The 72,089-nt window shown below is 43.8% G+C and overlaps 3 protein-coding genes across 4 annotated transcripts in view; 1 reads left to right on the top strand and 2 right to left on the bottom strand.

Annotated features, from left to right (window-relative positions):
- APLP1 (amyloid beta precursor like protein 1) overlaps positions 1-13,625 on the top strand; it is a 46,595-nt gene extending 32,970 nt beyond the window's left edge. The window contains exons 3-17 of one of the 2 annotated variants that reach the window (XM_075327920.1): positions 330-459; positions 1,723-1,835; positions 1,915-2,087; positions 2,248-2,420; positions 4,543-4,664; positions 4,776-4,850; positions 9,423-9,581; positions 9,662-9,790; positions 9,876-9,975; positions 11,214-11,348; positions 11,519-11,542; positions 11,707-11,777; positions 11,862-11,921; positions 13,203-13,346; positions 13,521-13,625. In XM_075327920.1, the coding sequence (XP_075184035.1) occupies positions 330-459; positions 1,723-1,835; positions 1,915-2,087; positions 2,248-2,420; positions 4,543-4,664; positions 4,776-4,850; positions 9,423-9,581; positions 9,662-9,790; positions 9,876-9,975; positions 11,214-11,348; positions 11,519-11,542; positions 11,707-11,777; positions 11,862-11,921; positions 13,203-13,346; positions 13,521-13,619 (1,707 nt within the window). In that variant the 3' untranslated portion in view covers positions 13,620-13,625. The remainder of the gene's footprint in view (positions 1-329; positions 460-1,722; positions 1,836-1,914; positions 2,088-2,247; positions 2,421-4,542; positions 4,665-4,775; positions 4,851-9,422; positions 9,582-9,661; positions 9,791-9,875; positions 9,976-11,213; positions 11,349-11,518; positions 11,543-11,706; positions 11,778-11,861; positions 11,922-13,202; positions 13,347-13,520) is intronic. The other variant, XM_075327921.1, reaches the window with a different exon arrangement.
- Positions 13,626-16,712: 3,087 nt separating this feature from the next.
- Positions 16,713-21,121, bottom strand: UPK1A (uroplakin 1A). The gene is made up of 7 exons (XM_075328556.1): positions 20,955-21,121; positions 19,813-20,013; positions 19,633-19,707; positions 19,424-19,531; positions 18,481-18,660; positions 17,736-17,819; positions 16,713-16,721 (listed from the first exon to the last, which is right to left on the bottom strand). Exons 1-7 carry the CDS (start codon positions 21,015-21,017, stop codon positions 16,713-16,715), a joined length of 720 nt encoding a protein of 239 aa, XP_075184671.1. The 5' UTR covers positions 21,018-21,121.
- A 17,047-nt stretch (positions 21,122-38,168) lies between these two features.
- Positions 38,169-69,578, bottom strand: ARHGAP33 (Rho GTPase activating protein 33). The gene is given in 20 exon segments (XM_075328555.1): positions 38,169-40,650; positions 43,897-44,264; positions 44,433-44,990; positions 45,271-45,339; positions 46,352-46,485; positions 58,608-58,665; positions 58,668-58,781; positions 60,766-60,896; positions 61,020-61,127; positions 61,210-61,292; positions 61,427-61,571; positions 63,708-63,810; positions 66,528-66,677; positions 66,813-66,869; positions 67,515-67,581; positions 67,678-67,755; positions 68,708-68,830; positions 69,005-69,097; positions 69,181-69,318; positions 69,483-69,578. Coding segments are annotated over 20 exon segments (3,681 nt in total). The 3' UTR covers positions 38,169-39,642.
- Between the last annotated feature and the right edge of the window lie 2,511 nt (positions 69,579-72,089).

The following is a 72,089-nucleotide window of genomic DNA, read 5'->3' as shown; positions in this document are numbered from 1 at the left end:
CTGTGCATCTAATCCTCTCCTGTGTGATACTGCTGAGCTGTGCATCTAATCCTCTCCTGTGTGATACTGTCTGCTGAGCTGTGTATCTAATCCTCTCCTGTGTGATACGGTCTGCTGAGCCATGTATCTAATCCTATCCTGTCTGATACTGTCTGCTGAGCTGTGTATCTAATCCTCTCCTGTGTGATACGGTCTGCTGAGCCATGTATCTAATCCTATCCTGTCTGATACTGTCTGCTGAGCTGTCTGCTGAGCTGTGTATCTAATCCTGTGATACTGTCTCGGATAGTCACACAGGACTACTCCCCCCATTGTTATCTCTTCCGCAGATGTACCCGGAGTTGCAGATCACGGGGGTGACAGAAGCTGCTCAGCCGGTGACGGTGACAAACTGGTGCCAGAAGCAAAAACCTGAGTGCAAGCGTCGGCTGCACATCGTGGTCCCGTACCTGTGCCTTGGTGGGTGTGGCCGGGGGCTGCTCCACGGGAGCGGTACTGTGTGACGGGGTGATCTGTGGGGGCAGTACTATGTGACTGGGGTGCTCTGCGGGGGTGGTACTGTGTAACCAGGGGTGCTCCTTGGGGCGGTACTGTGTGACCAGGGGTGCTTTGCAGGAGTGGTACTATGAGGTGGGGTGGTCCTCAGGGGCGGTACTGTGAGACGGGGGTGCTCCTTAGAGGCGGTATTATGAGGCAGGGTGCTCCTCGGGGCGGTATTAGGAGGCGGGGTGCTCCTCGGGAGCGGTACTATGAGGCAGGGTGCTCCTTGGGGGCGGTACTAGGAGGCAGGGTGCTCCTCGGGACCTTTACTATGAGGCGGCGGTGCTCCTCAGGGGCGGTACTATGAAGCGAGGGTGCTTCTTGGGGTGGTATTATGAGGTGGGGTGTTCATCAGGGCAGTAATTTGAGGTGCAGGTGCTGCTCAGGGGCGTTACTATGAGGAGGGGGTGGCCTTCAGCAGCAGTACTATGAGATGGGGTGCTCCTCAGGGGCGGTACTATGAGACAGGGTGCTCCTTACGGGAGGTACTATGAGACAGGGTTCTTCTCGGGGTGCTATTATGAGGCGAGGGTGCTCCTTGGGGCGGTATTATGAGGCGGGGTGCTCCTCAAGGCAGTAATTTGAGGTGGAGGTGCTGCTTAGGGGCGGTACTATGAGGTGGGGGTGGTCTTCAGCAGCAGTACTATGAGACATGGTGCTCCTCAGGGGCGATACTATGAGGCGGGGTTCTTCTCGGGGCGGTATTATGAGGTGAGGGTGCTCCTCGGGGGAGGTACTATGAGACAGTGTGCTCCTCAAGGGTGGTACTATGAGACAGGGTTCTTCTCGGGGTGGTATTATGAGGCGAGGGTGCTCCTTGGGGCGGTATTATGAGGCGGGGTGCTCCTCAGGGGCGGTACTATGAGGCGGGGTGCTCCTCAGGGCAGTAATTTGAGTTGGAGGTGCTGCTTAGGGGCGGTACTATGAGGCGTGGTGCTCCTCAGGGGCGGTACTATGAGGTGGGTGCTCCTCAGGGGCGGTACTATGAGGCATGGTGCTCCTCGGGGCAGTAATATGAGGCGTTGTGCTTCTCAGAGGAGGTACTATGAGGCGGGGTTGCTCCTGGGGCGGTACTATGAGGCAGGGTGTTCCTCGGGGGCGGTACTATGAGGCGTCCTGTAGTTGCAGCACTTTTGCACTTGATGCCTTAGTGTTCCATAGTTATTTTTCGGCCTTTTGCAGTGAATGAGTTTGTCAGCGACGCTCTGCTGGTGCCGGATAAGTGCCGCTTCCTGCACCGCGAGCAGATGGACGTCTGTGAGAGCTACCAGCACTGGCACGAGGCGGCCCGCACGGTGAGACCCCCGGGATGTCGCACTATATACCATGGCGCAGTCCGGCCCCCATCATAGTAACCATCTCCTCCTCCCCCAGGCCTGTGCCGCAGAGGACCTGGACCTGCACAGTTATGGGATGCTGCTGCCCTGTCACCCCGAGAGGTTCCGGGGAGTGGAGTACGTCTGCTGCCCCACACGTGCCCCCCACCAGGTGGAGCCCACCAGGGGCCAACCCGTCACCGAGCTGGAGCTGCAGGACCCAGACAGAGGGTAAGAAAGCGGAACACACTGCAAAACACCGCCATAGTGCTGCCCACCTGTCCGGGAATGGTGTCTGCCAGCCGTAGTCACCGGCGTGCAGCTGTCACCAGCCGTGGCATAGTGCTGAAACAAGGGGGCGCTGGTTATAACCGTCTGTTTTATACATAAGGGATGACGTGGAGATTGAGGATGATAACGTGGACATCATTGATGACGGAGGGGAGGACGCCGCGGGGGCCAGCGAGGACCAGCACCCCCCAATATGGGACGACTACTTCGTGGGGAATGGAGAAGAAGAGGAGACCACCAGCAGCGCCCCCACAATGCCGCCAGAGGTTAAAGGTCAGCCTCTACTGTTGTCCTACGCGGCTTTTATTCCACCGTTACCCTCAGATATTATCACAGATTTCATGCTGAGATGGAACAAAGTAGGCCCAGTGTGGCAGAGTATGGCGGCACTATTTATTCACTGTGCAGTGCCTTATATTGGGCCTGTGTGGTGTTTGATGATATTATGCACTGTTATGTAAGCACTATGTGGTGGTATTATTAAGGCATAGTATTGTAGTATTATGTAAGCACTATGTGGTGGCATTACTAAGGCACAGTATTGTAGTATTATGTAAGCACTATGTGGTGGCATTACTAAGGCACAGTATTGTAGTATTATGTAATCACTATGTGGTGGCATTACTAAGGCACAGTATTGTAGTATTATGTAAGCACTATGTGGTGGCATTACTAAGGCACAGTATTGTAGTATTATGTAAGCACTATGTGGTGGCATTACTAAGGCACAGTATTGTAGTATTATGTAAGCACTATGTGGTGGTATTACTAATGCATAGTATTGTAGTATTATGTAAGCACTATGTGGTGGTATTACTAAGGCACAGTATTGTAGTATTATGTAAGCACTATGTGGTGGTATTACTAAGGCACAGTATTGTAGTATTATGTAAGCACTATGTGGTGGTATTACTAAGGCACAGTATTGTAGTATTATGTAAGCACTATGTGGTGGTATTACTAAGGCACAGTATTGTAGTATTATGTAAGCACTATGTGGTGGTATTACTAAGGCACAGTATTGTAGTATTATGTAATCACTATGTGGTGGCATTACTAAGGCACAGTATTGTAGTATTATGTAAGCACTATGTGGTGGTATTACTAAGGCATAGTATTGTAGTATTATGTAAGCACTATGTGGTGGCATTACTAAGGCACAGTATTGTAGTATTATGTAAGCACTATGTGGTGGTATTACTAAGGCACAGTATTGTACTATTATATAAGCACTATGTGGTGTTATTACTAAGGCACAGTATTGTACTACTATTTAAGCACTGTGTGGTGTTATTATTAAGGCACAGTATTTTAGTATTATGTAAGCACTATGTGGTGGCATTATTAAGGCATAGCATTGTAGTATTATGTAAGCACTGTGTGGTGGTATTATTAAGGCACAGTATTTTACTATTATGTAAGCACTGTGTGGTGGTATTATTAAGGCACAGTATTGTACTATTATGTAAGCATTGTGTGGTGGTATTATTAAGGCATAGAATTGTACTATTATATGAGCACTGTGTGATGGTATTACTAAGGCATAGCATTGTACTATTAAGTAAGCACTGTGTGGTGGTATTATTAAGGCATAGTATTGTAGTATTATGTAAGCACTATGTGGTGGTATTATTAAGGCACAGTATTGTACTATTATGTAAGCACTATGTGGTGGTGGTATTATTAAGGCATAGTATTGTAGTATTAAAAAAGCACTATGTGGTGGTATTATTAAGGCACAGCATTGTACTATTAAGTAAGCACTGTGTGGTGGTATTATTAAGGCACAGCATTGTACTATTAAGTAAGCACTATGTGGTGGTATTATTAAGGCACAGTATTGTACTATTATATAAGCACTGTGTGGTGGTATTATTAAGGCATAGTATTGTAGTATTATGTAAGCACTATGTGGTGGTATTATTAAGGCACAGTACTGAAACATTATGTAAGCCCTGTGTAATGGTATTACTAAGGCACAGCATTGTACTATTAAGTAAGCACTATGTGGTGGTATTATTACGGCACAGTATTGTAGTATTATTTAAGCACTGTGTGATAGTATTATTAAGGCACGGTATTGTAGTAATATATAAGCATGTATGTATTATGTAAGCACTAAGTGGTGGTATTACTAAGGCATAGTATTGTACTATTACATAAGCACTATGTGGCTGTATTATTAAGGCACAGTATTGTACTAATATGTAAACACTGTGTGGTGGTATTATTAAGGCATAGTATTGTAGTATTATGTAAGCACTGTGTGGTGGTATTATTAAGGCATAGTATTGTAGTATTATGTAAGCACTGTGTGGGGGTATTATGTAGGCATCTAGTAGCTGTATTATTAAGGCACAGTATTGTAGTATTATGTAATCCCTGTGTTTCGCAGTTTCTCGCCCCACTGACGGGGTGGATATCTACTTTGAGTCTCCACGGGACGGATCTGAACACGCCAACTTCCTACGAGCAAAGATGGAGCTGGAGGAGAGACGCATGAAGCAGATCAATGAGGTGAGCGAAAGTCAACGCAGATCTGCCTGGTGCAGTGATCCGGAGCGGCCGATCGATGCCCTGCAATCAAAGGGCGTGAATGTTACTGATCATTGAGCTTTGGTCTTCCAGGTTATGAAGGAGTGGGCGGAAGCCGATAATCAAGCCAAGAACCTACCCAAGTCAGACCGCCAGGCCCTGAACGAGGTACGTGGACTGGGGTGATGGGAGTACCACCATCTGTGGGTGTCAGGTATATGTGGACTGGGGTGATGGGAGTACCACCATCTGTGGGTGTCAGGTATATGGGGACTGGGATGATGGGAGTACCACCATCTGTGGGTGTCAGGTATATGTGGACTGGGATGATGGGAGTACCACCATCTGTGGGTGTCAGGTATATGGGGACTGGGATGATGGGAGTACCACCATCTGTGGGTGTCAGGTATATGTGGACTGGGATGATGGGAGTACCATCATATGTGGGTGTCAGATATATGTGGACCGGGATGATGGGAGTACCACCATCTGTGGGTGTCAGGTATATGGGGACTGGGATGATGGGAGTACCACCATCTGTGGGTGTCAGGTATATGTGGACTGGGATGATGGGAGTACCACCATCTGTGGGTGTCAGGTATATGTGGACTGGGGTGATGGGAGTACCACCATCTGTGGGTGTCAGGTATATGGGGACTGGGATGATGGGAGTACCACCATCTGTGGGTGTCAGGTATATGTGGACTGGGATGATGGGAGTACCACCATCTGTGGGTGTCAGGTATATGGGGACTGGGATGATGGGAGTACCACCATCTGTGGGTGTCAGGTATATGTGGACTGGGATGATGGGAGTACCATCATATGTGGGTGTCAGATATATGTGGACCGGGATGATGGGAGTACCACCATCTGTGGGTGTCAGGTATATGGGGACTGGGATGATGGGAGTACCACCATCTGTGGGTGTCAGGTATATGTGGACTGGGATGATGGGAGTACCACCATCTGTGGGTGTCAGGTATATGGGGACTGGGATGATGGGAGTACCACCATATGTGGGTGTCAGGTATATGTGGACTGGGATGATGGGAGTACCACCATCTGTGGGTGTCAGATATATGTGGACCGGGATGATGGGAGTACCACCATCTGTGGGTGTCAGGTATATGTGGACCGGGATGATGGGAGTACCACCATCTGTGGGTGTCAGGTATATGGGGACTGGGATGATGGGAGTACCACCATATGTGGGTGTCAGGTATATGGGGACTGGGATGATGGGCGTACCACCATCTGTGGGTGTCAGATATATGTGGACCGGGATGATGGGAGTACCACCATCTGTGGGTGTCAGGTATATGTGGACCGGGATGATGGGAGTACCACCATCTGTGGGTGTCAGGTATATGTGGACTGGGATGATGGGACTACCACCTTCTGTGGGTGTCAGGTATATGTGGACTGGGATGATGGGAGTACCACCATCTGTGGGTGTCAGGTATATGTGGACTGGGATGATGGGAGTACCACCATCTGTGGGTGTCAGGTATATGTGGACTGGGATGATGGGAGTACCACCATCTGTGGGTGTCAGGTATATGGGGACTGGGATGATGGGAGTACCACCATCTGTGGGTGTCAGGTATATGTGGACTGGGATGATGGGAGTACCACCATATGTGGGTGTCAGGTATATGTGGACCGGGATGATGGGACTACCACCATCTGTGGGTGTCAGGTATATGTGGACCGGGATGATGGGACTACCACCATCTGTGGGTGTCAGGTATATGTGGACTGGGGTGATGGGAGTACCACCATCTGTGGGTATATGGCGGTATGGGGGTTAAACACAAGCTGAGCTCTGGACGGAGATACCAGGTAAGCAGAATGTGGCCGGCTAATGCCATAAATATTTAATTGCCCCCCCCCCCTCCCCCCACCGAGCAGAAAATATGGATGGTTCCGGAGCGCGGAGGATTTTCCCAGGATGATCTCCGCAGGTTTTGGAGCCATTAGCGGTGAAAACCGATCCAAGAGACAGATGTAAAAGTCATTTATTTTGCAAATCCCTAATGTCCGGGAAGAGCGATCGCTTTTAGTCCCACTTAAGTCTGTATCTGGGGGTCGTGTTACCGCTGAGCATGAAAGATAACATGGCGGGGGGCGAGGGGCGATATCAGGAAAGCCGATCTGATGCGCTCGCCCCGCGCTATAAAAACAAAGTATGGGACAAGACGGCGCGAGCTTGTGTAATGGCGGATCTGATTACACGGCGCAGAGGACGTCGCCCCATCTCCCGGGATAAGCCCTTCAGCCGCGGCTGTGCAATGGTGCAAACATGGAGGAGTCATGATGTGATCAGGATCCGCTCAGCCTGTGCTGTCATGTGCAGAGGAGCCGAAGATCCAGGGGCGCAACTAGCGCTCAATGGGCCCCAGTGCATAATATGGACCTGGGGCCCCCCATCCCCACAGGTGGGCCAGATGTATGGATATGTATGTATACATTTAGCTTTCTAAATCCTATAGAGACATACAAGTTGCCCTCCATCCCATTATGTAGTAATGTCCTCAGTCCTGTTCTAATGTCCCTCATCCAGGCCTTCTTCCTGGTAAATATGTCCCCATCCTGGTATACACTGTTCCCCCCCTGTTATATTCTGTTCCTCTCCTGGTATATACTGTCCCCATCCTGGTATATTCTGTCCCCTTCCTGGTATATATGTTCCTCTCCTAGGCCCAGCCTGGTATATACTGTCCCCCTCCTGGTATATACTGTGCACTCACCCTCCCCGGCTCCCACGTCGCGCAATGTCCTCCTCTATAGCTGGTCCGCGGTTCCTCTCCTGGGGCCCTTCTAGTGTATACTCTTCCCCACCTGGTATATACTGTCCTCCTCCTGGTATATACTGTCCCCCTCCTGGTAAATATGTTCCTCTCCTGGGCCCCTCCTGGTATATACTGTCCCCCTCCTGCTAAATATGTTCTTCTCCTGGGCCCCTCCTGGTATATATTGTCCCCCTCCTGGTAAATATGTTCCTCTCCTGGACCCCTCCTAGTATATACTGTCCCCCTCCTGCTAAATATGTTCTTCTCCTGGGCCCCTCCTGGTATATACTGTCCCCCTCCTGGTAAATATGTTCCTCTCCTGGACCCCTCCTAGTATATACTGTCCCCCTCCTGGTAAATATGTTCCTCTCCGGGGCCCCTCCTGGTATATATTGTCCCCCTCCTGGTAAATATGTTCCTCTTCTGGACCCCTCCTAGTATATACTGTCCCCCTCCTGTTGTATACTGTACCCCTTCTGGTAAAAATGGTCCTCTCCTGGGCCCCTCCTGGTAAATATGTTCTTCTCCTGGGCCCAACATGGTATATACTGTCCCTCTCCATGGCCCCTTCTGGTATATACATCCCCCTCCTGGTAAATATGTTCCTCTCCTGGGCCCCTCCTAGTATATACTGTCCCCCTCCTGGTATATTATGTCCCGCTCCTGTTGTATACTGCCCCCCTCCTGGTAAATATGTTCCTCTCCTGGGCCCCTCCTGGTATATACTGTCCCTCTCCTGGTAATTATGTTCCTCTCCTGGTATATACTGTCCCTCTCCTGGTAATTATGTTCCTCTCCGGGGCCCCTCCTGGTATATATTGTCCCCCTCCTGGTAAATATGTTCCTCTTCTGGACCCCTCCTAGTATATACTGTCCCCCTCCTGTTGTATACTGTCCCCCTTCTGGTAAATATGTTTCTCTCCGGGGCCCCTCCTGGTATATATTGTCCCCCTCCTGGTAAATATGTTCCTCTTCTGGACCCCTCCTAGTATATACTGTCCCCCTCCTGTTGTATACTGTCCCCCTTCTGGTAAATATGTTTCTCTCCGGGGCCCCTCCTGGTATATATTGTCCCCCTCCTGGTAACTATGTTCCTCTCCTGGGCCCCTCCTGGTATATACTGTCCCCCTCCTGGTAAATATGTTCTTCTCCTGGGCCCCTCCTAGTATATACTGTCCCCCTCCTGGTATATTCTGTCCCGCTCCTGTTGTATACTGCCCCCCTCCTGGTAAATATGTTCCTCTCCTGGGCCCCTCCTGGTATATACTGTCCCCCTCCTGGTAAATATGTTCTTCTCCTGGGCCCCTCCTAGTATATACTGTCCCCCTCCTGGTATATTCTGTCCCGCTCCTGTTGAATACTGCCCCCCTCCTGGTAAATATGTTCCTCTCCTGGGCCTCTCCTGGTATATACTGTCCCCCTCCTGGTAATTATGTTCCTCTCCTGGGCCCCTCCTGGTATATACTGTCCCCCCTCCTGGTATATACTGTGATCACCCTCCTCGGCTTTCACATCACGTAACGTCCTTCTCTATAGCTGGTCCGCAATGGCCAGCAGCTTTCATCGGCATCTGTGCTATGGCAATGTATGACGTTATTGTCATGCGCGGCCTCAGTCAGCTGGAAGCTGCGGACTTCTGTTGGTTGGCAGTATATAATGCGGTGCAGGGACCCGATGGGTCTGTGCACCGCGATGTATTTCAGCTGGATGTGCATTAGAGGCCGCACATCCAGCTGAAGCAGGGGTTGGAGCCTACGACCGTGATCGTTCCACCCCTCTGTGTATCTAAACCTTTCCTGTGTGATACTGTGTGCCGGGCTGTGTATCTAAGCCTCTGGTGTGTGATCGGGGTATTGTGTTTCCCGCGCTGGGCATCTATCCTGCGTCTCATCCAGAGGAGGCCGGTTGTCGGCCGTGTCCCTGACTATCGTTCTTCACTTTTCAGCACTTTCAGTCGATCTTACAGACCCTGGAGAGTCAGATTTCGGCTCAGCGGCAGCGTCTGGTGGAGACACATCTTGGTCGGGTGGTTGCAGCTCTCAATGATAACCGTAGGGCGGCGCTGGAGAACTATTTGGCGAGCGTACAGACCACACCCCTGGATGTAAGCCCCTCTCCCTCGGCCCCCTCAGATTCTTTATCGAGGTTCCCGGGTAATGTTGTTTGGTGTCTTCTTTCGAGCAGCCGGAGAAGGTTCTTCTGGCCCTAAAGAAATACATCCACGCCGAGCAGAAAGACCAGCGCCATACTGTGCGTCACTACCAGCACGTCAGCAGCGCAGAGCCGGACAGAGCCGAGACCATCCAGTTCCAGGTACAGGGGGGTCTCCTCCACTGCAGTCTCTGCTGGTTCTCTCTGATGTTCTCTGTCAGTCATTGTGCTTGGGTCTCTTCTTCAGGTTCTGACCCATCTCCGTGTAATTGAGGAGCGAGTGAACCAGTCCCTGTCTCTACTGTACCGCAACCCCCAGCTGACACCAGAGCTACGGGAGCAGATCGGTGAGAGCCCCCATACATGGCATGTGACCGACCATATAGCACATGGATTCCTTTCCAAATATACTGTACATCATAGCACCCCTATGTTTCCATACAACATCCATACAGTGCACATGCAGTACCCTCATACCACACAGATACAGTACCTATACCAAATTGGTACACATACAGTAACCTCATACCACACAGATACAGTATTCATTCCATGATAGTACACATACAATACCCTCATAGCACATAGATACAGTACCCATACCATGATAGTACCCATACAGTACCCATACCACGATGATACACATACAGTATCCTCATACCACACAGATACAGTACCCATACCACGATGATACACATACAGTACCCTCATACCACACAGATACAGTAACCATACCATGTTGGTACACATACAGTACCCTCATACCACACAGATATACTATCCATTCCATGATAGTACACATACAGTACCCTCATACCACACATATATACTATCCATTCCATGATAGTACACATACAGTACCCTCATACCACACATATATACTATCCATTCCATGATAGTACACATACAGTACCCTCATACTACACAGATACAGTACCCATACCACGATGATACACATACAGTACCCTCATATCACACAGATATACTATCCATTCCATGATAGTACACATACAGTACCTTCAAACCACACAGATATATTATCCATTCCATGATAGTACACATACAGTACCCTCATACCATACAGAAATACTATCCATTCCATGATAGTACACATACAGTACCCTCATACCACACAGATACAGTACCCATACCATAATGGTACACATACAGTACCCTCATACTACATAGATACAGTACACATTCCATGATAGTACACATACAGTACCCTCATACCACACGGATACAGTACCCATACCATGGTGGTACACATACAGTACCCTCATACCACAAAGATTCAGTATCCATTCCATGATAGTACACATACAATACCCTCATACTACATAGATACAGTACACATACCATGATGGTGCACATACAGTACCCTCATACTACACAGATACAGTACCCATACCATGATAATACCCATACATTACCATCATACCACACACACAGTACCCTAGGGATTGATTGACTGGTTTTCAGCCCATTGATGTAAATGGAAATCTTGTCATTCACTGAAAGCAGCAGAGTTCTTAAATATGGTTCGGAAAGTTTCATTTCTCCATGACATTTGGACATTTTGCAGAGAGTTGGCTACGCACAGAATGGGTGGGAGCCAGCGATCTCCTAAGCTCAACACAGAAGAAGCTGAACGAAGACACCGACTACCCCGAAATGAGGGTCCCAGCCCAAAACTCTGCAGAGACGTCTCAAGGAGAGGGTGAGGCGGCTGAGCCTTGTCTGGCGGTCTTCCCGGCCCCTTTCCCTTTTCTTGGCTGTCTCTTTACTTCTTCAGTTTGGTGTGGTCTCTTATGAATATTTTCTCTCTTTCTCTTCTCCGCTTGCTTTGTCTACTTGTTACTTTTTGCCTTTTGGGCGATGGCTCGTCAGACTCTCAGCAGATAGAACGGAAAGGTCAGTGCCTGGGTCATGCGCCTGTCTCTTTAAATCTCTCCTGCAGCCTTAGGGTGTCTTGCCCATTCTACTTTAGAAGACAAAACTCAGTAGCGTCGCCCATTTTTGGCATGCGAAGGCGCCAATCTTCCCTGTATAACGGGGTCTCCCCATGTTTCCCGCAGGCTCCGCCGTTTGGGACATGTACTCCGATTTCCCCCCCAGTGAGCGGACCATCACCTTCCCAGGACAGAAGGTGAGGTGGCCTCATCCTTTATATCTAGAGAGTCAGGGTGTATGGGGGGAGGGTCATTACTGACTGTTTCCTTCTCATATTTAGGATAACGGGTCAGTAAAGCAGGTGCCCTACCAGTCCGAAGACATCCAGCGTGATGAACTGGTGAGTAGAACATGAGCTCGCCCCCTGCTGGTGCTCCGGAGTATAACATCAGGCCATATTCTTAAAGGGAGTGCGTCACTCTAAACTGCGAGTGTAAACTAAGAACACAGCGCTTTTAGTGATTTAGTCACTGCCATTATTCTGCAGGACCTTAAGTTTGATTGAATATATTAATTAGGCTGCCCCGTGTACCTTGAGTGTGGGGAAGAAGCTCAATGCACCATTCCCCCACTGGTTTTACATCTCCCGCCCTAACTCATTAGTGATTGACAGTAATGACTTGTTCCACATTGTGTATTCAGTGATCTGGAAGGCAGAGACAGTAACAAACAGTCTCTGCCTTTTCTATGGGCAGTCTGGCTGTGCCTGACAACCAGCTCCCTGACCTCACAGCTGTACAATCTTAGTTTACTCTGCATTGACGTTTTTGAATGTCAGTGCAGAGTAAAGTGCGGACAACTCAGATGTATAAATTCTATGGGCAGTCCAGAATTGGTTAAGTAAAACTTCTTAAAAGGAGTTGTCCAGGATAGGTTATCAATTCATCCAGCACCAGTGACCCCAAATCACCTGTTTGTAATATTTGGGACACTGGTTTTGCATGTTCCTGCCTAACTCATTTTAGTGATCGATAGCACTGGCCTGTTCAACATTGTGTGTACAGTAATCTAGAAGGCAGAGACTGTAACAGTCTCTGCCTTCTCTATGGGGAGTCTGGCTGTGTCTGACACCAGCTCTCTGAACTCACAGCAGTACAATCTCAGTTTACTCTGCATTGACGTTTTGGAATGTCAGTGCAGAGTTAAGTGCGGACCACCCGGACGTATAAATTCTATCGGCAATCCAGAACTGGTTAAGTAAAACTTCTTAACACTAGAAGTCCCAGAGAGGGGTCATTTAACATATCTACAATTGGAACCCTATGGAGCTCGAAATTCCTGGGACTTCTAGTGTTAAAGGGAGTTGTCCAAGATAGGTCAATTAATCCAGCACCATTGGCCCCAATCACCTGTTTGTAGCATTTGGGCCACTGAAAAGGGCAAAGCAGGTGGTCCTGGGGGATGGACTAATACATCCAAAATGTTGTGTACTCAATATTTATACTATGGAGTTCCCCTTTAAGAGTGTCATAATCCTGAATGATGAATGAAAGGGTTCCGAAAACGTAATAACAGTATCCAGACGGAGGCTGATTGAAAACAGGCGCTTAAGACTTCCCGTCATCATAGAGGCACCATGTTCATTAGTTTACCAGTAATTCAGTAACTATTTCTCCTGCAGGAACCAGACACGCTGGTCACGTTTAATCGGGGAGCTCTGATCGGGCTGTTGGTGGTGGCGGTTGCCGTAGCGATGGTGATCATTATCAGCCTTCTTCTCATCAGACGTAAGCCCTACGGGACCATCAGCCACGGGATCATAGAGGTGAGACACTGACAGGTTATTCATGTGATATGGTGGCAACACTGCACCCGGTGGTCATTGGTGGTACTGCAGATTCTATTTCCTCCACAGCTTGGAGTTTAGAGTTTTACCACTTTTTTGGGAATGTGGGGCAGGGGATTGTAGATCAGCATTAAAATATGTAACATTTTACAGGTGGAAGCTTCCAGAGCCCCTGAAGACAAGCATCTGAGTAAGATGCAGAACCAAGGCTACGAAAACCCAACCTACAGATACCTCGAGGAGAACAACTGAGGCGGGGGGGGGGGTTATATTTTTTTGGGCAAAGGGGAGGGGGCTTTACTTCAGGGGAGGTAGAGTAAGGGTTGTGGGGGTAAGGGGGTAGGGTTCGGGGGACATGGGTGTACCGGGAAATATTTACTAAATAAGGAGCAGCCTGATAACCAGACCTTCCTCTCCGCCAGGATAGGAAATCGCGATCCGACGTGGCATCAGGATTTATCATTTTAGACCAACTACCCAAAAAAAAAAATTTATTTTATATATATATATATATATATAAGTCCAATAACACGCTGAGCACAACAGGTTAACGTTTTTCGTCTCTCGCCTCTGAAAATGCACTTAAATTATTTATGAGACTGAGAAGGGAAAAGAGACCATTCAGCATTAACCTCTCGTTGTGGGATATGCCTCAGCTAAAATGTCCCGCTTCCCTCCCCCGGCATTCAGTTGCATCGTGCCCCTCTTCTCCCCCCCAGCTATAAAGTCCATCAGTGAGACCAGCATTGCAGCAAATACTGGGTACCCGCGTGCGTCATCGGCGTTCAATCCTATAACCCCCACCACAATCATTCACTGCTGCTTTGTAATTTATTTATCCGCACGCCGAAATCTCAGCGACTTGACACTTCTGTCCCTGGTATTATTTATCTACTTCCTGAGCTTCCCCCCCCCTTATTTACTGGCCGTCCTGGGTTTGAGTTTTGTTTTTTTTCTAAAATCTGCATTTAAAGGGTAACTCTAGAAACCTGGTCATCATCGTTGGCTCCTACGTGATATTATGTAGATTTTTTTTCGTGGCTACCGTACAACTGTGGGCAAGATGAAAGGTGCCGCGGTGAAAAATGAATCTAGAAAACTGCATTTTCCTTACATTGTCCCAGCGCTCGTGTGATGAAGTTTCCCATTAACTAGTCGCAAAACAAAAAAAAAAAAAAAAAAGACCCATTGCTACTAATATCCAATGATATCTAGTTACCAGGATTTAATAATCGCTCACCACCCAACTCCTAGTTCAAAATGGCCACCTCTGCCATAAGCAAAGGCCGAAGCGAGAATGATTAATAATTTTATTACGCACCACCGGTGTGTAGAAACGCCAGCAGGCGGGCTGGAAGTATATGTGTTGTATATACATCTGTACATATGCGTTTTAGGTTTGTTTGGTTTTTTTTCGTATCGCCTTTCCCATGATACGACTACTTCACAATACTAGATTGTAGGTGTCAGCGCTGTAAAAGTAATCCAACAACCGGTTCTTAAGACGGTAGGGGGAATAGTCTGCGACCGATTCTTCGCCACCGGCAGTCAGTCTACCGGCCCACTAATGGGAAGGGAGAATCCAAAAACCATCTAAAATTTTTAATGGCGGATTAAAGAGATTTCCGTTAATTTGCCCTCTCCCTCCCAAATAGGACGTTTCGCCAACGTGATTGCTCCCCCAGTACTACAGTTACGTGACTAGGGCCGCCATTGACATTTTGCTTCCTAACACTGTCACTAACAGGTCACGTAATTTGCGGGGAGAGCAATGAACACTGTCAAATTTACAAATGCTCATAATGAAAGCGAAACTAAAAATTAAAAATACATGGCGAACGGTCGCCAAAGCAAGTGAGAGGGATATTTTGTCGTCAACGACGACGACTAAAAATGTGACGCTCAGCCATTGAACATCTTAAGAAGCGAAGCATGTGGTGTAGGAATTGGTTCTTGTAAATACAGTAATGGAGGTTTTCCAGAGAGAGAGTCGAGGCCTGTAAATTCTAAACCGTGCATGTTAATTACTGTACTCGTTAACATGTCAATACAGTGACCAGGAGCTGCGGGCCTAGTGTGTAAACCCAGACCAAAATCTACAGACATTGTCCATAGCAACCAATCAGATAACACGTTTTATCTTTAAAGTCTGCTGAGGAAAATGTAAGCTGAAATCGGATTGGATAGAGAAGCTCCATAGCAACCAGTCAGATATTCCTTTTCATCTTTAAAGCCTGCTATGGAAAATGTAAGTTGACATCTGATTGGATTGAGAAGCTCCATAGCAACCAATCAGATGACTGGTGTAGAAAGTGATAGAAGTAATCCGATTGGAGCAGTAACTGCCAATAAATTTGCAGGTCTCATCGATGTAGAGCAGGGTTGGAAATGAAAGCAGTGATCTGATTGGTTTCTATGGGCATCCCTAGGAGATCTGGCCTGTAGGTTCTGCACAGAGGACCCGCTGAGCCTGGCAGGGTCACCGTTGTGTATTTGGGGGTGAACATAGGGGGCACCACGTTCGCCAATGTGACATGACGACTGCTGAATATAATCATGATGATACGATTTTTGCTGTATTTTCAATTCTCACCATCAATAAATATTAACTTAAGATAATAAAGTATTGGTAAAAAAAAAATAAATTGGCGAATGGGGGGAGGGGGCGTGGCTTTCGCACTAATAACCCTTCTTTTTAAGAACAAACATTAAACTTTATTCACAATATAATGAAAAATGACAAAAATTGGGAGACACTTCATTAAACGATCTGTTCTCAGCCGTGATCGGAGTCACACAAGGGGCAGTAGAGGAATCACATGGGGGGGGGGGGGGGGGGGGAGGAAAACAAACATGGCGGCCACAGGCGACCTGGAGAATAGTCTGTACATACACAGTGGGCAATAATACTTCAATACGGAATCGCCCACTGATGAGAAATCGGTTACGAGCGGCGAATCGCAGGAAATTAATGAGTCCCTTGTATTTGATGAAGGCTTCATGATCCAAATCCCTGCCGTATAATCCTCCGGGCATTTTGCTGCTGCAGCGTTCAGATCCAGCGGATCACATGGTAAAGTAGTGATACATCGTCGCAAACATGACCAGCATCTGTGGAGGAACAAGGGCGGTTATAGAGCGGCAGATGGTACGGAAAAACGGACACGACTTACAATGTTCTGTGGAGAGGAGATTAACCGGGGATTGAATTTCTAGGTCCAAATCCTTTGATATCATCATTAAAGAGCAAGTACGGCCAATGCCGGCGGAAAAAAAAAAAAAAAAAAAAAAGTTTCCTTCTGTATTTTTTTTTCTCACACTCTTAATTTATATATTTTCCAACAGTCATGGGTTCTAAAAGAAAAAAAACCCTAACATAGAAAAAATTTTTAAAAATTATAAAACTTGAGAATAAATCTATTTTTTTCTTTAAGTTTCATATCAGAATATAAAAAAAAAAACCAAAACACTTAAATCTAAGATTTAAATTGTGGGGGTTTTTTATTGAAATGTAAATAAAAAAAATTAAACAAAAATACAATTTAAATATCTTAAATAAGTATTTTTTTATATTATGAAACTTAAGGTTTTTATGAAAAACAGATGTATTCTCAAGTTTTATAATATTGAATTGTTTTATTATAAAACGTGAGAATATATGTCTATTTTCATACATTCTTTAAGTTTGATATATCAAAGGGTTTTTTTTATACTAAGATTTAAATTGTTTTGTTAAAATAAAAAAAAAATATATAAAAAAAAATTAATAAAAAAACCCCACAATTTAAATATCTTAAATCCAAGTTTTTTATACTGTCAAACTTAAAGAATGAAAATAGATATATTCTCAAGTTTTATAATAAAATTAACATGATTTCAATATTTGATATGTGTTTTTATATTATGAAACAGAATACTTGAAAAAAGTAGAGATATATTCTTTAAGTTTTATAATATATTAAAAAAAATCAAATATAGCTGTAATAGTGATTTTTTTAATTTTAAAACCCATGTGTGTTGGAAAATTAACAAAAAATGTAAAATTTAAAAAAATTACATCTAAGGTTTTTTTATTTTACAAAAGTAAAATAAAAATTTAGATTTTTTACTATTGTGAACAAAAAAAAAAAAAAGTAATTCTAATTTAGAAAACTTCTCTAAAGTATAATTTTTAACTTGTTACCAGAAACCAATATGTTACATGAAATATTAAAAAAAAATTAAAATTTATGGAGATACTGAAAAAAATTTCACAGCAGTCTGTAAAGCAAGTCAGCTAAGAGCATGCACTTGCACTGCTGACATCTAGTGGTCAATACAGGAACTGAATTATAGATCCATTGTCTCCTCATTCACAATCCATCTTACCGTCCACATGAGAATTGCAAATCCAAACCAAGAGATTCCCCAGGTGTAGCTGTTGATGGCGTGTCCGATGTGCTGAAAGCAGCCCTGAAATATCAAAATATACAAGCGCCATGTAAAACAATGTCTGCTGGCAGAAGTAACACTGGTCACATCAAGAGCTGCATTCATAATTCTGCATGCTGCCATTGGGAATCAAGTCCATGTACTCTGGCAGGCATCTGCCCTTGTGCACACGCTGCATCTTTTGTGCAGTTTGTTCCCCAGAATTGCATGGCTTTCCTTCTCCCAGCAAAGTCTGAGAATTTAGATTTGCTGTGTGCACATTTTTTTTTTTTTTTGCGCACCCAAAACTGCAACGATAAAAAAAGAAGCAAAAAGGGGAAGCTTGTCGATTCTTTGTGCTTTTTTCTTTTTAGTCCTTCCAGCCATGGAATACACACAAATATATTTTATTGTGTGTAATTATATATATATATATATATATATATATATATATATATATATATATATATATATATATATATATATATATATATATATATATTACACAAACACACACACTATCCAAAAACGCATGCTGTCAGAGGAGACCGCACCCCACAGGTAGTTTCTGGTATTGCATATCAGCTCCATTGACATGACTATGTATGACCACATACAATCTATAGGCGGCTATGGCTTTATGACCATCCCCTTCAAAGCTGGACTACCCCTTTAAGAGCAGTCCTGTGCACCCTTAAATTACCGTAGTGTACACGTAAGGCGCAAGTCCCACCCGGCAGGCCTGCGCATTCAGGATCTGGAAATTGTCATCCCTGGCACAACACCAGAATGGCCAAGGAGCAACAGCCTCTGGAAACGAGGTTCGGAAAGTGGAGTAGTAGTCCGTCCAGTCCTTGGGTCCGTCCACCCCGCAGCACTGCTTCTACAAAGACAGAACGTTATATATTACAGATCAATCCGATAAGCTGAGATTCAGACACAGCAAATAATGAAAAAGGGACACATTCACAGTAAAAAAAAAAAAAATTTATTAATTTTTATCCAACAATGCAGCATTTTTTTCCACAGCTGTACTCCAATAGTATGGATTAAAAAAAGGTTTTCTTTTTTGTTTTTGGAAAGAGAAAATTATATAATATATATATATATATATATATATATATATATATATATATATATATATATATATATATATATATATATATATATATATATATATATTTTTTTTTTTTTAAACCTTCCAAAAGCAACAAAAAAAAAAACTTTTAAATCAATACTACTGGAGTACAGCTGTAAAAAAAAAAAAAAAAAAAAAAAAAAAAAAATTTATATATATATATATATATATATATATTATATATATATCATACAATTTTACTCTGCAACAAATGCAATCATCCATATGTTTTATGTTGCAAAGGGAAAAAATAATGTGCTGCAAAATTTGGGGGAAAAAAAAAAAAAATTTGGAACATTACTAATGCAAACATGTTGCAAACTTTTTTAAATTAGTTACAGCAATTTTTTTTAACTTTTACTAAACATTAAAAAAAAAAATTCTCCTACTTCAAAGTAACGGTTAAGGAAAAAACACAAAAAAATTATATTTTATTTTTTTTGTTATCCATCTTTGAGAGAAATATACATCTCTTATGTCAAATGGATGACATCTGCTTTACACTTACATCCAGCATGACCCTCTTCCAGAAGTTAGTGATCTCCATGCTTGTGGCGGTGGTGTTATCTGCAAAACGCGCCAGCATTTGTGTCTTTATGACATTGGAGTTTATCATCTAAAAGAGAAGATAAAAAAAAAAAAAAAAAAAAAGGAGCAGAAATAAACATTGCTACATTTATCACATGACGCACGATTAATCGTATTGTTGCCACTTACATAATCCCGGTGTGTGAACGACGTGATGCAGGAAGCGCATTCAAATATGTAGACGATCATCATGAGCACCAGGTACTGCGGGGGAGGGGCAAAGAAGCATTCAATATCACCCACAGATCTGATTGGCTGCTTCCCCTCCTCCCACTAGGATCTAGCTAGTTTGGATTCCCTCCAGCTTACCACCATGATCATGGTCCGGCTCCCCTTTATTGCAGCTATAATGCCGTACAATCCTAGAACGAAGAAGGAGAAGCCGCAGAAAATTCCAATCCAGCCTCCAGCAAAGACGTCATCTTTTCCGGTCGCCCCCAAAACTGGGTAAACGTAGTACGGATCAGTGGTGGCCCAAATAGTTTCAGCAAATAAAGCCAAGCCGCAGAGCTGTATACAAAATACGGGACAACATCAAGATAAACTCTAATATCAGAGGTCGAAATATCTATTCAGCAATTATAGCAGTTATATTCTTGTATATAGGGGGCAGTATTATAGTAGTTATATTCTTGTACATAGGGAGCAGTATTATAGTAGTTATATTCTTGTATATAGGGGGCAGTATTATAGTAGTTATATTCTTGTATATAGGGGGCAGTATTATAGTAGTTATATTCTTGTATATAGGGGCAGTATTATAGTAGTTATATTCTTGTACATAGGGGGCAGTACTATAGTAGTTATATTCTTGTATATAGGGGGCAGTACTATAGTAGTTATATTCTTGTATATAGGGGGCAGTATTATAGTAGTTATATTCTTGTATATAGGGGGCAGTATTATAGTAGTTATATTCTTGTATATAGGGGCAGTATTATAGTAGTTATATTCTTGTATATAGGGGGCAGTATTATAATATAACTACAAATAATGTTATCTAATCTTGGTTGCTCTTAAATCAAAGCAGACACAATAATATAAGTCGTATGTCCCTATTGTTGACACTTATAAGAGGTGATATATGTATCTCTTCTTCCCTTTAAAAAGGGAAATTCTCTGCCCTAGATAAAAACATTCACATGTGACCGCTCCCTTGTATATCTCTCCATGAGCTTGGACTGACCTGTAAAGCAGCATTCCACATATTTTCCTGGGGCTAGAGGGGGTGGTCTTTGTATAAAAGGAGAAATTATATAGAGATATATAGATATAGATATTTATTTCTCCGGTCATTAACAATGGATGCACACATTGGGGGGGGGGGGGGGGGGGGAGATGAATGAAAGCACTAACATTACAAATGAGATTGAGGATAATTGTCCGCACGCTGACATTTGTCTTGGACATACATACATACTGTGCTCGCCTCCTAACTAGTCACAACTCACCATAATCACGACATTTCCAAACACGATGATTGCCACAAGGCCACCGCTGCCCTTTTCTGCCATCTTGGGAAGTCACCTGTATTAGATGAAATTATATTAGCTTATCTTTTGCCAAAAACACTCCATGCAATGGATGATGTTTTGGTTAGTGATCCAATTTTGAATCAGGTTACAGATAGAAGTTAAGGGCAAGTAATAATTATGCAATGTGTCTTCAGCCACCACTAGGGGGAGCTCCCTGTATACAAAGATACATAAGGTCCTGTCTGCAGTCACCACTAGAGGGAGCTCCCTGTATACAGAGATACATGATAACATCCTGTCTGCAGTCACCACTAGAGGGAGCTCCCTGTATACAGAGATACATGATAATATCCTGTCTGCAGCCACCACTAGGAGGAGTTCTCTGTATACAGAGATACATGATAATATCCTGTCTGCAGCCACCACTAGGGGGAGCTCCCTGTATACAGAGATACATGATAAGATCCTGTCTGCAGCCACCACTAGGGGGAGCTCCCTGTATACAGAGAGACATGATAAGATCCTATCTGCAGCCACCACTGGGGGGAGCTCCCTGTATACAGAGATACATGATAAGATCCTGTCTGCAGCCACCACTAGGGGGAGCTCCCTGTATACAGAGAGACATGATAAGATCCTGTCTGCAGCCACCACTAGGGGGAGCTCCCTGTATACAGAGAGACATAAAATCCTGTCTGCAGTCACCACTAGGGGGAGCTCCCTGTATACAGAGATACATGATAATATCCTGTCTGCAGTCACCACTAGGGGGAGTTCTCTGTATACAGAGATACATGATAAGATCCTGTCTGCAGTCACCACTAGAGGGAGCTCCCTGTATACAGAGATACATGATAAGATCCTGTCTGCAGCCACCACTAGGGGGAGCTCCCTGTATACAGAGATACATGATAAGATCCTGTCTGCAGTCACCACTAGGGGGAGCTCCCTGTATACAGAGAAACATGATAAGATTCTGTCTGCAGCCACCACTAGGGTACTCCAGATACTTTGTTTCAATTCTACACTATCTTCAAGATCTCTGCTTGCTGTCAGAGGGAGAATATTTGTGTCTTGTCCCAGCCTTAGAAGTCGTTGAGTTGGTGGAATGTGACTATTAATACAATGTATCAGTGCAGAAGAGAAACTGCTACAGTGCTTGTTTACACAACATTGGGTTGTATCACTTTCTGCAGTGATGTGGGGCGGTTACTACTGAAATGCAAAAAAATCTATAGGGTTAACAGGCAGAATTTTTTTTTTTTTTTTTTTACAAAAGTTGCAGTCAATGTATATAGATAGGCTACTTGTTGCAACATATGGTATATTGTAGATTAAACATTTATTTTATATGGATATTTAGTTTATTGTACACATGTTGCGGTTTATATAAAAGTGTAGCAATAACCGCAGCAGCTGCAGACAGTGCGGATTTATGTTCTCACCATCTCTGGGTCACTTGATGTGAACGTGACCTAAAATGTTACAATTTGCACAAGAATAAAATGACTGGGTGCGGCCAGAACGATTCATACAGCACATTCTGATACATAGAGGCAGCAAGTGGCCCCTACAGGTGCAGATGTAGCAGAGCGGAGCTATTTAAAAAAATATATATAATATAATATTCCTCCCCCCCAAAGTGGACTACAAACATTTTAAAGTAATCAGTCCCCCAGCTTCACCAGGTCCAACACCAGCGCCTTGGGTCACCATCGCTGCAGCCAAAACATGGAGCCCCCAGCAGCTGATGGAGGGGGGGGTGGCAGCGCCTCTCTGGTGTTCTGGAATGTTTGGGATCCTAAAAGTGGGAAAGTCTTGACACCGGGTACAGACGACAGTGATGTCACCAGCAGGTATACATAGGGCTGGGGGGGGGGGGGGATATAGGCTACATTATCTGGGCCAGCTCATGGGCCCCAATGCAAAAAGCTCCAAAAAGGGCCCCCAATTATTGCAAGACTTTAATAGCATTGGTATTTTCATATAGGCCAAAAAGGACCTTTGGGACCCCCAACGATCCAGGGCCTGAGTGCCATTGCAACCCCTACAATTACAACCCGGTCTGTGAGATACATAGGACTGCAGGGCACATCATGTTATCTGTACTAAGGGTTTCCATTGCACGTTACATAGGACTGCAGGGAACATCTATGTTATATGTACTAGGAGATTCCACTGCACGTTACATAGGACTGCAGAGAACATCCACCTTGTTATATGTACTAGGAGATTCCACTGCACGTTACATAGGACTGCAGAGAACATCCACCTTGTTATATGTACTAGGAGATTCCACTGCACGTTACATAGGACTGCAGAGAACATCTACCATGTTATCTGTACTAAGATTCTACTGCATGTTACATAGTTTGGTAGATGTTCCTTGCAGTCCTATGTAACATGCAATGGAATCTCCTAATATAGATGACTGTCTGCAGGGAACATCTACCATGTTTTCTGTACTAGGAAATTCCACTGCACGTTACATAGGACTGCAAGGAACAACTACCACGTTATCTGTACTAAGATATCATCGCATGTTACATAGGACTGCAGGGAATATCTACCATGTTATCTGTAGTAGGAGATTCTACTGCACATTACATAAGACTGCAGGAAACATTACTATGTTATCTGTACTATGAGATACCATTGCATGTTACATAGGACTGCAAGGAACATTACCCATGTAATCTTGACTGAGATTCCATTGCATGTTACATAGGACTGCAAGGAACATCTACCATGCTATGTAACATGCGGTGGTGTCTCGGAGTACAGATAGGACTGCAGGGAATATCTACCATGTTATCTGTACTAGGAGATTCCACCGCACGTTACATAGGACTGCAGGGAACATCTACCATGTTATCTGTACTAGGAGATTCCATTGCATGTTACATAGCATGGTAGATGTTCCCTGCAGTCCTATCTGTACTCCGAGATACCACTGTATGTTACATAGGACTGCAAGGAACATTACCCATGTAATCTTGACTGAGATTCCATTGCATGTTACATAGGACTGCAGGGAGCATCTACCACCTCATCACAATGCAGCAAAGTGTTAACTGGCAGCATACAAGTAAACAAGTGATTGTTGCAGACCCCCCATTGCTTCAGCCCCATCCTGCCATACGAGACCCATAATTACACAAAGCAGCAAAAAGATACAAAAATAAAATTACAACTTAGAAATGAGCAAAGCAACAGCCGAGAAACCCCCCCCCCCAAAAAAAAAAAAAAAAGCTTATACTCAACACATTCAGTATAAAAGGTCATAAAAGTTTTCGAGACCTCCTCTAGTCAGTCACTAGGAACTTTCTTTTCTTACTTTCCAGCCATCAGATGGAAACAAGTCTGAGCACCTGAGCGGCCATCACCTGAGCCATCAGCAGGTTATAGTGGTCAGGTGATCCCAGCAGCCACAGCAATAGCCAGGGTTATCAACTGGACTTTTTAAGTTTAAAATTTATTTCTGGATAGTTTTATTTTTTTTTTCCCCTGACATTGTAAAACCTTAACAGGTGTACAGCCCATAATTCCGATATGAAGACATTAGATGCACTCAGTGTAAAATAAGATATATATATATATATATATATATATATATATATATATATATATATATATATATATATATATATAAAAATTAAATATATTTATATAACAAATATAAATGTATTTTTCTTTATCAAAAAAATTATATAAAATTAAATATATATATTTAGTAATAAAAGCCTTCAAATATTTTTATGGAGAATGCAAAAAAAAAAAAAAAAAAAACCCCGCTGTAATTTTGCAGACTTTCCTGAGATTTCTGGACCATTTGTGCACAGTATAAACTGAATATCATTCACTTATAATTGGAACGTGCTGCATTTACAAGACACAAAGTATCAAGTTCCCGACCAACAATTCATCCCATTGGGAGCTGTAGTTCCATAAGAAGCAACATTCATTTTTCTTAGCAGCAAAGTAAAGAATCCGGCTCTGAGGATGGGGGGCACAGACAGATCAGTATAGGGGCCCTTTGCAGCCCAAAAGCTCATAAAAATGCACAATTGCACCTGCTTTGGAGGAGGATAGCGGCCCCTGACCTCTTGGGCTCATGTGCAATTTGTCTGCCCACCCCTGATGCAGGTGCTTTAGGTTTCAGTAGACATTGCTAAACTCCCTGCACCCTCAGAGCCGGATTCTTTACTGTTCAGGCATGGAGTGGTCTCCTATCCTGGCACCATACAGTGCCATACACTTCAGATATTAGTTTTTGCTAATAATGCCATAGTATATGTATAATCCCCCCACCCCAGCCTGCAGTCCTCTGTGGGGTCTGCATTGCTCCACCTGTGCTCACCTGCAGTGTCAGGGTGCGGACTCCTCCTCGGTGGATGGCTGGAGCTCTGGAGTCCTGTGTGTGGAGCTCAGGCACTTACTTCTGAGGTGTGGTTATCTCAGGACCTATCTTAAGGGGTGCAGAAGACACTGGAAGGTGGAGACAGCACCTGCGGTCCCTCCCCCAGCATTGCACTGATTCCTCCCCCAGCATTGCACTGGTTCCTCCCCCACCATTGCACTGGTTCCTCCCCCACCATTGCACTGGTTCCTCCCCCACCATTGCACTGGTTCCTCCCCCACCATTGCTCTGGTTCCTCCATTGCTGGGGTCAGTGGTGTTTACGCCAAGGACTTGAAGTCAAACTGGTTTATGGGGAACAAAGACTCTGAGAATCAAGTTTTAGATGAGGATGAAACTGATTCTGAATGGAGAGGGACCTGCGAAAGTATTCAATCCCTTGGGAACTGAGGGTGGTCAGACTGGTCGGACCCCCTTACTTCTTTACAGTCATTGTTATTGATGTGGCTCCAGTGGTCCCAGTTTTGCAGCCCTTTGGTGGGTAACCTCTTGGGAGTGGGACTTCTTTATGTTCATTGTTAATGATGTGGCTCCAGTGGTCCCAGTTTGGGGAGTGGGAGCCATTGTTCACCTATGGTTTGGGTCTGTTTTCTCACAATGCCACATCGGGAGGCGAATTGGGTCGGGGACATCACATATTCAGATATCTGCGATATTTGCAAATTGGGTCATAGCCCAGGTCCCCTCCTGCTCCTGAAGCGAGCAAATCCAGAATACCCCTTTAAATGGTTATGCCCCAAAAATCAGGTTATATCGATAAGGGACAACTTGCAATTATTTGGGTGTCCGACCTACATTGGGGCTCCTGAACCCCCAGAACAGGGTGAATAGAGCAGAGGTGCACCTGCTCAGCCTCTGCTCCATTCATTGTCTATGGGAATAGGACTATGTCTATTTCCTTCAGTCCCATAGACAATGAATGGAGCAAAGTGTAAGCATGTGCATCTCCACTCCATTCAGGATGAGGTTGCAGAACCCTAAACTAGGGCAGACCCCGAGAAAGCAGAAAGTGCCCACCTATGCTATGACTATAGCGAATAGGCACCTGTTCAGCCTCTGTTTTATTCATTGTCTATGAGACTGTGGAGTACAGTACTTTAATTTCATCAGTGCCATAGACAATGAATGGAGCAAAGGCTGAGCATGTGCAGCTCTGCTCCATTCAGGGTGAGGCTGCAGAACCCCAAACTGCAGCAGACCCCCCAAAAAGTGCCCACCTATACTATGGATAGAGCGATAGGCACCTGCTTAGCCTTTGCTCCAGTCATTGTCTATGGGACTCTGAGTACAGTACTTTATTTTCATTAGTCAGATAGACAATGAATGGAGCAAAGGCCGAGCATGCGCATGTCCGCTCCATTCAGGATGAGGCTGCACAACCCAAAACTACAACCGACCCCCAGAAAGCAGAAAGTGCCCACCTATACTATGAATATAGCGGATAGGCACCTGCTCAGCCTCTGCTCCATTCATTGTCTATGGGACTGAAGAGTACAGAACTTTATTTTCATTAGTCAGATAGACAATGAATGGAGCAAAGGCCGAGCATGCGCATGTCCGCTCCATTCAGGATGAAGCTGCACAACCCAAAACTACAACCGACCCCCAGAAAGCAGAAAGTGCCCACCTATACTATGAATATAGCGGATAGGCACCTGCTCAGCCTCTGCTCCATTCATTGTCTATGGGACTGAAGAGTACAGAACTTTAATTTCATCAGTGCCATAGACAATGAATTGAGTAAAGGCCGAGCATGCGCCTCTCTGCTCTAGTCTGGATGAGGCTGCAGAACCCCAAACTAAGGTGGACCCCCAGAAAGCAGAAAGTGCCCACTTATGCTATGACTGTAGTGAATAGGCACCTGCCCAGCCTCTGCTCCATTCATTGTCTATGGGACTGTGAGTACAGTACTCAATTTCCATTAGTCTCATAGACAATAAATGGAGCAAAGGCCGAGCATGTGCATCTCCGCTCCATTCTGGATGAGGCTGCAGAGCCCCAAACTATGGCGGACCCCTAGAAAGCAGAAAGTGCCCACCTATGCTATGAATATAGCGAATAGGCACCTGCTCAGCCTCTGTTCTATTTATTGTCTATGGGACTGTGAGTACAGTACTCTATTTCAATTAGTCCCATAGACAATGAATGGAGCAAAGGCCGAGCATGCGCATCTCCGCTCCATTCAGGATGAGGCTGCAGAGCCCCAAACTACGACGGAACCCCAAAAAGTGCCCACCTATACTATGAATAACTTGATTTTTGGGGAATAACCCTTTAATTTGCAGGTGACGTGCATTGCACTGGTGTCCAGCTCCATTTTCTTGATGCCTCGTTCCATGCCCTCCTGTGGATCACGCCTCACAAGGTTTGATTAGCCATGTTCCCAAATGTCCCATGAACGTCCATGGGGATGATGGGGGTAGTTGTCCACTATTAGGCTGTTGGGGAGTTGATGTATGTGCAGTTTTCCAATCTGGTAAATGGGCAAAATACTATAATAAACATCTTTATAAGTGGATCCGTTTCAGATCTCTGCTTGCTTTCAGTGAATGGAACATCCTGATTGTGTTTATATAACAGCTGCGTCATCTGTTACAAAGAACTGATACATTGTAACAAACTCTGCGCCATCAATTCTTTAGTTGTGGGGTCGGTGATGGGATGTTAATGCTTTGGATGATCTAGAATATCGCAGCCATATAGGAGAAGTCAGAGGCGATTACCCTCATCACGAGCCCTGATTGCTTTCAGTGAATGGAAACCTTGTCGAATGTATTACCTTACAGCTTTGTCGTTTGTTACAATGTATCAGTGTAGATATTCTTCTGTAGAGACAGAAGAACGAATGTATCTGATACCTGCGGAGGGGGCAGCTGGGCCCCACCTACCATTTACAATACTGGTGTCTTCTTTACACCCCTATAAATAATTTTTGGTAACAGATCCTGAGCCGTAAGAGTCTTTCAGATTAAACAAGGATATTTTAATTCCCCAATATACGATGGAGACTTTAAAAGTCGTTTCCTTAAGACTAGACGCCTCCTTTAATAATGCTACCCACGAGGAAGGATAAATCCCGCCCCCGAGGATCTCATAGATTGAAAAAATTAGAGGGTGCAAAATAAACGCTCACATTTTATATATTTTTCTTCATGGTGATCAAAATATGTCATGGCTGCCCCGATTAACCCTGCGTCCGCCAGCATCTTGTCGGCATAGTCATTTTAGCCGATTATTGATACATTTCCATCTGGTCTCCGGGGAGTGGGCAGCGCCTCCTCTCTAGAGTTGTGGGTTATCTCTCCGGCGAGGCAGGGGTTAACGTCTTGCGTTATTGTCATTGTATCAATGGAATCCCCCCCGACCGGTCGGACACATTCTGCCATGTTATCTGTGCATTCTGCACCTTGTGGAATGACAGCAATGTGGTCGGGCATCCTACCTGACATAGAGCCACGCATAACCCCCCCCCCCCCCACTCCCACTCCACTTCACATGGGCAGATCAGAGCTGGAGTCTATCAACGGAGACCACCCAACCTGGAAAGGATTCTCCCTGGGGATCCCATTCACTGGGGGGCACTGCTGAGTTTAATACATTGTATCAGTGAGTGATGTGATGATGGCCAAGTCCATAGTACAGCACCGGTCTCGCCCCATCACCCCCTTGTATGTGACCAGTCCCCAGCCTGGAAAGGATTCTCCCTGGGGGTCCCATTCACCGGGGGGCATTGCTTAATTCAATATTGTAGCACAAGTGTGTGTGATACATTGTATCAGTGAGTGATGATGATGATGATGGCCGAGTCCATAGTACACCCCCTGTCCTGGAAAGGATTCTCCCTGGGGGTCCCACTCACTCGCTGAGTTTAATACATTGTATCAGTGAGTGATGATGATGATGGCCAAGTCCATAGTACAGCACCGGTCTCGCCCCATCACCCCCTTGTATGTGACCAGTCCTCAGCCTGGAAAGTGTTCTCCATGGGGGTCCCACTCAATTGGGGGGCAGTGCCCTGGGGGTCCCACTCATTGGGGGCATTTTTGAGTTCAAAATAGTAGCAGACGTTTGATACATTGTATCAGTGAGTGATGATGATGGCCAAGTCCATAGTACAGCCCCGGTCTCGCCCCATCACCCCCTTGTATGTGACCAGTCCATGGCCTGGAAAGTGTTCTCCTTGGGGGTCCCACTCACCGGGGGGCACTGCGGAGTATAATACATTGTATCAGTGAGTGATGATGATCGAGACCATAGTACAGCCCCGGTCTCGCCCCATCACCCCCTTGTATGTGACCAGTCCTCAGCCTGGAAAGGATTCTCCATGGGGGTCCCACTCAATTGGGGGGCAGTGCCCTGGGGGTCCCACTCATTGGGGGCATTTTTGAGTTCAATATAGTAGCAGACGTTTGATACATTGTATCAGTGAGTGATGATGATGGTCAAGTCCATAGTAGAGCACCGGTCTCGCCCCATCACTCCCTTGTATGTGACTAGTCCATGGCCTGGAAAGGATTCTCCATGGGGGTCCCACTCACCGGGGGGCACTGGGTCCTGGGTTCAAATCCCACCAAGGACACCATCTGCAAGGAGTGTGTATGTTCTCCCCGTGTTTGCGTGGATTTCCTCCGGGTTCTCCGGTTTCCTCCCACACTCCAAAGACATACAGATAGGGACTCTAGATTGTGAGCCCCAATGGGGACAGAGTTGCCAATGTATGTAAAGCGCTGTGGAATTAATAGTGCTATATAAATGAATAAATATTATTATATTACATAGTGGCAGATGTTTGATACATTGTATCACTCAGTGATGATGATGATGATGATGGCTGAGTCCACAGTACAGCCCCGGTCTCGCCCCATCACCCGCTTCTATGTGACCAGTTCCCGGCCTGGAAAGCAGAAAGACCAGCTCTGTTGGTTCTCAAACTCCGCATATCTACTGGGAATAAGATCCCTTACCATGATTTCAGAGAGGCTGTATAAAGTTAACTCTTTGAATGAGAAGGTGTGTCCAAACTTTTGGTCTGTACTGTATGTATAAATATATATATATATTTATATTTAATATATATACATATATTATATATATATATATTTTATATTATATATGTATATTATATATATATATATATATATATATATATATTTTCTATTATTTTTATATACATATATATATATATATATATATACATATATATATATATGTATGTGTATATATATATATATATGTATATATATATATATATATATATATATATATATATGTATGTATATATATATATATATATATATATATATATATATATATATATATATATATATATATATATATATATATATATATATATATATGTATATATATATATATATATATATATATATGTATATATATATATATGTATATATATATATATATATATGTATATATATATATATGTATGTATATATATATATATATATATATGTATGTATATATATATATATATATATATATATATATATATATGTATATATATATGTGTATATATATATATGTATGTATATTATTGCCTGTAAGGTTGTGCAAGTTTGGAATGTTGTGATACGTGTGGAATATGTAACATTTGGAGTCAGAATGATGCCGGGCGACATTCCGGGAGTGCCGGGGACAAGAGCAGTGAAACTCTCCAGGTACGGGGGGTGGGGGCCACAGGTATCAGCTATGGGGCCGCATACAAGTGCTGGGAGGAGGGGCTGAGTGATGACAACCCCCATCAGATCCCCTCCTGCAATGACACGTCTGCTTGTTATATACCCTTCACACAGGCCTTTAACACTAGAAGTCCCAGGAATTTCGAGCTCCATAGGGTTCCAATGGTAGAAATGTTAAATGACCCCTCTCTGGGACTTCTAGTGTTAATAGGGGACGATCATGGGGGTTTTTTTCATGCTAAATATTGGACGTATAATTATAAACATTGTATCAAGCGGTGCCTTTATCTGGATTGCGGTTGCACGGGAGCCGACGAGACGAGGAGCCCTCTGACGTTCCGCAGAAGCTAAGGCCTATAATATACAGTGCACTTCTACAGCTGCTGCAGAACATCTTAAGTGCTCATCGGGGCAGAGGTTTGGTGGCTGTTCGTGGCATTTTTCTTCATTGATTTCTCTTTCGGGTGGCGGAAAAAAACGGACGTTCTATATGCATTGGGGGCGCTAAATGGAAAAGTGGGGGTAAAGCGGGGGCCACGCGGCGACGTTACCTGCCATACATGTGGTGTAGCCGTCTGTGGGGGCACCATATAGTTTAATAGTTCGGAAGAATTGATTGACAACCACCGGTCACCCAACTTTCCCGGAAACCGATGTAACTAAGAAACAAATGTGTCATTTTTGGGGTTAATTTCACCATTTTTTGCTTTTTTTTATGTATCAAAAGTAAAGAAAGGAGACGTAAAATGTTTTCAGAACACGTTTTATTCAATTATACAAGGGACGAGTGTCACCACAGTGCGTATTAATCATTCCCCGCAGTCACCCCAATTGGAAAGAATTATAAATATCCCCTCCCCCACGATGAGTGGATATTATATACATATAAGACACAATATACAGTGCAGGTGACACGGGGAGAGCCCGATCCGCATAGCCCAAGGGTCGGCTACCTAACCAATATGGCGATTTATCATTCGGCTGCATACCAAACCTCACCGTGGTTAAATGGGATCAGAAACAACTGGAGACACCCATATTTATATTCCCTGGCAGAGCAGGGGTTAATAACGTTCCACGTATGTGAGCAGAGGCGAGAGGCACAAGGGTCTGATACCGAGAGCTCTGCGATCTCATTTTCAGGCTTTGTTGAATTGTGGCGTCTCCTCGGAGGAAGGGCTTTAATCACATGGTGTTTCCTCAGGGGCGGGGCTTCAGTTACAGCCTATCACAAGCTTATTTACATATAAATTACACACAGTCATGGGTTTCAGACCCCAGAGGTCATTGCAAATAAATAAAACAAATCACCAAGAACCTTTACAGCAAGTGAAACTGCAATGTGGTCAAATACAAAAGAAAAAAAAAATTTATAAAATAAAATTTAAAAGAAATTAATAAAATAAAAATTTAGAATTTTTAAATATTACATTAGGAGATTGGAGGCTAAAATTTCAGGGTCGGAAAACAAAATTAAAACTTTAGAGCCACAGAGGAAGAAAAATTCAAAAAATAATCATCCAAAAAATAACATTAGTATCAACAAAAAAATAAATAAAAAAATTAAATACAAACAACAAAAAGAAAACTAAAGTGCCAAAATCTGTGTTGTCGGGCTGCGGCTCGTTCTCCGGGCTCGGCGCTCTCCTCCCTCGTTATTACATAGACCATTAATCGCGGCTCACAGTATCCGCCAGTCACCTCTCCCTCATTAGCCGAGAAAACGCCGTTCCGCTGCCAGAAGAAGCAATTACATGAAATGTATTTACACCGAGAGAAGCGGTAATCACTGCAAAAAGGCGGCATGAAAGAAAAAAAGAAAAGAAGGGGAAACATATATATATATATTTTTTTTTTTTGGGGCTTTTTTTCTTTTTTTTTGTTTGAGAATGGCTTGTGCACTTCTCTTGGAGCTTTAAACTATGTGGTGTTGGATGCAGGCCTACGTTAATGGAAGGGAGTGATGGAGTGGCGCCCCTAGTGGCCAAGATCATTAAAATATTAACATCTTTAAAAAAAAATAAAAATAATAAAATATATAAATTTATTTTTTTTTTGAGGACGGCTCTAGCACTTCTCTTAGAACTTTAAACCATTTAGTCTTGGATGCAAGCTTGATTTAATGGCGCCCCTAGTAGCCCAGGTCATTAAAGCATCTTTAAAAGAAAAACAATTTTTTTTTTTTTAAAACATTTAGTTTGAGGTTAAAAAAATTTAAATATATAGTTTTTTTTAGGACTGCTTGTGCACTTCTCTTACAGTTTTAAACCATGGCCCAGATGATAAAAACATCATTTAAAAAAAAATCATTTTATTTTATTCATAAAAACATTAACATTTAAAAATATTAATAAAAAAAAAATAAAAAACAAAAAAAAAATTATATATATATATATATATATATATATATATATATATATATACACACATATATATATATATATATTACACACACACACACACACTAATATATATATATTAATATAATATTATATTAATATAATATATTAATATAATATACTATATATATATATATATATATATATATATATATATATATATATACACACACACACGGTATATATATGTATATATATATATATATATATATATATATATTTATACACACACACATACATATATATATATATATATATATATATATATATATATATATATTAAAAAAAAAAAAAACATACATAGAAAAAAAAAAATATATATATATATATTTTTTCTATGTGTATATATGTTTTTTTGTTTTTTTTTTTTAAATGTTAATGTATTAATAAATAAAAAAAAGAATATTTATTTTTTAAATATTTTGTTTTGGGGCTTTTTTGGAGGACGGCTTGTGCGCTTCTCTTACAGCTTACAACCATTTGTTCTTGGATGCAAGCTAATGGCGCCCCTAGTGGCCCAGATCATAACATGATCATCTTCATAAAAAAAATAAAAAATGCACTCTGGACGTACTGGAGACAAAAAAAAATCCCCATGAGAAACGCTGTGTGTGCGCACGGTGTAGTTTATATGGCGGCACACAATTACTTTTTTCATTGGAGGTATTTTCCCCTTCGCACATTATGGCGGCACTACGCACCTTGCATGAAGCCGAACACTTTGCAAAGTTTTCACGCCCCATAAAAAGTCTGCAGAAATGATTGAAGCAGAGCGTGGCGGTGCCTTCCGGGAGAAGCCGGGGCCCTTTTAGCGGAGCACTCTGCACATAATGAGGTTTTCCATGAGGGTAATGGTCATTATCTTCATTACCAGCCTCCTAAGTGGATGACTATTCGCTCTGCATTAACGTTCAGCGAGACAAACACAATCCGCAGCCGACGCGGATCAATTCCACGCAGCGCACCGCCAGCCAAAAACACAAAGCCTCGGTGCAAAAGCAAAGCGCAACTTCATGGCTGCACAAGGTGAGGCGCTGGATATCTGGGAACGGGGGGGGGGGGGGGGTCACAAAGGTCAACAATGCAATTTTTTCAAAATAAAATTTTAGATATTTTTGATGGATTAAAAAAAAGCTCAGTTTAAAAAACCCCAAGACCCCGAATCATCATTGTTTTTGGGCATTTTTATTAATGGTTCTAATGGCAACTTTTAGGCTGGAGCCACACGGCGACTGAGGTCCGCTCTGCTCAGCTGCTACACGGCCTCACCATGGAAGTGAACGGGGTCCTGATGAGACACCTAAGCCATCACGACAAGCAAATCAGCGGGTTGGATTTTCTGTGTCTTTCTTGTCACAACCATTTAGTTGTCACATTGTGACCCCGTTCACTTCCATAACGCCGCGAGGCAAATAACGACAGCACCGAGTAAACGTCGGTCATACGAAGGCCGTCATGGGCAAGGTCACCGCGTAGTGCAAACATTAAGACTACGCCTTATTAGTTCATTTTTTTTTTTATTTTCTCAACATTTTTTAGTTCTGCAAATTTATCATCTGCAAATTTTTGAAAAGTTGTAAAATTCGACACAAGTGAACTCCAGTATGTGACCACGAGTACAAAACCTGCCTAATTTTACTCTTGCAACTTTTTAAAGGACCAGTCGACGATAGCTTTACAAAAGAGGTCCAGAAAATGAAAATTTAAAAAAAGCGAACATTTAATTCTTCTTCCAGACCTTTTTTAATGCAAACTAAAAAGTGCCTGTATAATTATATATATATATATATATATATATATATATATAATGTATATATAATATATTATATAAATAAAATGTATATATTTTTTTAACATAATATAATTTTTTACTTTGCATTTGAAAAGGTTCAGAAGGGGACAGAGTAAAAAATAAAAAAATATTAATTTTCCTCTTCTGGACCTTTTTTAATGCAAAGTAAAAATAAATATATAATTATATTTTTTATTTTTAAAACTTTGCATTAAAAAAGGTTCAGAAGGGGAAATAAAGTGGATTTTTTTAATTTTCCTGTTCTGGACCTTTTTTTATTATAAAAATAAAATTTACTTATTCAATTATTTACTTTGCTTTAAAAAAAAGTCCAGAACAGGAAAATTTCATTTTATTTTTTTCCCACTTTATTTCTCCTTCTGGACCTTTTTTAATGCAAAGTAAAAGTAATTTTATATACTGATTATATATATATATATATATATATATATATATATATAAAGAGAGAGATATAATAAATATATATATATAAATTTATATATATCTATATGTATATATATATATATATATATATAGATAGATAGAGAGAGAGATATAAAAATATATATATATATATATCTATATGTATATATATATATATATATATAGATAGATAGAGAGAGAGATATAAAAATATATATATATATATATATATATATTGTATATATATATATATATATATATATATATATATATATATGTATATGTATATATAATCTATATATATATTTATTATACCTCTCTCTCTCTATATATATATACAGTTAGGTCCAGAAATATTTGGACAGTGACACAAGTTTTGTTATTTTAGATGTTTACAAAAACATGTTCAGAAATACAATTCTATATATAATATGGGCTGAAAGTGCACACTCCCAGCTGCAATATGAGAGTTTTCACATCCAAATCGGAGAAAGGGTTTAGGAATCATAGCTCTGTAATGCATAGCCTCCTCTTTTTCAAGGGACCAAAAGTAATTGGACAAGGGACTCTAAGGGCTGCAATTAACTCTGAAGGCGTCTCCCTCGTTAACCTGTAATCAATGAAGTAGTTAAAAGGTCTGGGGTTGATTACAGGTGTGTGGTTTTGCATTTGGAAGCTGTTGCTGTGACCAGACAACATGCGGTCTAAGGAACTCTCAACTGAGGTGAAGCAGAACATCCTGAGGCTGAAAATAAAGAAAAAATCCATCAGAGAGATAGCAGACATGCTTGGAGTAGCAAAATCAACAGTCGGGTACATTCTGAGAAAAAAGGAATTGACTGGTGAGCTTGGGAACTCAAAAAGGCCTGGGCGTCCACGGATGACAACAGTGGTGGATGATCGCCGCATACTTTCTTTGGTGAAGAAGAACCCGTTCACAACATCAACTGAAGTCCAGAACACTCTCAGTGAAGTAGGTGTATCTGTCTCTAAGTCACCAGTAAAGAGAAGACTCCATGAAAGTAAATACAAAGGGTTCACATCTAGATGCAAACCATTCATCAATTCCAAAAATAGACAGGCCAGAGTTACATTTGCTGAAAAACACCTCATGAAGCCGGCTCAGTTCTGGAAAAGTATTCTATGGACAAATGAGACCAAGATCAACCTGTACCAGAATGATGGGAAGAAAAAAGACTGGAGAAGAAAGGGAATGGCACATGATCCAAGGCACACCACATCCTCTGTAAAACATGGTGGAGGCAACGTGATGGCATGGGCATGCATGGCTTTCAATGGCACTGGGTCACTTGTGTTTATTGATGACATAACAGCAGACAAGAGTAGCCGGATGAATTCTGAAGTGTACCTGGATATACTTTCAGCCCAGATTCAGCCAAATGCCGCAAAGTTGATCGGACGGCGCTTCATAGTACAGATGGACAATGACCCCAAGCATACAGCCAAAGCTACCCAGGAGTTCATGAGTGCAAAAAAGTGGAACATTCTGCAATGGCCAAGTCAATCACCAGATCTTAACCCAATTGAGCATGCATTTCACTTGCTCAAATCCAGACTTAAGACGGAAAGACCCACAAACAAGCAAGACCTGAAGGCTGCGGCTGTAAAGGCCTGGCAAAGCATTAAGAAGGAGGAAACCCAGCGTTTGGTGATGTCCATGGGTTCCAGACTTAAGGCAGTGATTGCCTCCAAAGGATTCGCAACAAAATATTGAAAATAAAAACATTTTGTTTGGGTTTGGTTTATTTGTCCAATTACTTTTGACCTCCTAAAATGTGGAGTGTTTGTAAAGAAATGTGACAATTCCTACAATTTCTATCAGATATTTTTGTTCAAACCTTCAAATTAAACGTTACAATCTGCACTTGAATTCTGTTGTAGAGGTTTCATTTCAAATCCAATGTGGTGGCATGCAGAGCCCAACTCGCCAAAATTGTGCCACTGTCCAAAGATTTCTGGACCTAACTGTATTATATATATATATATATATATATATTAGAGAGAGAGGTATAATAAATGATGATATATATATATATATATATATATATATATAAATATATATATATATATATATATATATATATATTATATCTCTCCCTATATTATATTTTATATATATATATATATATAATATAATATAGAGAGAGATATAATATATATATATATATATATATATATATATATATATATATATATATATATATATATATAATCTCAGTATATAAAATTACTTTTACTTTGCATTAAAAAAGGTCCAGAAGGTGAAGTTAAAAAAAAATAAATATATATTTTTAAAAAAGTTTCCTTTTGTGGACCTTTTTTTTTTTAAAAAAAAGGAAAATAAAAAGTAATAAAAAAAAAATACATAATATTAATGGCAACGATAAGGCAAAATAAAAATCCCCTCCCCTCAAAAATAAAATGATGAATTGGGGTCTAAATTTTTAATAAAATGTTTTTTGTTAAAATAGATTGTAAGTTTTTAGTGCTGGAAAAATGATTGATATTTTTTAAAATTAATTAATTAAAATTAGCCTCAAATGGATAAGGATTTTTATAATATATATATATATATATATATATATATATATATATATATAAAAAGACTGATGCGCCCGAAGTCATTAATTTGTACCGGAGGGTTTGTTTGTTTTTTTTAATTTGGAGCTTTTAGAGCAAAAACGTGGGAGTTTCTACTCAGTTTCCATTTAAAAACTCAAGGAAAAGACTCGGTGAGAACAGCGCTCTCAGCTTCCACCTCGAGTGGGTTTTCTAGTAAGAGTACAGGTTTTTTTTCCAATTTCGGAACCATTTGAAAATTATTTTTTTTTCTTTTTTTAATAAACAAAAATAATGGTCAGTAAATTAGGAAAATGAAAAAAAAAAATAAATAAATAAAAATATTAATGAAAAAAAATAAAAAATATTCTGCCATCCTGCTCTCTTTGTTAAAAATAAAAATTTTAACTGGATTTTCTTTTTTTTAATTTCTATATTTCTAGTGGGAATTTAAGGCACGAGCCAATAAACAGAAGACGGGAAGAAAAAGTGGCAGAAGGTGTGAGGGTTAAACTTTAGTCTATCCGATGACATCATCACAGGAGCGCGATGACGTCAGCACAGCCCCCTGCCCGGCAGAGGGGAGAGAACACGGCCGACGGTTACAGCGAGTGAAATTACCGCAGAATGGGATACATCAGCGCGGCCGTGACCGTGATTTCATACTGGGCGTAATCCAAGTTTTAATTTGCTTTTAGAGCGACTTCCTGCCAATCCCGGAGCGGACACTGACATGAATAATTGTAGGGGGTCTGTCCGCTGGGATCGGTCATCAATTATCATTAACCCCTGCATGGCAGTGCAACCCACAGAAAACATTGTTTTGTGACCTATGTACACTAAGTGTTATTGTGGGTGGAAGGAATAAATATTCTTTTTTTTAGGGGGGGGGGGAATTGAGGTGAAATTGTTCCCACATCCCCACACAAGATCACTAAACACAACAGGTTACGAGATCCGGCACAGGTGATCTGCTGTATGGTTCCTGGCTCCTCGTGGGCGTGGATCCGGCACAGGTGATCTGCTGTTTGGTTCCTGGCTCCTCGTGGGCGTGGATCCGGCACAGGTGATCTGTTTGGTTTTTGGCTCCTCGTGGGCGTGGATCCGGCACAGGTGATCTGCTGTTTGGTTCCTGGCTCCTCGTGGGCGTGGATCCGGCACAGGTGATCTGCTGTTTGGTTCCTGGCTCCTCGTGGGCGTGGATCCGGCATAGGTGATCTGCTGTTTGGTTCCTGGCTCCTCGTGGGCGTGGATCCGGCACAGGTGATTTGCTGTTTGGTTTTTGGCTCCTCGTGGGCGGGGCTTGGAAGAGACCAACTATCAAAACTACGAGATGATGGTTTAAGTTCCCCCTCTCAGCAGTAACTCCGCGTTTGCCCCTCTGTGTGAACCGTCCAGGGCGACCCCATGAATCCTGTGGGGGTGGCCGACCTGTGCGGGGGTCCTCTCTGCTCCAGGTTTCCATACAGAGTCCCTCCCTCTGGCATCATACAGTGTGGAGCCACAAAGCCCATTCTCTGGCCCCCTCCGCCAGGATTCTCATAGGTGATAACTGGAGGGTCTCTACCCTCTTGGTATTTCGGCTGTGTCCCCCACATGCCGGTGTGAGGAAGCGGAGGTGGACGGAAAAAGCTAAGTGACCCCTCCCTTCTTAGCGGTTGGGGGTTGTGTTGTTTTGCAGGTTGAGGGTCTCCAAAGCTTTCATGCCTTGCGATATTCGGGGGCTGTCCTGGACGATGTTTATGTGGCAGGTCTGGTTTTGAATCTGTGGGGTCTCTGTTACCCTGAAAATGACCCCCTGGATCTGCTTTTGGGGGAAGATTCACATAAATCGGTTCCTCCCTTCTCCCTTGTGGAAGTCGTGAAGTGATGGATTGACCTCTGCCTTCTGTGGTCCCCATATACGAGTACGGGACGCTTCCCCCCACAACGTACGGGCGCAAGTGTGCCGGAGGCGTCCGATCCCAGCGCTGGTAACTCAGAAGCTCGGGCTCCGATGGAGGGGGAGGTCGCCCGAACCAGCCAGGAGGGGGGCCAGAATGAGGGTGCGATGGTGGGGACGCCATATATTGCCAAGGTGCCTGGATTAATCCATACGAAGCATTGAGCGGTGCCATATGAGGAGGGTCTCCCAAAATCTCATAATACAGGCCCTCGGGTTCTCGCCAAGGAGGAGTGGCGCGGTGTGGAGGCATCCGAGGTCCTTCCTCTGGGAATCTGTATGGCGGAGGACGTGTGCGCAGAGGGAAAAGGCTTGGAGGAGCCGGAAGGCTGCCGGACCTCGTATGCAGGCGAGGAGCGCGGGATGGAGGGCCGGCAGCGGGGGCCATTTTTCGGAGATCTAGTGGAGTGCAACTTGGTGCCTGTGAAAGACGCAAAGAACAAAAGGTAAGAGAGTGCCGCCAAATACGGCTCATGGTGATCTCTACCACCGTACACCGCGCCCACCAGGAGTGCCATGTACTGCCCATAATGACCTGTGTGACTATATACAGTCCACGCCTTTATATACTGACACCAAGTGGGCTTTACAGTCACATACTGGTGTGTGATGGCCTGTGCCACCCTATACTGAATGACCTGTGCCACCCTATACTGGCCTGTGCCACCCTACACTGAATGGCCTGTGCCACCCTATACTGGTCTGTGATGGCCTGTGCCACCCTATACTGGTCTGTGATGGCCAGTGCCACCCTATACTGGTCTGTGATGGCCAGTGCCACCCTACACTGGTCTGCGATGGCCAGTGCCACCCTATACTGGTCTGTGATGGCCTGTGCCATCCTATACTGAATGACCTGTGCCACCCTACACTGGTCTGTGATGGCCTACACCACCCTACACTGGTCTGCGATTTCCTACACCACCCTACACTGGTCTGCGATGGCCTACACCACCCTACACTGGTCTGTGATGGCCAGTGCCACCCTATACTGGTCTGTGATGGCCTGTGCCATCCTATACTGAATGACCTGTGCCACCCTACACTGGTCTGTGATGGCCAGTGCCACCCTACACTGGTCTGTGATGGCCTACACCACCCTACACTGGTCTGTGATGGCCAGTGCCACCGTATACTGGATGACCTCTGTCACCCTATACTGGTCTGCAATGGCCTGCGCCACCCTACACTGGTCTACGATGGCCTGCGCCACCCTACACTGGTCTACGATAGCCTGCGCAACCCTACACTGGTCTGCGATGGCCTACACCACCTTACACTGGTCTGCGATGGCCCACGCCACCCTACACTGGTCTGCGATGGCCTACGCCACCCTACACTGGTCTGCGATGGCCTACGCCACCCTACACTGGTCTGTAATGACCTATGTCACCTTACACAGGACTGTGATGGCCAGTGCCACCCTACACTGGTCTGTGATGGCCTACACCACCCTACAATGGTCTGCGATGGCCTACACCACCCTACACTGGTCTGCGATGGCCTACGCCACCCTATACTGGATGACCTCTGTCACCCTATACTGGTCTGCGATGGCCTGCACCACCCTACACTGGTCTACGATGACCTGCGCCACCCTACACTGGTCTGCGATGGCCTACACCACCCTACACTGGTCTGCGATGGCCTACACCACCCTACACTGGTCTGCGATGGCCTACACCACCCTACACTGGTCTGCGATGGCCTGCGCCACCCTACACTGGTCTACGATGACCTGCGCCACTCTACACTGGTCTGCGATGGCCTACGCCACCCTACACTGGTCTGTGATGGCCTGCGCCACCCTACACTGGTCTACGATGACCTGCGCCACTCTACACTGGTCTGCGATGGCCTACGCCACCCTACACTGGTCTGTGATGGCCTGTGCCACCCTACACTGGTTTATGATGGCCTGCGCCACCCTACACTGGTCTGTGATGGCCTGTGCCACCCTACACTGGTTTGTGATGGCCTGTGCCACCCTACACTGGTTTGTCATGGCCGATGCCCCCCTATACTGGTCTGCAGTGTCTTTGGCCACCATTTACTGGTCTGCGATGGCCTGTACCCCCCTATACTGGTCTATGATGGCCTGTGCCTCCCTACACTGGTCTATGATGACCCGTGCCACCCTACACTGGTCTGTGATGGCCGGTGCCCCCCTATACTGGTCTATGATGGCCGGTGCCCCCCTACACTGGTCTGTGATGGCCGGTGCCTCCCTACACTGGTCTGTGATGGCCGGTGCCACCCTACACTGGTCTGTGATGGCCAGTGCCACCCTACACTGGTCTGTGATGGCCAGTGCCCCCCTATACTGGTCTATGATGGCCGGTGCCCCCCTACACTGGTCTGCGATGGCCTGTGCCACCCTATACTGGATGACCTGTGCCACCCTACACTGGTCTGTGATGGCCAGTGCCACCCTACACTGGTCTGCGATGGCCGGTACCCCCCTACACTGGTCTGCGATGGCCAGTGCCACCCTACACTGGTCTGTGATGGCCGGTGCCCCCCTACACTGGTCTGTGATGGCCAGTGCCACCCTACACTGGTCTGCGATGGCCGGTACCCCCCTACACTGGTCTGCGATGGCCAGTGCCACCCTACACTGGTCTGTGATGGCCGGTGCCCCCCTACACTGGTCTGTGATGGCCAGTGCCACCCTACACTGGTCTGTATTGGCCAGTGCCACCCTACACTGGTCTGTGATGGCCAGTGCCACCCTACACTGGTCTGCGATGGCCGGTACCCCCCTACACTGGTCTGCGATGGCCAGTGCCACCCTACACTGGTCTGTGATGGCCGGTGCCCCCCTACACTGGTCTGTGATGGCCAGTGCCACCCTACACTGGTCTGTGATGGCCAGTGCCACCCTACACTGGTCTGCGATGGCCGGTACCCCACTACACTGGTCTGTGATGGCCAGTGCCACCCTACACTGGTCTGTGATGGCCAGTGCCACCCTACACTGGTCTGTGATGGCCTGTGCCACCCTGTACTGGTCTATGATGGCCGGTACCCCCCTACACTGGTCTGCGATGGCCAGTGCCACCCTACACTGGTCTGCGATGGCCTGTGCCACCCTACACTGGTCTGCGATGGCCTGTGCCTCCCTACACTGGTCTGTGATGGCCAGTGCCACCCTACACTGGTCTGTGATGGCCAGTGCCACCCTATACTGGTCTGTGTTTGCCAGTGCCACCCTATACTGGTCTGTGATTGCCTGTGCCACCCTATACTGGTCTGTGATGGCCTGTGCCACCCTATACTGGTCTGTGATGGCCTGTGCCACCCTATACTGGTCTGTATTGGCCAGTGCCACCCTACACTGGTCTGTGATGGCCTGTGCCACCCTACACTGGTCTGTGATGGCCTGTGCCACCCTGTACTGGTCTGTGATGGTCTGTGCCACCCTGTACTGGTCTATGATGACCTGTGCCACCCTGTACTGGTCTGTGATGGTCTGTGCCACCCTGTACTGGTCTATGATGACCTGTGCCCCCCTACACTGGTCTGTGATGGCCTGTGCCACCCTGTACTGGTCTGTGATGGCCAGTGCCACCCTATACTGGTCTACGATGACCTGCACTACTTTTCTGTGAATGTATGCACCAATATAGCAGTTAGTGATATTTTGGATGCCCATTGTGCCCCTCACCATTGTACTGTGCATCTGGGGTCTCGGTGGCCGATGCTGGGTGACAATCTTCTCATTTGGACAGATAATGGAGGGCCGCAGCTCCGAGTACAGGGGACCCTCCTTCGGCGCCGAGCTCTCACTGCACTCCATGGACAGGGACCGTCTGAACACGGAGGTGGCGGGGTGCGGGGGCGCCGCCGGTCTCTGAGATGCCTTTGCAGGGACCGTCCCGGTGGAGATTGAAGACTGGAGGGCTCGCTGGGCGCTCTCCGCCAACTTCAAAGCCATAACCCGAGCAGGATCTTTGGGCGGCGGCGGAGGGGGGAGCTGCCTCATCACAGACATGGGTGGAGGGGGAGCGGATTGCTGTGGAGAGAGCGTCACTCCTGTGAGAAAGGGGTTAAAACATACGTGTTCAGTGATTGGCTGCAGCGGTCTCACGGATGGTAAAAGTGATGTGGGGATGATGGGGGACCACCGGTAGAATCAATGCTGACAACCACCGTATGATTGAAGGTGGTTGTCAGCATGAGCAGGCAGACATGGCTACTAACCTTTTGGGGGGTCTTCCTGGCTGGAAGCCCCCGTTACTATTGCCTTCACCTCCTTCAGACAGGACTCGCCAAGACGCAGCTGACATGATTGGAGGAGAAGGTTCAGCATCTGAGGTGGAGGAGACAAGCTCCGGGGGCCCTGGATCCCCTTGTCCGTGACCAGGCGCTCCGGGGGGCTGTGTGACGGGGACGGGGAGCAGCCCCCGGTGGGCGACAGGCTCAGGCGGCGCGGTAGGGAATGGCCTTGGCTGGTCACTTCTGCTCGGATTATCATAGGAGACTTCACTTCTTCATGGTCAGAAAAGGACAGACGGAAAGATAGAGGGTCAAAGCCAAGACCGTCCATCTCCGGGAGCGGGGGCGACAGGTCCAGGTCCTCCTCGATCCACGCCGACTGCGGACGCCCCCCCGCTGCCGGAGGAGGAGGAGGGGACGGCACCCCGGGGGGCGAAGGGGACGACTGGGCCAGGCTTTCTGCTGAGCGGCAATGAGGCAGCCGCGTGGTGAGGCCGTCACTTGTTGACCGCGGGCGACGGAGGCGCGAGGTCCGGTGAAATCCTGGAATGGAACGAGAGTCGTTGTCACATTCACTAATTTATAAATTCGAGGATCCTAAGACGCCATCAACATCCCGCAACCCCTCGAATTTACCGCCAATCATCACACATGTAAATTAGACATGTGAGGAGCTCCCCCTGCTGGACACCCTGGGCATTACTCCCTGTCCGTGAAAGCAGAGGCGTGCGCTGCGCAACCACCCGAAATATAGAGAAGGACCCAACCCCCCCAATAAGGTGATCGGTATCCACTCCGGAACGCGTGAAGGTGTAAGATTTACCGGTGCCGCTGGTGTGAGAACACAACGACTCCTCGCTCTTAGCGGAACGCAGCGTCACCGTCTCCAATACTGCAAGGAGCGACAAGAGGGAAAAGGAAACAGTCAGCAAGATACACAATAATAAAAAGAGAGAAAAGTAAGGAAACAGTCAGCAAGAAACACAATAATAAAGAGAGAAAAGTAAGGAAACAGTCAGCAAGAAAGACAATAATAAAAGAGAGAAAAGTAAGGAAACAGTCAGCAAGAAAGACAATAATAAAAGAGAGAAAAGTAAGGAAACAGTCAGCAAGAAAGAATAGTAAAAGTAAGGAAACAGTCAGCAAGAAAGAATAGTAAAAGTGAGAAAAGTAAGGAAACAGTCAGCAAGAAAGACAATAATAAAAAGAGAGAAAAGTAAGGAAACAGTCAGCAAGAAAGACAATAATAAAAAGAGAGAAATGTAAGGAAACAGTCAGCAGGAAAAACAATAATAAGAGAGAGAAAAGGAAACAGTCAGCAAGAAACACAATAATAAGAGAGAAAAGGAAACAGTCAGCAAGAAACAATAATAAGAGAGAGAAAAGGAAACAGTCAGCAAGAAAAACAATAATAAGAGAGAGAAAAGTAAGGAAACAGTCAGCAAGAAACACAATAATAAGAGAGAGAAAAGTAAGGAAACAGTCAGCAAGAAACAATAATAAGAGAGAGAAAAGGAAACAGTCAGCAAGAAACTATAATAAGAGAGAGAAAAGGAAACAGTCAGCAAGAAAAACAATAATAAGAGAGAGAAAAGGAAACAGTCAGCAAGAAAAACAATAATAAGAGAGAGAAAAGGAAACAGTCAGCAAGAAACACAACAATAAAAGAGAGAAAAGTAAGGAAACAGTCAGCAAGAAACATAATAGTAAAAGAAGGAAAAGTAAGGAAACAGTCAGCAAGAAACATAATAATAAAAGAAGGAAAAGTAAGGAAACAGTCAGCAGGAAACACAATAATAAGAGAGAATAAGGGAAACAGTCAGCAAGAAACACAATAATAAGAGAGAATAAGGGAAACAGTCAGCAAGAAACACAATAGTAAAAGAGAGAAGGTTACAGATCACCTCTCTGGTGAGCCGCTGGCTCCCGGAGACCCCCAGATCGAGACTTCTTCTGTTGTGATGAATTTTTGCCTATAGCGAAGAACGTTCTCCAACTGCTGCCACCGCCAGATTTCTTCCTGCTACGCGGACCTTTCCTGTAATAGGGGCAGTATTGTAGTAGTTATATTCTTGTACATGGGGAGCAGTATTATAGTAGTTATATTCCTGTATATAGGAGCAGTATTATAGTAGTTATATTCTTGTACATAGGGGCAGTATTATAGCAGTTATATTCTTGTACATAGGGGCAGTATTATAGTAGTTATATTCTTGTACATAGGAGCAGTATTATAGTAGTTATATTCCTGTATATAGGGGCAGTATTATAGTAGTTATATTCTTGTACATAGGGGCAGTATTATAGTAGTTATATTCTTGTACATAGGAGCAGTATTATAGTAGTTATATTCTTGTATATAGGGGCAGTATTATAGTAGTTATATTCTTGTATATAGGGGCAGTATTATAGTAGTTATATTCTTGTATATAGGGGCAGTATTATAGTAGTTATATTCTTGTATATAGGGGCAGTATTATAGTAGTTATATTCTTGTACATAGGAGCAGTATTATAGTAGTTATATTCTTGTATATAGGGGCAGTATTATAGTAGTTATATTCTTGTACATAGGAGCAGTATTATAGTAGTTATATTCCTGTATATAGGGGCAGTATTATAGTAGTTATATTCCTGTATATAGGGGCAGTATTATAGCAGTTATATTCTTGTATATAGGGGCAGTATTATAGTAGTTATATTCCTGTACATAGGGGCAGTATTATAGTAGTTATATTCTTGTATATAGGGGCAGTATTATAGTAGTTATATTCTTGTATATAGGAGCAGTATTATAGTAGTTATATTCTTGTACATAGGGAGCAGTATTATAGTAGTTATATTCTTGTATATAGGAGCAGTATTATAGTAGTTATATTCTTGTACATAGGAGCAGTATTATAGTAGTTCTATTCTTGTATATAGGGGCAGTATTATAGTAGTTATATTCTTGTACATAGGGGCAGTATTATAGTAGTTATATTCTTGTACATAGGGGGCAGTATTATAGTAGTTATATTCTTGTACATAGGGGCAGTATTATAGTAGTTATATTCTTGTACATAGGGGCAGTATTATAGTAGTTATATTCTTGTACATAGGGGCAGTATTATAGTAGTTATATTCTTGTACATAGGGGGCAGTATTATAGTAGTTATATTCTTGTATATAGGGGCAGTATTATAGTAGTTATATTCTTGTACATAGGGGCATTATTATAGTAGTTATATTCTTGTACATAGGGGACAGTATTATAGTAGTTATATTCTTGTATATAGGGGCAGTATTATAGTAGTTATATTCTTGTATATAGGGGCAGTATTATAGTAGTTATATTCTTGTATATAGGGGGCAGTATTATAGTAGTTATATTCTTGTACATAGGGAGCAGTATTATAGTAGTTATATTCTTGTATATAGGGGCAGTATTATAGTAGATATATTCTTGTATATAGGGGCAGTATTATAGTAGTTATATTCTTGTATATAGGGGGCAGTATTATAGTAGTTATATTCTTGTACATAGGGAGCAGTATTATAGTAGTTATATTCTTGTATATAGGGGCAGTATTATAGTAGTTATATTCTTGTACATAGGGGCAGTATTATAGTAGTTATATTCTTGTACATAGGGGCAGTATTATAGTAGTTATATTCTTGTACATAGGGGGCAGTATTATAGTAGTTATATTCTTGTACATAGGGAGCAGTATTATAGTAGTTATATTCTTGTACATAGGGGCAGTATTATAGTAGTTACAGTGCCTACAAGTAGTATTCAACCCCCTGCAGATTTAGCAGGTTACACATTCGGAATAACTTGGCATTGTGACATTTGGACTGTAGATCAGCCTGGAAGTGTGAAATGCAGCAAAAAAGAATGTTATTTCTTTTTTATTTATTTTTTTAAATTGTGAAAAGTTTATTCAGAGGTCATTTATTATTCAACCCCTCAATCCACCAGAATTCTGTTTGGTTCCCCTAAAGTATTAAGAAGTATTTCAGGCACAAAGAACAATGAGCTTCACATGTTTGGATTAATTATCTCTTTTTCCAGCCTTTTCTGACTAATTAAGACCCTCCCCAAACTTGTGAACAGCACTCATACATGGTCAACATGGGAAAGACAAAGGAGCATTCCAAGGCCATCAGAGACAAGATCGTGGAGGGTCACAAGGCTGGCAAGGGGTACAAAACCCTTTCCAAGGAGTTGGGCCTACCTGTCTCCACTGTTATGGCTTATGGAACTACTGTTAGCCTTCCACGGCCTGGACAGCCTTTGAAAGTTTCCACCCGTGCTGAGGACAGGCTTGTCCGAAGAGTCAAGGCTAACCCAAGGACAACAAGGAAGGAGCTCCGGGAAGATCTCATGGCAGTGGGGACATTGGTTTCAGTCAATACCATAAGTAACGTACTCCACCGCAATGGTCTCCGTTCCAGACGAGCCCGTAAGGTACCTTTACTTTCAAAGCGTCATGTCAAGGCTCGTCTACAGTTTGCTCATGATCACTTGGAGGACTCTGAGACAGACTGGTTCAAGGTTCTCTGATCTGATGAGACCAAGATCGAGATCTTTGGTGCCAACCACACACGTGACGTTTGCAGACTGGATGGCACTGCATACGACCCCAAGAATACCATCCCTACAGTCAAGCATGGTGGTGGCAGCATCATGCTGTGGGGCTGTTTCTCAGCCAAGGGGCCTGGCCATCTGGTCCGCATCCATGGGAAGATGGATAGCACGGCCTACCTGGAGATTTTGGCCAAGAACCTCCGCTCCTCCATCAAGGATCTTAAGATGGGTCGTCATTTCATCTTCCAACAAGACAACGACCCAAAGCACACAGCCAAGAAAACCAAGGCCTGGTTCAAGAGGGAAAAAATCAAGGTGTTGCAGTGGCCTAGTCAGTCTCCTGACCTTTAAGGAATAACGTTTGGAACACCATTCTAAGTCTGAACTGGGTGCAAAAACCTAAAAAACATCACTATGGGGAGAGAAGGTATGCACATCAGTGACTATGTAAGGGGAATACATGGAATAGCAGAAACTGCTGTGTGAATACTGACTTGAAAAATCCAATAGCTATATGTAAAGTCTGCTTTACACGTTGCAATTAGTTGTACAATCGCATTTGCGATGTGACACGCCCCGGTTGCATACGGGATCTTATGAGATTGCACGTAGGTCGTTCATTTGCTGTCACACGTGCGTTAGTAGTCTATGTTAAATTGATCAATTTTGTGTGCAATCCTTTAGATCATGTGTTCTGTGACGTATGCATTGGGCACCTTTTTTTTTTTTTTTTTTTTTATTTATTGACTTGCCAAGCGTGTGTAATGTGTAGGGATGCGTTTTTACTATGTCATCTGCCATTCAGCTCTGCTACATGGCCGCTGACAGCAGACACAGACAGCCATGTAGCAGAGCTGAATGGCCGCTGACAGCAGACACAGACAGCCATGTAGCAGAGCTGAATGGCCGCTGACATCAGACACAGACAGCCATGTAGCAGAGCTGAATGGCCACTGACATCAGACACAGACAGCCATGTAGCAGAGCTGAATGGCCGCTGACAGCAGACACAGACAGCCATGTAGCAGAGCTGAATGGCCGCTGACAGCAGACACAGACAGCCATGTAGCAGAGCTGAATGGCCGCTGACAGCAGACACAGACAGCCATGTAGCAGAGCTGAATGGCCGCTGACATCAGACACAGACAGCCATGTAGCAGAGCTGAATGGCCGCTGACATCAGACACAGACAGCCATGTAGCAGAGCTGAATGGCAGATGACAGCAGACACAGACAGCCATGTAGCAGAGCTGAATGGCAGATGACAGCAGACACAGACAGCCGTGTAGCAGAGCTGAATGGCCGCTGACAGCAGACACAGACAGCCATGTAGCACAGCTGAATGGCAGATGACAGCAGACACAGAGCCATGTAGCAGAGCTGAATGGCCGCTGACAGCAGCCACAGACAGCCATGTAGCAGAGCTGAATGGCAGATAACAGCAGACACAGACAGCCATGTAGCAGAGCTGAATGGCAGATGACAGCAGACACAGACAGCCATGTAGCAGAGCTGAATGGCAGATGACAGCAGACACAGACAGCCATGTAGCAGAGCTGAATGGCAGATGACAGCAGACACAGACAGCCATGTAGCACAGCTGAATGGCAGATGACAGCAGACACAGACAGCCATGTAGCAGAGCTGAATGGCAGATGACAGCAGACACAGAGCCATGTAGCAGAGCTGAATGGCAGATGACAGCAGACACAGACAGCCATGTAGCAGAGCTGAATGGCAGATAACAGCAGACACAGACAGCCATGTAGCAGAGCTGAATGGCAGATGACAGCAGACACAGACAGCCATGTAGCACAGCTGAATGGCAGATGACAGCAGACACAGACAGCCATGTAGCAGAGCTGAATGGCAGATGACAGTAGACACAGACAGCCATGTAGCAGAGCTGAATGGCAGATGACAGCAGCCACAGACAGCCATGTAGCAGAGCTGAATGGCAGATAACAGCAGACACAGACAGCCATGTAGCAGAGCTGAATGGCAGATAACAGCAGACACAGACAGCCATGTAGCAGAGCTGAATGGCAGATGACAGCAGACACAGACAGCCATGTAGCAGAGCTGAATGGCAGATGACAGCAGACACAGACAGCCATGTAGCAGAGCTGAATAGCAGATGACATCAGACACAGACAGCCATGTAGCAGAGCTGAATGGCCGCTGACAGCAGCCACAGACAGCCATGTAGCAGAGCTGAATGGCAGATGACAGTAGACACAGACAGCCATGTAGCAGAGCTGAATGGCAGATGACAGTAGACACAGACAGCCATGTAGCAGAGCTGAATGGCAGATGACAGTAGACACAGACAGCCATGTAGCAGAGCTGAATGGCAGATGACAGTAGACACAGACAGCCATGTAGCAGAGCTGAATGGCAGATGACAGCAGCCACAGACAGCCATGTAGCAGAGCTGAATGGCAGATAACAGCAGACACAGACAGCCATGTAGCAGAGCTGAATGGCAGATGACAGCAGACACAGACAGCCATGTAGCAGAGCTGAATGGCAGATAACAGCAGACACAGACAGCCATGTAGCAGAGCTGAATGGCAGATGACAGCAGACACAGACAGCCATGTAGCAGAGCTGAATGGCAGATGACAGTAGACACAGACAGCCATGTAGCAGAGCTGAATGGCAGATGACAGCAGACACAGACAGCCAGTAGCAGAGCTGAATGGCAGATGACAGCAGACACAGACAGCCATGTAGCAGAGCTGAATGGCAGATGACAGCAGACACAGACAGAGCCGCACTGTCAGAATGAACTCGGGTGAACTTCACCCGACTTCACGGTCATGCTGCGGCTCTGTCTGTGTCGCGCCCTGATTAGCGGTCACCTGTGAAGGACTCACCGGTGACCGCTAAACTTCTGAGTAACTGAATTGAGCAGCCCTCTCTCATATACTCACCGATCCCCGATCTCCGGCGCGGCACTGCATTCACACTGCTCCGGCGGCTTTTACTATTTTGAAAAAGCCGGCCGCTCATTAAACAATCTCGTATTCCCTGCTTTCCCCGCCCACAGGCGTCTATGATTGGTTGCAGAGAGACACGCCCCCACGCTGAGTGACAGGTGTCACACTGCACCCAATCACAGCAGCCGGTGGGCGTGTCTATACTGTGCAGTGAAATAAATAATTAAATAATTAAAAAAAACGGCGTGCGGTCCCCCCCAATTTTAAAACCAGCCAGATAAAGCCATACGGCTGAAGGCTGGTATTCTCAGGATGGGGAGCTCCACGTTATGGGGAGCCCCCCAGCCTAACAATATCAGCCAACAGCCGCCCAGAATTGCCTCATACATTATATGTGACAGTTCTGGGACTGTACCCGGCTCTTCCCGATTTGCCCTGGTGCGTTGGCAAATCGGGGTAATAAGGAGTTAATGGCAGCCCATAGCTGCCAATAAGTCCTAGATTAATCATGTCAGGCGTCTCCCCGAGATTCCTTCCATGATTAATCTGTAAATTACAGTAAATAAACACACACACACGAAAAATCCTTTATTAGAAATAAAAAACACAAACATATACCCTGGTTCAACAATTTAATCAGCCCAAAAAAAGCCCTCCATGTCCGGCGTAATCCAGGATGCACCAGCGTCGCTTCCAGCTCTGTTGCATGGAGGTGACTGGAGCTGCAGAATACACCGCCGCTCCTGTCAGCTCCACACAGCAACTGAAGACAGCCGCGCGATCAGCTGAGCTGTCGCTGAGGTTACCCGCTGTCACTGGATCCAGCGGTGGATGCAGCGGTGGCCGCGGGTAACCTCAGTGACAGCTCAGCTGATCGCGCTACTCACACGCCGCTCCTATCACCTCCACGCAGCTAATGAAGGCAATAGCGCGATCAGCTGAGCTGTAACTGAGGTTACCCGCGTCCACCGCTGGATCCAGTGACAGCGGGTAACCCTCAGTGACAGCTCAGCTGATCGCGCGGCTGTCTTCAGTTGCGGTGTGGAGGTGACAGGAGCGGCGGTGTCTTCTGCAGCTCCGGTCACCTCCATGCAGCAGCGCTGGAAGTGACGCTGGACCATCCTGGATTACGCCAGACATGGAGGGCTTTTTGGGGCTGATTAAAGTGGTTAACCAGGGTATATGTTTGTGTTTTTATTTCTAATAAAGGATTTTTCAGTTGTGTGTGATTATTTACTGTAATTTACAGATTAATCATGGAGGGTGTCTCATAGACGCCCTGACATGATTAATCTAGGACTTATTGGCAGCTATGGGCTGCCATTAACTCCTTATTACCCCGATTTGCCAACGCACCAGGGCAAATCGGGAAGAGCCAGGGTACAGTCCCAGAACTGTCACATATAATGTATGCGGCAATTCTGGGCGGCTGTTGGCTGATATTGTTAGGCTGGGGGGCTCCCCATAACGTGGAGCTCCCCATCCTGAGAATACCAGCCTTCAGCCGTATGGCTTTATCTGGCTGGTTTTAAATTGGGGGGGGACCGCACGCCGTTTTTTTTAATTATTTAATTATTTATTTCACTGCACAGTATAGACACGCCCACCGGCTGCTGTGATTGGGGTGCAGTGTGACACCTGTCACTCAGCGTGGGGGCGTGTCTCACTGTAACCAATCATAGGCGCCGGTGGGCGGGGGAAAGCAGGGAATACGAGATTGTTTAATGGGCGGCCGGCTTTTTCAAAACAGTAAAAGCCGCCGGAGCAGTGTGAATGCCGTGCAGCGCCGGGGATCGGTGAGTATGAGAGAGGGGGATAGACTGACATGGACAGAGAGTGAGGGACAGAGATAGTGACCGACTGACAGAGATTAGTGAATGACATTGTGAGGCGCTTCAGAACGCAGCTTTTCAGCTGCGCTCTGAAGCGGACCTTTTTTAAGCTGCGGTGCAGAGCGCACACCTGCGCACATAGCATCAGACACCGAAATCGTATGAGGGATGTCACACGTTACAATTGACTAGGTTCGTGCAACAAAACGCTCAATTCTAGAGAATGATACGATGTGTTTGCGATCAACGGTTTTGCGTTCAATCCTGATCGCACGTAGATGTAACACGCAGATACCTCACAAACGATGCCGGATGTGCGTCACTTACAACTGGACCCCAACGACGGATTGTGAGATATATTGAAGCGTGTGTAGCGGGCTTAAGAGTGAAAATGTGAAAAATGGAATCTGCATTACTGCCATGAACATATGAATCAAGAGAAATTTAGCTACTGAATTGATCAATGTAATAGAGCCCCAACACTGCGCCAAAGTATTTCTCTACGTTGGGGTCCCTAGCTTGTGTGTGTCCTCTCATGCAGTTAAAAAACTTACCGTGTATGGGAAGCTGAGACCCAGGCTATATATGCGTATGATATGGATTGGCAATAGGTGTGGTTGGGGAGGGTTCACAAACGAAAAACTACTAACAAATAGGAATAACGTTTGGAACACCATTCTAAGTCAGGTCTCCTGACCTTAACCCAATTGAAAACTTGTGGAAGGAGCTCAAGATTAAAGTCCACATGAGACACCCAAAGAACCTAGATAACTTGGAGAAGATCTGCATGGAGGAGTGGGCCAAGATAACTCCAGAGACCTGTGCCGGCCTGATCAGGTCTTATAAAAGACGATTATTAGCTGTAATTGCAAACAACGGTTATTCCACAAAATATTAAACCTAGGGGTTGAATAATAATTGACCCACACTTTTATGTTGAAAATTTATTAAAATTTAACTGAGCAACAAAACTTGTTGGTTTGTAAGATTTATGCATCTGTTAATAAATCCTGCTCTTGTTTGAAGTTTGCATCTTATCAAACCTGCTAAATCTGCAGGGGGTGGAATACTACTTGTAGGCACTGTATATTCTTGTACATAGGGGCAGTAGTATAGTAGTTATATTCTTGTACATAGGGGGCAGTATTATAGTAGTTATATTCTTGTATATAGGGGCAGTATTATAGTAGTTATATTCTTGTATATAGGGGCAGTATTATAGTAGTTATATTCTTGTATATAGGGGCAGTATTATAGTAGTTATATTCTTGTACATAGGGGGCAGTATTATAGTAGTTATATTCTTGTACATAGGGGGCAGTATTATAGTAGTTATATTCTTGTATATAGGGGCAGTATTATAGTAGTTATATTCTTGTACATAGGGGGCAGTATTATAGTAGTTATATTCTTGTACATAGGAGCAGTATTATAGTAGTTATATTCTTGTACATAGGGGCAGTATTATAGTAGTTATATTCTTGTACATAGGGGGCAGTATTATAGTAGTTATATTCTTGTACATAGGGGCAGTATTATAGTAGTTATATTCTTGTACATAGGGGGCAGTATTATAGTAGTTATATTCTTGTATATAGGGGCAGTATTATAGTAGTTATATTCTTGTACATAGGGGGCAGTATTATAGTAGTTATATTCTTGTATATAGGAGCAGTATTATAGTAGTTATATTCTTGTACATAGGGGCAGTATTATAGTAGTTATATTCTTGTACATAGGGGGCAGTATTATAGTAGTTATATTCTTGTACATAGGGGCAGTATTATAGTAGTTATATTCTTGTACATAGGGAGCAGTATTATAGTAGTTATATTCTTGTATATAGGGGCAGTATTATAGTAGTTATATTCTTGTATATAGGAGCAGTATTATAGTAGTTATATTCTTGTACATAGGGGCAGTATTATAGTAGTTATATTCTTGTACATAGGGGCAGTATTATAGTAGTTATATTCTTGTACATAGGAGCAGTATTATAGTAGTTATATTCTTGTACATAGGAGCAGTATTATAGTAGTTATATTCTTGTACATAGGAGCAGTATTATAGTAGTTATATTCTTGTACATAGGGGCAGTATTATAGTAGTTATATTCTTGTACATAGGAGCAGTATTATAGTAGTTATATTCTTGTACATAGGAGCAGTATTATAGTAGTTATATTCTTGTACATAGGGGCAGTATTATAGTAGTTATATTCTTGTACATAGGGGCAGTATTATAGTAGTTATATTCTTGTATATAGGGGCAGTATTATAGTAGTTATATTCTTGTACATAGGAGCAGTATTATAGTAGTTATATTCTTGTACATAGGGGCAGTATTATAGTAGTTATATTCTTGTACATAGGGGGCGATATTATAGCAGTTATATTCTTGTACATAGGGGGCAGTATTATAGTAGTTATATTTTGTATATGGGGCAGTATTATAGTACTTATATTCTTGTACATAGGGGGCAGTATTATAGTAGTTATATTCTTGTACATAGGGGGCAGTATTATAGTAGTTATATTCTTGTACATAGGAGCAGTATTATAGTAGTTATATTCTTGTATATAGGGGCAGTATTATAGTAGTTATATTCTTGTACATAGGACCAGTATTATAGTAGTTATATTCTTGTATATAGGAGCAGTATTATAGTAGTTATATTCTTGTATATAGGGGGCAGTATTATAGTAGTTATATTCTTGTACATAGGACCAGTATTATAGTAGTTATATTCTTGTATATAGGGGCAGTATTATAGTAGTTATATTCTTGTACATAGGACCAGTATTATAGTAGTTATATTCTTGTATATAGGAGCAGTATTATAGTAGTTATATTCTTGTATATAGGGGCAGTATTATAGTAGTTATATTCTTGTACATAGGACCAGTATTATAGTAGTTATATTCTTGAATATAGAGGCAGTATTATAGTACTTATATTCTTGTACATAGGGGGCAGTATTATAGTAGTTATATTCTTGTACATAGGGGGCAGTATTATAGTAGTTATATTCTTGTACATAGGAGCAGTATTATAGTAGTTATATTCTTGTATATAGGGGCAGTATTATAGTAGTTATATTCTTGTACATAGGGGCAGTATTATAGTAGTTATATTCTTGTATATAGGAGCAGTATTATAGTAGTTATATTCTTGTACATAGGAGCAGTATTATAGTAGTTATATTCTTGTACATAGGGGCAGTATTATAGTAGTTATATTCTTGTACATAGGGGGCGATATTATAGCAGTTATATTCTTGTACATAGGGGGCAGTATTATAGTAGTTATATTTTGTATATAGGGGCAGTATTATAGTACTTATATTCTTGTACATAGGGGCAGTATTATAGTAGTTATATTCTTGTATATAGGGGCAGTATTATAGTAGTTATATTGTTGTATATAGGGGAAGTATTATAGTAGTTATATTCTTGTACATAGGGGGCAGTATTATAGCAGTTATATTCTTGTACATAGGGGGCAGTATTATAGTACTTATATTCTTGTACATAGGGTCAGTATTATAGCAGTTATATTCTTGTATATAGGGGGCAGTATTATAGTAGTTATATTCTTGTACATAGGGGGCAGTATTATAGCAGTTATATTCTTGTACATAGGGGGCAGTATTATAGTAGTTATATTCTTGTACATAGGGTCAGTATTATAGCAGTTATATTCTTGTATATAGGGGGCAGTATTATAGTAGTTATATTCTTGTATATAGGGGCAGTATTATAGTAGTTATATTCTTGTATATAGGGGCAGTATTATAGTAGTTATATTCTTGTACATAGGGGCAGTATTATAGTAATTATATTCTTGTACATAGGGGCAGTATTATAGTAGTTATATTCTTGTACATAGGGGGCAGTATTATAGTAGTTATATTCTTGTATATAGGGGGCAGTATTATAGTAGTTATATTCTTGTACATAGGAGCAGTATTATAGTAGTTATATTCTTGTATATAGGGTAGTATTATAGTAGTTATATTCTTGTATATAGGAGCAGTATTATAGTAGTTATATTCTTGTACATAGGGGCAGTATTATAGCAGTTATATTCTTGTACATAGAGGCAGTATTATAGTAGTTATATTCTTGTACATAGGGGCAGTATTATAGTAGTTATATTCTTGTACATAGGGGGCAGTATTATAGCAGTTATATTCTTGTACATAGGGGGCAGTATTATAGCAGTTATATTCTTGTACATAGAGGCAGTATTATAGTAGTTATATTCTTGTACATAGGGGCAGTATTATAGTAGTTATATTCTTGTACATAGGGGCAGTATTATAGTAGTTATATTCTTGTACATAGGGGAAGTATTATAGTAGTTATATTCTTGTACATAGGGGCAGTATTTATAGCAGTTATATTCTTGTACATAGGGGCAGTATTATAGTTAGTTATATTCTTGTACATAGGGGCAGTATATAGTAGTTATATTCTTGTATATAGGGGCAGTATTATAGTAGTTATATTCTTGTATATAGGGGGCAGTATTATAGTAGTTATATTCTTGTATATAGGGGTCAGTAATATAGTAGTTATATTCTTGTATATAGGGGCAGTATTATAGTAGTTATATTCTTGTACATAGGAGCAGTATTATAGTAGTTATATTCTTGTATAGGGGCAGTATTATAGTAGTTATATTCTTGTATATAGGAGCAGTATTATAGTAGTTATATTCTTGTACATAGGGGGCAGTATTATAGCAGTTATATTCTTGTATATAGGGGGCAGTATTATAGTAGTTATATACCTTTTCAGCCTATGTATTACCTTTCGTCGCTCTCTATCGCCCTCTCCTGCTTGTTGGGGGAGGTTTTTTCTGCTCCAGTTTCTCCGCTGCCTCCCTTTGACTCTGGCTCCGTGCCTGCGCCTCCTGCAGACTTACAAGGCGACCTGATGGACAACCCCCCATCAGAGAGCGGGGTCTTATCGGTCCACACCGACCTGTAAGGACAAGAGAGATTTATAGAGTCTAACATTTTGGCGGTGCAGAATGGAAATCTCCAGACAATCGTCTGAAAAAAAGACCAATAAAATATTGAAGCTTTTGCTTCCAAAGCTGTATCCCAAGATTTCAAGTAAAAAGCTCTAAAAGGGGTTCGGGGAGTCCCCAACTCCTTACAAGGATATTTTTGGATGGATTTCACCTTTAATTTATAACTTCGGGCAAATAATGTCTCTATAGAACCTCAGAATACAAAAAAAAAAAAAAAAAGGTTTTTTTTGTTTTTTTTTTATAGAAAACTTTCTTCAGGTCAATATTGACCACTTCTTGCCTTTATTTTGTTGCCATTGTTCCGGAGATTTGGTCCTTTTCATTCAGTGCTACTTTCTATGGTCTTTATAAAAAATTGTGGCTCACAGGATCCTCGGCGGGCGTGTCTTTAATCTAATTTGCATAATTGCAGTGAGCAACGCCCCTAGGACCAAAGACTAAAACTACTGTCTATATCTCAAGAACCATACGTCGGATTTAAGAAATACAAAAAAACCCAGAATACTCAGGAGGAGCAGGAATAAAATAGGAGCAAAAACTGATCACTTGACCAGATGAGGGTCCTCCTTAAAGGGATATTCCATTTGCATAGCTACAATGTAATACAATCTAGGACAGATCGTCATTACTTTTTCCTTTTTTTTCACTGTAGATTGGGGGTACGACATTCATTTGAGACACTTTTTTTTTCCTTATGGAGGTGTGGCCAATTTTTAAAAGGCGGGGCCTAAGTAGAGAAATCTCCTGGACACATTTCAATTTCTATAAAAGGCATTTTGCTAAATATTGGGAGGGAAAGGAACATGAAACAGTTACATATGCAGAAAATTGTACAAACAATTAAAAAAAACACAATAGATGTAATAAAATGGAAAAAAAAAGTTACAAGTGAGAAATTAAAAAGTATAAAGTAAAATGGAAAACCTGTTTATTGAGGTACATGCACAGATACATGGAATATAGCAAAAACATCTGCATCAGCATTTTGTAAAGCCTAATAATAAATTAATTTCACATTTTTAATTATTTTTTCCTTTAATAAATCTGTATATAAAAGCTTCCAGCGCCATCCAATGTAGTCCCAAGGGACAAGCAAAAAGAGTGAAACTTATAAAAATGCAATAGAGACTTCAGCCTCTCTCTCTGTTTTGCTAGAAAAAAAAAATATAAAAAAACCCCCATCCATGTCAGTTCTGAGCTCTACCACTAGGTGTCAGTCTTGAGCTCTGTCTCTGATTTTTCGGGTGTCTCAGAAGGGCCTGTCTTCTTCTTGGCCTGGCACCAAGCTTCGGTTAAGGTTAACAGGTGAATCTTTACGGATGTGCAAGAAGCTCGACGGAGGCCGGACTGTTTTGCTGGTAGTAAGAAATTGGTAAAGAGAAATACAAAAAGGTAGACAGAAATGGATTTAGGTGCTAAACCTTAGTGGCCAATTCTAAAATGTTCTAACTGAAGCACTGCCAAGGCGTAGAAGGGTGCAAGAAGAGAAAATCAGCTCAGGAGGAAGGCTGGCAAAAGCTGGTGCTGCATGACAGGCGTGAACAGAAATTTGGGAGTACCTGTCTTTAGCAACTGAAAGCAAAAAGTGCAGAGGATTTCAGTCCGTGCCGTCTGAAAAGGCACATGGGCAACTAATAAGAGTGTCACCAGAAAGGCTGCAGGTCAGAATTTCCTAAATATGACTTTGGAGGGTGGTGTGGGGTGTTGACCGTGCCCATTACGGTACCCATTTTTTTCTAATTCAATGGAAATTCCCATTATAGGAAACAAGGGACTACAAGTTTGTACTCAATAACTAGATCATGATGTATAGGTCATCTTCAGAGGCGTGGAGAAGTAGCAGAGTCAGTAAAACAGACGGAAGTCACATGCAAGAAAAGAAGACGGCAGCAGCTGAGGCGCAGAGCGAATGCAGACCGGTAAATGTCTTACCAATTGAAGTAAATGTGTCACTAAAGAGAGTCTCCACATTACACAGCAGGAATTCCACCAGAACCGATTGTACTCGGACCTCCCGGAACGCGTCAGCCCCTGGTGTCCCTACGGACTCCATATCCCGGGACCTGAAGAGCAAGAGAAATAATATCTCAAATTTAAAGCCTACTTTGTGAAGCCCGCACAGTGCTACATTCCCCATCATGGTCTGTAACCTTCGGGAGGAGGATGCTGGGTTATGGCAGACTCACCGGAGGAGGTTAGGAGCCCAGATAATGGCGAGGTTTCGTGCGTGCATGCCGGTGCGGTCGCTGTGTGCGCTGAGACGCGACAGATGCTTCATCAGGTACTCAAGGGTCCTGTGGGGATACAAATATACAAATTAGGGCATTATATCAGGAGCCGCACAGTTAACCCATCACTGTCCAATATGGCGACTACCTGTAGTGCGGAGGGGGAAGCTGCTGGATGAGGTCGTGGACACGAATGAGCTTCTCTTCTTCGGCGGTGGCGGACATCGCTTCCTAATGGAGGCAGCAAAGCGCAACGTATGAGCGGAGCACACAATGTAATATTCAGTGCAGCGCAATGTAGTAATGAGGGGACGGACAATACAATGTAACCGGGACCCCCCATTATCATTACAGGGTCCACTCACAGTGAAGGGATGATACAGCCGGTACGTCAGCAGTGGGTTCGGGAGCTCACGGAAGTAAAGTTTACACAAAGAACTGACACAGTGTACGTCCTGCAGATATGTGTCCCGAGACAAGTCCGGGACCCGCTCACTATCAAACTCATGTCTGGAGAGAGACCGGGAAAGTATCAGCAGCCATAGTCACATAACAGCACACACTGTACATAGGGGCGGTATTATAGCAGTTATATTCTTGTACATAGGGGCAGTATTATAGTAGTTATATTCTTGTACATAGGAGCAGTATTATAGTAGTTATATTCTTGTACATAGGGGCAGTATTATAGTAGTTATATTCTTGTACATAGGAGCAGTATTATAGTAGTTATATTCTTGTACATAGGAGCAGTATTATAGTAGTTATATTCTTGTACATAGGAGCAGTATTATAGCAGTTATATTCTTGTACATAGGGGGCAGTATTATAGTAGTTATATTCTTGTACATAGGGGCAGTATTATAGTAGTTATATTCTTGTACATAGGGGGCAGTATTATAGTAGTTATATTCTTGTACATAGGGGCAGTATTATAGTAGTTATATTCTTGTACATAGGAGCAGTATTATAGTAGTTATATTCTTGTACATAGGAGCAGTATTATAGCAGTTATATTCTTGTACATAGGGGGCAGTATTATAGTAGTTATATTCTTGTACATAGGGGCAGTATTATAGTAGTTATATTCTTGTACATAGGGGGCAGTATTATAGTAGTTATATTCTTGTATATAGGAGCAGTATTATAGTAGTTATATTCTTGTATATAGGAGCAGTATTATAGTAGTTATATTCTTGTACATAGGGGCAGTATTATAGTAGTTATATTCTTGTACATAGGAGCAGTATTATAGTAGTTATATTCTTGTACATAGGGGGCAGTATTATAGTAGTTATATTCTTGTACATAGGGGGCAGTATTATAGTAGTTATATTCTTGTATATAGGAGCAGTATTATAGTAGTTATATTCTTGTACATAGGGGCAGTATTATAGTAGTTATATTCTTGTACATAGGAGCAGTATTATAGTAGTTATATTCTTGTACATAGGGGCAGTATTATAGTAGTTATATTCTTGTACATAGGGGCAGTATTATAGTAGTTATATTCTTGTACATAGGGTCAGTATTATAGTAGTTATATTCTCGTACATAGGGGCAGTATTATAGTAGTTATATTCTTGTACATAGGAGCAGTATTATAGTAGTTATATTCTTGTACATAGGGGGCAGTATTATAGTAGTTATTTTGTTGTACATAGGGGCAGTATTATAGTAGTTATATTCTTGTATATAGGGGCAGTATTATAGTAGTTATATTCTTGTACATAGGGGCAGTATTATAGTAGTTATATTCTTGTATATAGAGGCAGTATTATAGTAGTTATATTCTTGTACATAGGAGCAGTATTATAGTAGTTATATTCTTGTACATAGGGGGCAGTATTATAGTAGTTATTTTGTTGTACATAGGGGCAGTATTATAGTAGTTATATTCTTGTACATAGGGGCAGTATTATAGTAGTTATATTCTTGTACATAGGAGCAGTATTATAGTAGTTATATTCTTGTATATAGGGGCAGTATTATAGTAGTTATATTCTTGTACATAGGAGCAGTATTATAGTAGTTATATTCTTGTATATAGGGGCAGTATTATAGTAGTTATATTCTTGTACATAGGGGGCAGTATTATAGTAGTTATTTTGTTGTACATAGGAGGCAGTATTATAGTAGTTATATTCTTGTACATAGGGGGCAGTATTATAGTAGTTATATTCTTGTACATAGGGGCAGTATTATAGTAGTTATATTCTTGTACATAGGGGCAGTATTATAGTAGTTATATTCTTGTATATAGAGGCAGTATTATAGTAGTTATATTCTTGTACATAGGGAGCAGTATTATAGTAGTTATATTCTTGTACATAGGGGGCAGTATTATAGTAGTTATATTCTTGTATATAGGGGCAGTATTATAGTAGTTATATTCTTGTACATAGGGGCAGTATTATAGTAGTTATATTCTTGTACATAGGAGCAGTATTATAGTAGTTATATTCTTGTACATAGGGGGCAGTATTATAGTAGTTATTTTGTTGTACATAGGGGCAGTATTATAGTAGTTATATTCTTGTACATAGGGGCAGTATTATTGTAGTTTGTATCCTGGTTTGTAGTCACCCGACAGGAGGAAACAGGACTGGGCGGATAGAGACCGATCACCGGATCCACACGACTCACCGGAGTTTCTGGATGTTGGAGGAGACGCCGGACAGACGATAAATCCCGTCCACGATTCCAAATTTCTCTATGAATTGAGCGCAGGAGACCAAGACTCTGGGGACTGCACAAAGGAAAAAAGAAGCAGATAAATGGACAAGGACTGGTAGAACCGGTACCGGTGCCGATTACAGTCCTTAACCCCTTCCCACCAGGACAGTTTGTGCTTTCATTTTTTTCTTTTCTTTTTCCAAGTGATATAATGTGTTTCCCGTAGACATCAATGTACGAAGGAAACAATTTGGACTTTGATGTTTTTTGTCGTTTCTCCATTTTTATTCATTTTTTCCGCTTTTTTTTTTCTTATTAGACCCTCTAGGGGACTTAAACCTGCGATTTCTTGCCGCTTCCTTGAAATTAATTGCAATTTTTCACAAGTGAGCGATCTCCCATGATGCCCAGTAACAGCTGTGCCAATATGGCCGACACACGAGTCTTCAGTAGGGCCTTCCCCATTGCGTAATATCATCAATAGGCACATCGCCATTCATCATGGAGGTTGGGGACAAGAAGGGACGCTGTTATGATTCAGGGACCGAGGAGGATCAAAAAATGCGGAAACCCAAAGAGTAACCAGAGTGGCTGGAACCTTAACGGACTGCAGACTTAATCCTGACACACAACTAGAAGTAGCCGTGGACGCCTCGACACAGCCGGAGAACTAAATATCCTTACAGATAGAAATAAGAAAAGCTAATCTGCCTCGGAGCAATCCCCAAAGATATAGTTAGCCCCCCACATGTAAAGACTATGGTGATATAGGAAAACACAATACACAGCTAGAAAACAGATTCAGCAAAGGTGAGACTCAAACTATCTTTGTAGGAAAGGATAGGAAAGAACACTATCTGCAGCCGTAAAAACCCTAATAAATACCAGCACTACTGATCTGGAAAAACCCTGAAACCACACGGCCTCTCCCCCACTATATCAGTACTCTGATGTTACTGGGATCCAAAAACACTAATATAGATGAGGGACTGAATTAATAACAAGCATGACAAAACAATACCTTGCAGAATCATGGAGCTAAGTATACAGACACTCCCAGCAGGGAATGATCTCATTCCGCCAAGAACTCCACACAGACAAAATAGGAAACAATCATTAGTATCAAAGCAGAAAAAACAACAAGAAAGTGGAAACAATGAGCAGACGTACAAGACCACATATCTGAGAGGAGTTCTGGAAGTGAGCAGAGCTGGTTACAGAATGTCCTTAACACACAAGAGACCATTGAGCACCGGCAAGTAACAGGAGAAAACTACTCAGTTATATAGTCCCAGTCTGACCCTGATTGCCAGTCCCCTACAGGTGTGTGGCTTTCATTCCACAAATCAACTGCACCGCCAGCACTGACCACAAGAGGGAGTGCCAAACTGGAAAATGTATTCACAACAGGATGCCTTAAAATCTGCTGCTGAGACTTGACAGCGGCAGCTAAGGCTAAGTTCACATTTCCGTTATTTTGCATCAGTCACAATCCGCCGCTCTGATAAACAACGCAATCCGCTTGGCGGATTCCGTTGTTTCACATAGACTTATTTGAGCGGCGGATTGTGACTGATGACGCTGTGTTGCATCCTCCGCCCGACTGATCAGTCGTAGAACGACTGACTGTCGGGCAGCAGGAACGCCGAGTGTAACGTTTTTTGAGCAGCGGAATCCTTAGGAGCGATCAGCTGATCACCCGGCGGCCGCCTTCTGTGAGCGATCAGCTGATCACCCGGCGGCCGGCTTCTGTGAGCGATCAGCTGATCACCCGGCGGCCGGCTGCTGCGAGCGATCAGCTGATCACCCGGCGGCCGGCTGCTGCGAGCGATCAGCTGATCACCCGGCGGCCGGCTGCTGTGAGACCGATCAGATGATCACCCGGCTGCTGTGAGAGCGATCAGATGATCACCCGGCGGCCGGCTGCTGTGAGACCGATCAGATGATCACCCGGCTGCTGTGAGAGCGATCAGATGACCACCCGGCGGCCGGCTGCTGTGAGAGCGATCAGATGATCACCCGGCGGCCGGCTGCTGTGAGAGCGATCAGATGATCACCCGGCGGCCGGCTGCTGTGAGAGCGATCAGATGATCACCCGGCGGCCGGCTGCTGTGAGAGCGATCAGATGATCACCCGGCGGCCGGCTGCTGTGAGAGCGATCAGGTGATCACCCGGCGGCCGGCTGCTGCGAGCGATCAGCTAATCACCCGGCGGCCGGCTGCTGCGAGTGATCAGCTGATCACCAGGCGGCCGGCTGCTGCGAGCGATCAGCTGATCACCCGGAGGCCGGCTGCTGCGAGCGATCAGATGATCACCCAGCGGCCGGCTAACGCGAGCGATCAGCTGATCTCCCGGCGGCCGGCTAACGAGAGCGATCAGCTGATCGTTCACAACAGCCGGCCGCCGGGAGATCAGCTGATCGCTCTCAAAAGCCGGCGGCGGCTATTGTGAACGATCAGCTGATTGTTCCCTGGCTCTCTTTCTACAACGGAATCTGCTAATTACAATTATTGACATCCGTTGTACAACGCATCAGTCACAAGCGTCAAGTAACGCATGTGACTGATGCATAACAACGGAAATGTGAACCTAGCCTTAGCATTTAAACATGAGCGACCAGAATGGAATAACAACAATGTGGGCAGCTGCCGGTTATAGATCGCTTTCCGCTCCTGTGCCGATGTGTCACGTGCATGTCAGGAAGGGGTTAAAAATTGCAAAGAGTGCAGTACCCTCATATATAAATCTGACGTGTTCGGCACTAATGACCTATAGGATGCCAGGTCTTACCTTCTTCCCCAGAATCCAGCAGGTGTTCCCCCAAGTCCGTCCCGAACACCCTCTCCCGGAGGATCCCGCGCTGTCGCAGGCGTTGCTTGCTTGGCCTGGAAGCCATAAAACTGCGCAGTAATCCCGCCAGCTTTCCATGGCGGCGACACACTGCAGAGCAGAGGAGAAGCAGTCATAAGGTGAACCAGAAGCGGTTGGCCGGAGAACCGGTGGGAAAAGAAAAAAAAATGATTGACAGATGGAGCGTGTGAAATGGCTTCATTGACGTGGGGTTGGATATCTCACCTGGTCGGGGGTAGTTGGAGCCATGCGGAGATGTGATGGACAACTTTATATCACCTTCTGTGAACAGACAGACAGGTAACAAAAAGGTACAAGACAGCGGAGCCAAAGCCGCACACACACAGAAGCCTGCGGAACGAGAGCGCTGGGGACCACAAGCAAGCGCACGGGAGAGACCTCACACACAGCGGAGACCGCGGCCATCAGGGACGAGGACGGACGCAAGGTGAGTAATGGGGTGCGCTCCATGGGCCGAGGCAATGCACGCTACGTTGGGGGCATCCGCAATCACTCCCGTTATTAGGGTATCCTCAGAATGACCTCACTTAAAGGAGCCGCTGAAAACGGAAATTGTCAGACATTGGGAGAAGGAAAACGAAAGACCCCCCTGGCATGGCAGGACTGATTATACAGGGATGTGTACTATGTGACTACACATGTCGCCGTGATTCTCCACCGCATGGAAATCGCAGTCACATGACACGGTGTAGTGGGATGGGGGGTGGATATGACTCTGACTAGTCCAAGTTCCCCGTTATATACAGAGACTGCAGATATCACTGAGCGGATACAACATTGAGCCACAAGGAGCCACAAATGGCGGCACACACAGCTCTGCAGAAAGCCTGCGGTGTATGAGGGGGATGATCACATCAATGGGCTCGGAGTAGAGACCCCCCCTAGGATGGCCGCACACAATAGTACCTGCAGCTGGAGACGGGTCCTTACTGTCTGTGATCAGCTGGACGCACTCGCTGGGGAAGAAGCCCACCTGTACAGGCAAGGAGAAGGCAATCTGGTGAGAAAAACCGCAGATCTGTTCATCTGGTTGTATGATCAGATTGTATCCGCAGCTCTGACAGCTCACCTGGAAGCTGTGCTTCCCCCTCCACCAGCTGGTGTCCTCCCGCGGGGGCATATCGATGACAGACACAATATCTCCGACCTGAAAAGGGTAGACAGGTAGTCACATGCCATCATGACCACCCACAGGATCAGCACATCCTGACATCCTCTGTGCTGCTGGGACCTGATCCTTCCTCTATATATCTCTGTGTCCTCCTATAAGATCAGCGCTCTCCTCTCCTGACATCCTCTGTGCTGCTGGGACCTGCTCCTTCCTCTATGTATCTCTATGACCTCCTATAAAATCATCGCTCTCCTCTCCTGAAATACTCTGTGCTGCAGGGACCTGCTCCTTCCTCTATGTATCTCTGTGACCTCCTTTAAGATCAGCGCTCTCCTCTCCTGAAATACTCTGTGCTGCTGGGACCTGCTCTTTCCTCTATGTATCTTTGTGACCCCCTATAAGATCATCGCTCTCCTCTCCTGAAATACTCTGTGCTGCTGGGTCCTGCTCCTTCCTCTATGTATCTCTATGACCTCCTATAAAATCATCGCTCTCCTCTCCTGAAATACTCTGTGCTGCTGGGACCTGCTCCTTCCTCTATGTATCTCTGTGTCCTCCTATAAGATCAGCGCTCTCCTCTCCTGAAATACTCTGTGCTGCTGGGACCTGCTCTTTCCTCTATGTATCTTTGTGACCTCCTATAAGATCAGCACTCTCCTCTCCTGAAATACTCTGTGCTGCTGGGACCTGCTCCTTCCTCTGTATCTCTGTGACCTCCTATAAGATCAGCGCTCTCCTCTCCTGAGACACTCTGTGCTGCTGGGACCTGCTCCTTCCTCTATGTATCTCTGTGTCCTCCTATAAGATCAGTGATCTCCTATCCTGAAATACTCTGTGCTGCTGGGACCTGTTCCTTCCGCTATGTATCACTGTGACCTCCTATAAGATTAGCGCTCTCCCCTCCTGAGACACTCTGTGCTGCTGTGGGACCTCGCTTTGTCCAATGTATAACTTCTAATCTGAGACTTAACAGAACTTAGTTTCTCACCTCAAAGGACAGTTCGTCTGGGGCTTGGGCGGTGTAGCGCTTAATCACATGAGCGGCAGCGATAGCGGGTACGTTGATTGACGCCTCTTCATTAATAAGAAGCCGATTACCGTGGTTGTCAATCTGGAAGACATCACCAAGAGATATATATAAAAAAGACCATCAAACTAGTCCTCCAAACCAGGACAGTAGGGTCCTCCCATGCGGAACCATAGAGTGGCCCTGCTATCTATTTTTGCAGAGGGTGTGAGGGTCCAGCATAGACCACAAAACATCTCCTGTGGGCCATGGTCTTACCTCCATCCAGTTGAGTATAGGACCACAGTTGATGTTACTGTCCACAATTCCAGAAAGAGCCTTCAAATACCTTGAAAGTAGTGGAGCCAGGAGCTGCGGACATCACGCATAAAAAGGACACAAAAATGAGTAAAATAAAACCAGACGACATGAAGAACACATCATGTGATACTCACCTGGCCCTGAGACGGAAGTTCACGACGAGGGGGTAGTTCAAGCAACTGAGAGAAACGTCGGTCAAAGATACAGCGGTGAAGGTTGGAGTCAAGGACCTGAAAATCTTCATAGCTCCGTATAACGGACCAGGTGCGGCTCTAAATATGGTGAATAAAGAAGGAATACACGGTCACAGACCGTAAGGAGGAAACTGAGATGGTGTGAAGGCCAGGGAGAAGATGGGATCATGTGGAAGACATGATAAGATGGTGGATTATCAAGACGGAAGAAGACTGGTGAGACAAGTAGAGGTGGACAGAACTATTCGAGATGGTGGAATGCTAAAGATTGTTTGTGGAAAAGACAATGAATAAGGTTGATAAGAACTAAGAAAGGTTAGACCCAGAGGACTCAACATTAGTATGAGATGGTGGAGGAAAATGATGACGGAAAGATGGTAGACCGAAAGGACAGAGATGAAGATGAGATGGTAAACCGAAAGGACAGAGATGAAGAGGAGATGGTAGACCGAAAGGACAGAGATGAAGATGAGATGGTAGACCGAAAGGACAGATATGAAGAGGAGATGGTAGACAGAAAGGACAAAGATGAAGATGAGATGGTAGACCGAAAGGACAGAGATGAAGATGAGATGGTAGACCGAAAGGACAGAGATGAAGATGAGATGGTAGACTGAAAGGACAGAGATGAAGATGAGATGGTAGACTGAAAGTACAGAGATGAAGAGGAGATGGTGGACTAAGACGATGAAGATGAGATTGGTAGACCAAGACGATGAAGAGGAGATGTTGGACCAAGACGATGAAGATGAGATTGGTGGACCAAGACGATGAAGATGAGATGGTGGACCAAGACGATGAAGATGAGATGGTGGACCAAGGCGATGAAGATGAGATGGTGGACCAAGACGATGAAGATGAGATGGTGGACCAAGACGATGAAGATGAGATGGTGGACCAAGCTGATGAAGATGAGATGGTGGACCAAGGCGATGAAGATGAGATGGTGGACCAAGACCATGAAGGTGAGATGGTGGACCAAGACCATGAAGGTGAGATGGTGGACCAAGACCATGAAGATGAGATGGTGGACCAAGACCATGAAGATGAGATGGTGGACCAAGACCATGAAGATGAGATGGTGGACCAAGACCATGAAGATGAGATGGTGGCCCAAGACGACAAATATGAAGAAAAGATGGAAGATCAGGAGGATAAGAAGCAAAGTGAGACGGTAGACTTAGATGACAAAAATACGGGCAAGATGGTAGATCTATAGGAAAAAATGGTGAGATTAAAGACCTAGATGATACGAAGCAGGATGAGAAGGGTGACATAATGGACAACTATGAGGTGAAGTCATAGACTGAAAAGACAGAAAAGAAGGCAATGTGAAAACCCTAAAAAGGGCTATGATCAAAGTATATGTAGACCCAGACAACAAGTATGAAGGAAAGATGATAGAAGGCAAGGAGCAGTGGGAGAGGGAAGACCTAAAGTACAACAATGAGATTCAGAAGAGAGGATCTACAGGACAATGATTAAAAAGTGAGGTACCAGACCTAGATGACAAGCATAAGGGTGAGATGGAAGAGCTTTAAGAAAATAATGAAGGCAAGATGAAAGACCTGTATTATCAAAAGCAGGATGAGAAGGTAAACCTTGAGGAAAAAGAAGACGAGAAGTGAGGTGGTAGATGGAGGATAACTATGAAGTGAGGTCATAGAATGAACAGTAAGTAGAAGGATAAGGTGGAGGTCTAGATGGTGGACCTGGAGGAAAAAAATAGGCTCATATGGTAAACCTAGCGAGATGATCGCGAGATGATACAAAGAACAATTATAAGGTGAGTTTGTAGACTGAAAGGTAAAAAAGAAAGGTGAGATGGAACACCTAGAGAGCAAAGATGAGGTTCAGATGGTGTATCATGAGGACAAAAATGAGACCTAGACTTAGAAGACAACTATGTGAGTGAGATGGACAACAGAGGACAAAAATGAAGCTGAGATGTTTTACATAGAGGGCAATGATAAAATGAGCTGATAGACTGAGAGGACAAGGAGAAGGATGACATGGCAGGCCTAGAGGACAATGATGACTACAAGATGGTAGATTGAGAAGGAAAATATGAAGGCGAGATGGCAGATGGAGAGGTTAATGATGCCAGTGTGATGGAAAATGTAGAGGACAAAGATGAGGATGAGACAAACCTGAAGGCGAGATAGACAAAGAAAGGTGGTGAACCTAAAACTCCTAAATGAGTGAAAGATGGTGGTCCTAGAGAACACACATTAGGAGGACATGGTCAGTCTAAAGGACAAAGATGAGGATGAAATTATATATCTATTAGACAAAGATGAAGGTGAGGTGGTAAACCAAAAAGTCATAAATGAGTGACAGATGGTGGGCCTAGAGGACACACATTAGGAGGACATGATCAATCTAAAAGGACAAAGATGAGGAGGAGACAAACATGAAGACGAGATGGAAGACCGAGTGGACAAAGATAAAGGGTGAGGTGGTAAACCTACAATCATATGAGTGAGAGATGGTGGGCCTAGAGGACACACATCAGGAGACAATGGTCAGTCTAAAGGACAAAGATGAGGATGAAATGATATACCTAGAATACAAAGATGAAGATGAGTTGGTCAACCTACAGGACAGAGATAAGGATGACAGTCATACTAAGGAATGTATCGAGAACAATATTGGTGGCAATGAAATAATGGACTCAAGAGAACAACGAGACATACTGAGGTGGTGGACTTGGCACCCGAATACGAGGGCGAGGACTTCAGATCTCACAGAGACATTTTAAGAAGATGAACCCAAAAGCCAAACAGGACAAGATCGGAAGATGCAGGTGAAGGTGACCGAGTACACGGAGTCTTCAGGACAAATCAAGG

Source organism: Anomaloglossus baeobatrachus, chromosome 11 (genome assembly GCF_048569485.1).
Source record: "Anomaloglossus baeobatrachus isolate aAnoBae1 chromosome 11, aAnoBae1.hap1, whole genome shotgun sequence".
NCBI lineage: Eukaryota > Metazoa > Chordata > Amphibia > Anura > Aromobatidae > Anomaloglossus > Anomaloglossus baeobatrachus.
This window is presented reverse-complemented; position numbering and strand designations above follow the sequence as displayed.

Bases quoted from the DNA above. Each gene is read 5' to 3' on its own strand.
- UPK1A (XM_075328556.1), bottom strand. From the start codon at position 21,017: ATGGCAGAAAAGGGCAGCGGTGGCCTTGTGGCAATCATCGTGTTTGGA. The intron at 20,014-20,954 runs GTGAGTTGTGAC...TTTTGTATACAG, and splicing joins TTGGAAATGTCGTGATTATG to CTCTGCGGCTTGGCTTTATT. The intron at 17,820-18,480 runs GTAATTTAAGGG...TTGATATTTCAG, and splicing joins CGCCTTACGTGTACACTACG to GGCTGCTTTCAGCACATCGG.